The sequence below is a fragment of the Labeo rohita genome, unplaced genomic scaffold (genome assembly GCF_022985175.1).
Source record: "Labeo rohita strain BAU-BD-2019 unplaced genomic scaffold, IGBB_LRoh.1.0 scaffold_321, whole genome shotgun sequence".
Lineage (NCBI taxonomy): Eukaryota > Metazoa > Chordata > Actinopteri > Cypriniformes > Cyprinidae > Labeo > Labeo rohita.
In genome coordinates this window covers 13,190-81,341 of record NW_026129239.1, presented here as the reverse complement: position 1 = coordinate 81,341, position 68,152 = coordinate 13,190, and the positions used below count along the sequence as shown (strand labels likewise).

Below are 68,152 nucleotides of genomic sequence, written 5' to 3'. Positions count from 1 at the left end.
TTGAACTGTATCTATAAAAATATATCTGTATACATACCTTGCAAATGCTAACGTTAACTGATTGTGCTTGGAAAAACAAAGCTAGCTAACTAGTTAGCCGCCAGACTTCATTCAACAATGTTTATTCTTTCTTTAAAGAACATTTACAAACCTAACTGTGTAGTTTATTTGGCTTACTTTCTATATTAAATCTGGGCAGAAAGAACTTACCTTAAAAGAAGACATCCACTCCCTTTGCCATCGTTGTTTATGTTTGAAGCAGTAAACTCCATGTATAGCTCAGCGACGGCAAGTTGACCGCTCAAATGAATAAATAAAAATACTGAGTTTGCTCAACTTTCTTATTTGTGTTCATTGAGAAAAATATAGTAAACATTGAGTTAACTTGTTTTTATGTGTAAACTCAACATTTTGCTTAAAAATGTGTCCACTTGACTTACATTTTTAAACTGAGTGAACAATTTGCAAGTTGGAGTTTTTACAGTGTGTCTTTACTGTCACTTTTGACAGTACTCGCATTTGTGGAAAAAAGGTCAGAATTGCACGTTGAAAAAAGTCAGAATTGTGAGATGCAAACTCACTTTTGTCACAAAGTCAGATTTGCGTGTTTTGATTCTGAGAAAAAAAAAGTCAGAAAGCGAGAAAAAAGTTGTGACTTTCACAATTCTGACTCTCATTCTGATGGGACCCATTCACTGCAGAGTATCCATTGGTGAGCAATGCTATTTCATGTGTCCTTAATAAGAGTATTCATTTCTTAAATAAATTAAAAAAAAAAAATCTGCCCCCAAACTTGTGAATGGTAGTGTATATTGTTGCAAAAGCATCAGTATACATAACATATTACAGTTTTTTTCAACTGCTTACACACATTTTCAAATCTTTGCCCCTCTTTTTTAAAACTGTACACACAAATCCAAGAATTGCACACACAAAATGCAAAATGCCTCACATCTCTTGCAAAATCATGCACTGCATTCAAAATTTCACACACACATCTCAAAAGCAAACACCTTTGCCATAATAATATATTTTTGGATATATCATATACACACAGTTATTCAAAACCTAAAGCTCTTCTGTCATGAGTTCCTATGTACATTTCTGTACAAGACCGAAAGTAATTGGCTGAGAGATGTTAGAATTTTTTTTATGACAGTTGCTGTATTGAAAACTTCTTATGTATGCCATATATTTACAGTTTTTCTGAAATGCTAAAACACATTTTTTGAAACCATCACTCATTTTCTCAAAACCTCAAACACAAATCCAAATATTCAAACTAAATTCACAGAACCCCTGACTCTTTTAGCAAATTCAAACAATTGCTTCAAAACCATTTCACCTTTACTCAAAATCAAACAAAACTTTACTATACACACTACAGATCATTCATTAGACACTACATCAAAAAATGAAGAACACAGTGCTTAGTGCATGTAGTTACAAAAAACAGAATGTTTACTGTATATAGTAATTATTTAGCAATAAAAAAAGATACATAAACATACACACACTCAAAACATACACACTCTCCAAAGAAATCACACCTAAGTGAGTATACCAAAAAAAGTAAAAATACACACAAATATGTGTGTATGTGCGTGTGTACATACATATATATTTAAATTTATATATATATATATATATATATATATATATACATATATAAATTTTCCTTTTTTTGGTATATTTACCAAACTTAGATGTGAATTCTTAGGTGTGATTACTAATATACACTTGAAAACAAAGACCACTAGACAGCCACCATGTGCTCATTCTGATCGCGTCTCTCACTGACGAAGGAGTATAACGTCACTTTAAAGGCATGCGCACTCAACTGTTTGCGAAATGGAGTTTTGTGCTCTTGTATCCTATCTTTCTCATTCGGCACAAATTTAAATATTCCATGATATTTTCGTATTTACAATGTATTCAAATGCTAAACTATTATTTAGTATGTAAAGGCTGATGTTTGATTGACTGTATTTTATTTTGATAAAGTAACGTTACCTACTGCACTGTGAAGTTAGCAATACTAGAAGCCTGGAACTGATGTTTTGTGTTTGTGTGCCGACGCGATTACTTCATCTTTCCTCGTTAACTAAATTAAATACATGTCAAGTATTTATTCCTTGTATGTATATATGTACTGCAGATTTTATAGTCTATATATAACATTAAAATTCGATATATTTAGTATCTTCACATGTAGGTGGAAAAATTGTAATTTGTACTACTGTCTGTTAAAAATGAATAAAAAGAAATATATATATATATATATATATATATATATATATATATATATATATAGTGAATGCTCCTGACACATAGTATATATATATATATATATATATATATTTTTTTTTTTTGGTATATCCAAACTTAGGTATGATTCTTTCTTGTGTGATATATATACATATACATACAGTATATAGGTGTGATTACTATATACTGTATGTATATATATGAATATACATAAATATATACATGTATGTATATATATACTCGTATTCACACTCTTCTGTACCTCTGTCAGATTGACAGATGCACCTGTGCCTTCTGCTTATATTTTGTATATTTAAATATTTCGAAACAAGTGTGAAGAATTCTGAGTTACTGTGTGTTTACGATCACAGCCATGTTGCAGTTGTGCTAAACTTTTGCTTTCTTGTGTTTAGGGTTTTTCATCACAAGTTCATCACAGAGCAAACTGTGTCTGTGTGAGTGAAAAGAGTGCATGAGATCTGCAAACAGTGTCTAAACTGCCTAAAATTGTTTAACGTTTTGCAGAAAGAGTGATTTATTTGACAAATTGGTTTAGGCTATTTAGAGTTTGGTTTAGAGAATAGAGTTTATTGTCTTAGCAACTGTGAAAAACTTTAATTTCAAAAGTACAAATGTACACATTACTGGGATATTGACTGAAAGAGACTCAATAGGATAAGTGTGTGTGTGTATATATATATATAAAGAAATATGAACACAAAAGTAAAAATACAAAATTAGAAAGGCAAACACAGGAAACTCCCCTTTGGCCTAACTTTGCTTTTAGAAAGGAAATTCCATTGTATGAGGAATTTCAGAGAACTAGTTTATCATTGGTTGATCTGCATTATCTTACTGAAAAGCTTCACCTTCACAATTCATTGCATATTTACAAAAAGATTACAGTATTTTTGGATTGCTTAAGCATGATTTTCAAAACAGTGCCCGTGTTTTCAAAACACTACACACAATTAGCACAACCACACACCCAATTAGCAAAACACTACAGATCCTTTGCATAATTAAACACTCTTGTAAAAACTATACACTTATGTTTAAAACCCACATTTTTTTACCATAAGAAACACACGTTTCACATTTATTATACTCTGTTTGCACGAGTTACACTCTGCTGTGATAAACCTAAAACACTTTTAGCACTTCTACTTCCCTATGATTAGAGTAGGCTACCATCAACAAAGTACAAATATAAAGTAAATCCACCAAACACTACACAAGACCAATGTTGCACACTGAAGAAACTCATTTATTTCTCAACATACCCAAAATGTTGACATGGAGATTCATAGTACTGTAACAACATGTCACTTTACGTATTGTACTGTAAGTTTACTGTTACAAAAAAAACAAAACAAAAAAAAAAAACACACTAGACATTGTCTCTTCGCCTAGCTGGATCTGGCCGGAGAATTTCATCAACATCGCAGGCAATGTTGTCATTAGCAAGACACCTTGGAAAGAAACGTCTTGAATGACGAATCCATCCTTGTATTGCTGCTACCTCCATCTGGTCACAGGCCTCCTCCATGGCTTGGATGAGGGGTACCTCAGCCTGGAGACGGAGATCATATACCTTCCACCGCCAAGCCGAGAAAAACTCTTCTATAGGGTTGAGGAATGGAGTGTATGGTGGAAGATATAGGACGGTGAAATGTGGATGTTGATGAAACCAGTTTTGAACTACAGCAGAGCGGTGGAAAGACACATTTTCCCAGACAACAATGTATTGCATATGATCGATTTGATTTGCTGCTGTTATGTTGTGCAGTTGGTCAAAGAATGTAAGTATGAGTGCTGTGTTGTAAGGGCCCATATGGGCATGGCGGTGGAGGACCCCATTCTGTGTAATGGCTGCACAGAGTGTTATATTTCCCCTGTGGCCCTATATTAGCCCTGTGGCCAATGACGTTTCTTCCCCTCCTTCGTGCTGTACTCGCAGTCCAGCCTCCCTCAGCGTCAGGCCGTGGTTGACAACGTGGTCAACCAGTGTTGTGCGGATCTCATTTGTCAGATTCGGTCCTCTTTGAGCACCTTCTTGTCTTCCTCTTCCTCTTCCTCTTCCTCTTCTTCTACCTCCAGCATGGCCTCCATCTCTTCCTCTTCCTCTGTTGATTCCCCTTCCTCCCCTTCCTCCCCTTCCTCCCCTTCCTCCCCTTCCTCCTCCCCTTCCTCCTCCCCTTCCTCCCCTTCCTCCTCCCCTTCCTCCTCCCCTTCCTCCCCTTCCTCCCCTTCCTCCCCTTCCTCCCCTTCCTCCTCCCCTTCCTCCTCCCCTTCCTCCTCCCCTTCCTCCTCGTCCTCCTCCTCGTCCTCCTCCTCCTCGTTGTCCTCCTCGTCGTCTTACTCTTTCTCTGACTCTTTCCATTGTGCTTGAAGACCGATGAACTCACCTGCTGCTTTTTATAGTGCTTAAACACCTGATTGGTGTGTCTACAATTAAGCAAACAAGTGTTTGCACACCTGATGACTGTGTTGAACCAATTGGTTGGACGGTGCGGTAATTTGACAGTCAGTGCTTTGGTATTGCAAGGAAGTGACTTCATGATAGATTTTTGTGTGTAATGTATGTTAAGTGTGTTTAGTGTTTTGCAAATTCAATTCAATTCAATTCAAATTTATTTGTATAGCGCTTTTCACGATACATATCGTTGCAAAGCAGCTTTACACCAAATTGACATTTTTACAATATATGTAGTAGTAGCTTGATGTACATATGGTAGAGATGTGTGGTAAAATCACTGTGTGTAGAGTTTTGCAACAAGTGTGAGGTTGACAATGTGCTTATAGTTGTGCAAATATGGGCTGATGTTTGGCTTCTTGAGTGTAAGGTTTTGCTAATAGTGTACTACTTTTAATTTTAGTGTGTAAGCAATCCAAAAAAACTGTAATAATGAACTTGTTCAAAAGAATGAGAAACTGCTATGATGTGCACAATTGCACAAGTGATGATGTGGAGATTGAACAAGTGCAGTAGTTTTGAGAATTTATTTTCTGATCTGTGAGATGCACCAAAACACTAAGAAAAACTGTATCACTTGACCTTTGGACTACTTATAGGCCTATTCTAAAGCCATGACTGGTTGGTGTTAAGTAAAGCAATGAGTGTTTACACTTGTGAGGAGTTAGTTTGAGGCACTGGTGAATTAGTGTGGCATTTTAAATGGTTGTGTATGAAAAAGGAAATCAAGATACTTCCTTTTAGATTCGTGTGTGTTACATAGAGAATTGTGTGTTGTGTTTTGCAAAAAGTGTTTAATGAAATTGAAAACTGAGTCAGAGGCCGAGAATTAGTGTATGGTTTTGCAGATTTGGTGTGTGGTTCTGGTGTTTGAGTGTGAGGTTTCAGAAACTGTGTGACAAGTAAAGATTTTGTGTAAGCAGTTGAAAAAAAACTGTAATGATTTAATAAATTAAAATAAAGTACCAGTAATGGAAAAGTATTATAAATTACATTTCAATAACTAACTATAACCAACAATTTAGTTTTAATCAACGTCTTCACCAATGTTTTTTGTCATTTTGTGTTTTTCAAGACAATGGAAAAGAACAAAAAACTGAAAAATCTTTTAAAGGCATCATGAAGCTCCATTCCTTAAAAAAAACAGAAATAATATATCTTTTGATGCTGTAATGTTTTATGACCATATAAGAAACACATGCAGGGGCGCTATGGTACAGTTTACTGCACATTTTATGCAACATGAATGAAAAGAGTGAAAATGAAGGATATTTTTATTGTCACATCCACACACAACTTTATCGCCCTCTTCTGGTTGACTAGAATATTACACCACATGTCCAGTATGTCAAGTGCATTTTCTCAACCTGTCAATTATACTAAGAATATTGACCAACATTCCTTTAAAACATTAAATTGTTGCTATACTTCATGTTTGTAATAATTTCTGACAGAACAAAGACATTTTCAGTTCTGCTGACCACATTCACACATCTTAGTGTTAAGAAGGTCTCATGGCAGGTTTGGAAGCAAGTGCATCGAGTTTAATACAGAGCTGAGCATGTCAGTGTTGAAAAGCAAAGCTATGGATAGATGGTTTATGGTCTGCTAGTGTGTGTGACTTGTGTGTTTCTTTGGGGTCATAAACATATGAAGACCTGTTTTAACATTACGGCACAGCACATTATTTCTTTTTTATTGTGAACCGATTATGTCCCTCAGTCTATCTTAAACTGATCAGAGACCAGTTTGGTTTATTTTAATAGATTTTTTTAGTTGTTGGGGCTGGTCCTAGATCAGGGCTTGGTGGTCCATTTTAACCTGAGTGAGTTCAGTATATCTAAACTGATGTTATTTTAGCCATACTTACCCAAAGTACCCTTTATAATAAACTCACTTTACATTCCAAATGGAAATGAGAATGAAATCGCTCTTTTGTTTCTGTTGGATAGTTTAGATTTCTAACACGCAGGCTCCGGGTCTAACACATGCCAAACAGCATATAGACAGCGACGTACACAAAACTCTCAATGCAAAGGGCAATAAAGAGTCCCTGTATGCCTCATGTGATCACACACTATTATATATTTTGCAGGTTTGTCATTATGCAAGTTTGAAAACACTCCATTCTTCCTGTCGTGGATTGATAAACCACACAGATGCTCTGAAGCACATGTTTAGTTTTAAGGTTTTTAGTATAACGGTATTCTGGGAAAAAGAAAAAAACCTTTCTTTAACCACTCTACAGTTTTTTTTAACAGTAGACCTGAACATGGCTCTAGACATTTGTTTGTTTTCTTATTATTTTTTGTATATGTATACACTTTTCAATTTCCGATTCATCTGTTTCGTCTGTTATTCTTTCTGGCTAACTGTACATTATTAAACATGAGATGTTCTGCTGATGAGAGTTATATACTGTCTTTTCCACTTTTTATGCTACTTTAATAGACCTACATGAATATGCACATGCACACATTAGAAAGAGTCTGACACCAGGTAGTCTCAGTGCATTTTAATATTTATTTGCATAGATTGAGCAGTAAATAAAGACAGTTTTACATTCAGTTGCTTGAAATATTAATCAGGAAATGCAAAAATACATTTATTAAGAAAGGACTGTTGTGTAAAGCAATAACAGTATTATTTTGTTCACTTTTTTTTTTTTTTTTGTTCACTATTATTGTACTTTTTTTCAAGCTGCTTTTTCTTCTTCAAGCTGCTTTTGTTTTTTCAAGATGCTCCATCACTTTCTTTATCCAAGGCTCGTCTGGTTTCACACAAAATTCTAAACCTTTCTGTGTCGTAATCCTGAGGGGAAAACGTTTAAATTTCACATTTACATTTTGCTAGTGTAGTGGACAGCACATTCCAGGGCCCAGTTTATGGCAGGAGCCCTCCCTGACCACAATACTGGACATAGGTTTGCTACATTTTGATTGGATCTTGGTGAACTAACATAAACTAACTGTCCAACGGCATCAGATAAAGATGCCAGGACAACAGCCAGACATCTCTTAGAGCGCAAGAAGACCACCTTTGGTACAAAGCCGGGGAAGGACAGAACTTCCTATTGGTCAAAATGCAGTTTGTGCCCTTCACCCACCTTGAGACTGATTCCTAATGGTTTGGCCTGTGACCGACCATAAAAATTCCTTAGGACCTCCAGATGCAGCAGCAGTGGCTGAAACTAAGAGAGATCATGGAGATCCATCCAAATCCATTCATAACTATGTTTTCAAACCTTAAAACTGATACACACTACAACACACATTTTATACTTATTCAGAGAAATAAGTATTCCTTATGACAGCAACGTGTAGTGCAACATCTTACACAAACTTAGCTGTTAATGGACCAATGAATACATGCATGACAGTTCAATCTTTCCCCATCATGTTTGGACTTAATGTGTTCGTGACATTGCCAAATGCATTCTGGTTATGGTTTGGAAAGTGAGAAATGCACCGCTAAAACTTTAGTGACACTTTTCTAGCTTTGTGTTTGGACTGTGCAAATACATTCCACAGGAGGAAGGAAGGGTGGGCAACCACGTGTCCCCCCCACTCTGATGGAACCAGCTAATCACAGCATGGAAATGGAGAAGCGCCAAATTGCAATCCCTTTCCAATGAGGAGGAGATAAAGGTACCCTTCCAAAAGACACTCCTTGTTCTGAGTCTGCTGCCCGTCAGGGTGAGACAATAGTAGAAACACCTCTGTTCTGAGTCTCCGGCACGTCCAGGGGACGTTAACAGAAAAACCTCTGTTCTGAGTCTGAATCCCATAGGGGAAAGACACAACAGAAACACCCCGTTCTGAGTCTCCGGCACATCCAGGGGACGTTAACAGATCAACCTCCGTTGTGAGTCTGCTACCTGTGAAGGAAAAGACACCAACAGAACAAACCTGTGTTCTGAGTCTGAGACCCGCAAAGGAAAGGACTGTAACAGAACAACAACTTCCCCATTCAGAAAGACTGTAACAGATACACAGTTCTGAGTCTCGGTTCTGTAAGGGATGAGACAGAAACAGATCAACCCCCGTTCTGAGTCTCCGGCCTGCAAAGGTGAGACAACAACAGATACCAAGTCCAAGTCTCCAGCTTTTGAGGCAGCAACAGATACGACCACATTCTGAGCCTCTAGCCTGCGAGGAAAGAGATAATCTATGTTCAGAGTCTTTTATCCAGCAAGACAACAATTGATGCAGCATCCTGAGTCTCCATCCTAGAGAGACAAAGTGGATTGACCAAGTTCTGAGTCTCTAGCCCAGAGAGGCAGAAGACACACAGACATTTGCAACAGGTTAAGCCCCGGCGAGCAATCCTTCACTTCAGGTACTTTTGCTTGCGTGTTCCAAGCTAAGGACCTTCAGCACCTACTCCAGGACCACATCTGCGTGTTCCAGATCTTAGGACCCTCGGTGCTCCAGGAGACCAGCATCCCACAGCGCTTCATCTTCAAGGCTGTCGAAACGGATTCCTGCTCCTTTCCCCACTGTACTGCCACCAGTGCAACCAGTGGAAGAAGTCGCCGCCACTGGACTGTTCACTCAACCACAGCGAACGTAAATATCACTTCCAAACCTCTTCCAGAGACCTTGGCATTGTTGTATATTATCAGTATATGATTTTCTAAGTTACATTAGGTATTATATAGCTGATTGCAGTTGATAACAAATTACACATATTTGTTTGATGCATAGTAAGGTTATTCACCTTATTTGTTTCAGAGTAGGAACAGTTTATCTTTCCAGATAATGTAGCTCTGATATAGCAACTCCCAACATAATCACTTGCTTTTTATGCATCTTATGCACTTTATTCCTTCTTCATTCATGGTATTCATTTAGTAGTTGTTGATTACTCTTGTCTATCTTGTTAATAAAAGTTATTTTATTACAACTTGTGTCTTCCTTGGGTTGATAATACAGAAGAGGTTCTACAAGTTAGAGATCCCACCAATCTTTCTTATGTGATGTACTCATAACCACACATCAATTGACACGTGATCCAAGAATCATAATGTCAGCTGTGACATGAGTGCCCATCACTACCGTATTTCACCTCCCTAGGTTGGCGAAAGCGAAATTTATTACACTAGTGTTCACAAAATTGATCTTATCATTTGTTTACAATTTAACAGGAGCATATGGCAATTTTTCTAAATAATATATTTTAGAGTTAAATACTTACACAATGCCTGCTTGAGGGCAATGTGAATCTGTCGTCTCAGCACTCAAAATTTTTTTGGCTGGGATTTCAAAGTCAACATATCTGAAGCAGCACTTCTTAGGAATTACATCAGCAGCAGCTGTTGGTGAAATAAAATGTTTTGTTAAAATTTCTAACTTTCTAATTTTCTAACTGACCGTATCCATCCCTGTATAAAATATGTTAAATATAAATATGTGCAGATATTACTCATTTTTCAAAATAAAGGTCTTTTCTAGGACTTTAGGCTTTGTGAAGGACAATTCTTCTTATCTAACCCTATCTGACTGGTTAATCAGCATATTGGTTTGTTTCTGTCATACTCCTTGGAGTGTTTGTGTTGGTTTTACCCTTTGTCACACCCCCGTTGGACTGTTTTGTTGGTTTCTCCCTCTTGTGTCCATATATGGTTTTTCCTGTTCCGTTCCTTGTTAAGTCATTATTGGTTAATCACCCACACCTGTCTTTGTATGGTTAGCACTCCTTTATAAGTTGGATTCTGTTCATTGTTTAGTTGTCTGCTGTTAAAGTTATGTTGGCTCCTTTCTGTTCTTGTCTGGAGTTACTGTTTGTGGAATTTATTGAAGACTTTTCATTATATTACGTTGTCGTGATTCGTCTCATTCAACACACAGCCGTGACAGTTTCTAGGTTCTTTCAAGATTTTTCAATACGTGTTTGGTTGCTTACTGAGGATTACAAAGTTCACTGAGTAACATGCAAAGCCTCTACTATGGTACCTGGATGTACAATGATTTTGTTTCTAATTTGATCCATTTTAAATCACTTTAAATTTATGTTCAACTTTATATATTATATACATAATAATTTTGTCTTAAAAGAACTTTAAGAGAACTTACGTGAAGCCTCAGAAGTCCAGACCATCAGCAGGACCAGCCCAAACACCAGACACAAAGTAGATGCCCTCATGCTTTCTGATCTGAAGCTGATCTTGAAGCTTTAATAATGAGTTGTTACAGATGTCTGACACAATCTGAGTCTGCACCAATGCTTTCGGACGTGATGTTAGATAGGAACTCAGATCTGTGGTTTTATAAGTGTTCTGCAGTGCCCCTCCTTTTCTCAAAAGCCCACATGGAGAATCACATTTGCTGTGCTGGGTCTGTGCTTTTTGTGCTGTCAGAAAAAGTACAGTTCTGTTGCTGGGATGGTACCCTAAGGTAAAAAGGTGAAAAGGTACAAATATGTACTTTTAAAGTGCATAATATAATTTAATATGTGTCTTTAAGGTACCAATGTGTACCGTTTAGGGGTATATAAAGTACAAAGATGTACCTTTTCCCTTTTGTACCTTAGGGTACTGCCCCAGCAACAGAACTGTACCTATTTTTTCTGAAAGTGTGCAAGCAGAGATCGTGACAAGATAAAATTCAGGTGCAGTTTTTTGTTGATATCCATTTCAAGAAAGAAAGGTGTACGTCTTTAATTCTAATTAATTAACACTTTAACGTGTTAATTAATTAGTTATCAAAAAATAATGCGATTACAATATTTTAACGCACTCCGTACTCCATTACTAATGTGCTTCACTTTAGTTTTGCCATTTTCTTATTAGTAGATTTTTATTTCTCCATTTCTTTTCAAGAATTTAAAATGGAATACATTGTTCGATAAGTGAGATCTCTGAACTCCTTGAAAGTCCTGGAATTTCATTTTTATAGTATCTTTACAAACCCTGTTTATATCACAACGTTCTGAAAAAAAGAAAAGTCAGAATTGCGAGAAATAAACTTTCCTGACAAGATAAAATTCAGGTGTCACCAGTTTACAGCACATCGTAAAACTGTGCAGTTTTTTGTTGATGGCCATTACAAGAAAGTAAGTCATGCATATTTTAATTCTAATTAATTAACACTTCAACATGTTAATTAATTAGTTATGAAAAAATAATGCGATTAAAATATTTTAATGCACTGGCCCCATCCTCAGACCTGTACGTCATCTTGTATTTCATATAGTTGACGGCTGGCAAATGTGATGCAGGGCAACAAATGCAGTAATGCCCTAAATTTCAAGATATTGGTACAATAAAATGCCCTGTATGTGTTTTGTCTCATATTCAAATCACATATCACAAGGGCAGCAAGAGCAATATGACACAAGTAGTGATATATATATGCAAATTTATACATATTCATTCAGATTCATCTCTCACACTCACATAAAACACAGTCATTCACACATTCATTACTTCATTATTATATTAGTTATTTTATACTATTTGTATACATTTTCATTTATTAAATAAATAAATAAATTCAGCCATTAAAATAATGTATTTTGAATGTACAGAATGTCTACTCTAATTTTTATTCTATATTTTATTTTATTTAGATAAATAATTGAAGTCAAGTAAATGAGTTATGATAAATATAAATTAAGAAAATTAATTCTAATTAATGTCTTTAGATTATAAATATATACTTTTACTTATTTAGATGATTACTGTATATATTTATATACAGTCATGTGAAAAAGTTAGGACACCCTATTGAATTTCATAGTTTTCTGTATCAGGACATAATAAAAAATTGTCTGGTCCTTGGCAGGTCTTAAAATTTGGAAAATAAATCCTCAGATAAACGTCATCACATGACATATCACACAGTGTCATTATTTATTTAAGAAAAATAAAGCCAAGATGGAAAGGCCATGTGTGACGAAGTTAGGACACCCTATGAGTCAATTACTTGTAGATCCACTTTTAGCAGCAATAACTTGAAGCATTCATTTTCTGTGTGACTTTATCAGTCTCTCACATCGTTCTGGAGGAGTTTGGATCACTCTTCTTTTCAACGTTGCTCCAGTTTATTGAGGTTTGTGGGCATTTGCTTATGCACAGCTCTCACCACAGCATTTGAGCCAGGATGAGATCTGGACTTGGACTGGGCTATTGCAACACTTTGATTCTTTTCTTTTCAGCCATTCTGTTGCAGATTTGCTGGTGTGCTTGGGATCATTGTCCTGTTGCATAACCCAATTTTGGCCCAACTTCAGATGTCGGACAGATGCCTTCCCATTTGGCTCTATAATACTTTGATATACAGATAAGTTCATGGGCAACTCGATGACTGTGAGGTGCCCAGGTCCTTGGTTTTTTTTAGATAGAAGAGGCTTTCTTCTGCCAAGCCTTCCAAAGATGCCATTTTTGTCCCATATTTTTCTAATTGTATTGTCATGAACTTTATCATTTAACATGTTAACTGAGGCCTGTAGAGTCTGAGGTGTAGTTCTTGGGTTGTCTGCCATTTCTCTGAGCTTTACACGGTCTGATCTTGGGGTGAATTTTCTGGGACGTCCACTCCTGGAAGGAGAGGTGTCTGTTTTGAATGTCTCCCACTTGTGAATAAACCTCAGTTTGTTTGGAAATGGCCATGTTACTCTTCTCAGATTGATGGCAGCAACATTTGGTTCTCTGAGATGATTGCTGATGTCTTACCTCCTTGGCATTGTGTTAACACAGGCCTGAAGGCTCCAGACCAGAAAACTGCCAAAGCTTATGCTTTTATAGAGGCGCTTAGACTTGCTGATGATCAGATAATCAAAGGTATTTGATTAGCAGCGCTCGACTGTTATTTACCCTCTTAATTCCAGTGTTAACAGTAAGGGTGTCCATACTTTGTCACACATGGCTTTTCCATTTTGGCTTTATTTTTGTTCAGTAAATAATGACACGCTGCAATTTCCCATGTGTTTTTGTTCATCTGAGGTTTTATTTTCAAAATTTTAAGACCAGCCAAGGACCAGTTTTTTTAAATGATGTCCTGATACGGAAAACCATGGAATTCAATAGGGTGTCCAAACGTTTTCACATGACTGTACATGTACTGTATACACATTCATTCGTATACATCTCTCATACTCAAATTGCAAAATCATTATTATATTAGTTATTTTATTCTATTTCTATTTTATATTTACATAAATATTCTATTAATACATAAATAAATAATCAAATTCAGGAATTAAAAATAATGTATTTTGAATGTACAGAATGTCTATTTAAATAATTAAATAAATCTAGATAAATACAAATTTAGAGAATAATCATTTAGATAAAATTCAAATGATTTTCTATAGATTTTTACTATATATTTTACTTCTATTTAGATGATTACTGTATTGCCTAAATACAATATATATATATTTTTTTTTTTTAATCTAGTTCCCACACAAGTCTTATGTAATATGTTTTCATGTATAAAAATACCACTATAGTGGTTTAGATAACGCTGGTAAAAAAAAAAAAAAAAAAAAAACTATTCAGAACAAAAACATCCGGTTTTCCCGGGTGGTGCATATTAGCATCTTAGCCTGATAAAAATTAAGATCTCTGCACTGTTGGCCTGTTGTTGTTGTAGTAGTTGTTGTTTATGATATGTACCCTCATTTTCATGTGCAGTAAATGGCATATATGTAAATACTAGGGGTGTGCAAAGCAGCCGGTATTTGTATCTGTATTTGTATTTGTTGAGGAGGGAAAAGTATTTGTATTTGTATTCGAGTAAAATTCAAAATAGGCGTAAAAATCCAGTTTTTTTGCGTTACACTTCTACACACTTTTTTGGCTGGTGGAGGACCAAGAGATGGCTCAGCAGCTAAGGTTAACTGGGGAGTCGCTCTCTAAACGTGGGGTATTAAAATAGCTTTTGAATGCGCGCGCGCGTTTTACTTTCGGTTTCGTTTTAACGATGGCGCTAAACTCTCTGCGGTGCTGAGCGTCTATACAAGACATTAATTTAACAAAGCAATTTAAAAGTGGTGGGACACAAACGCAGTGGCGGTTCTAGACAAATTTTACTAGGGGGGGCCAAGAAGGGGCCAGTGTTTAACCAGAGGGGCACATTAAAAAATGACAACAAATGATATTTAAAGATTATAAACTTTATTTTACTTTAAAATCATACAAACATTTATTATGTACACGAGTGAGTGCAGGTGCAAAAGAGGTAGGGCCATAAAAAAAAATGATAAATACAGTACAGTACACATTAGTTCATGCACTGTGAACTAACATGAACAGCTGTATATTTTTATTAACTAACGTTAACAAAGATTAACAAATACAGTAACAAATGTAAAAGTGTTACCAAGCTTTTAAACATCTCGAAACCAGCCATTTACAAACTTGATTTCATTATCAGTGTGAAAAACAAAAGTAACACGGTTATGTGCAAGAACAACAAGTCACTCACGAGATGAAATTGTTTCGCTTACCTTCGACTCTTGCAACAGGAGAAATGAATCGTAGCTCCTCTATCAAGAGTAGTTAGTTGTTGCTGCGCTCTCATTCACCGAGCAGCGCCACAGTGTTTCGGTGCGCCGCTCTTACCCGTGTAGAACGATGCGTCGCATTAGTTCCGCTTTTGGCGCTCGTGTGTAAAATCTTAATAAATTCATAATTGTTTTATTTGGTCAGCACGGGGGGGCCACAGGGGTGGCCAGGGACATGTCTACAGAGGCACGGGCCTCCCTAGGCCTCCGTGTAGAACCGCCACTGCACAAACGGGATCTTTAAAAAATGTGTCCCCGGTGGAAATTACGCCCTGCGTGAGTGGAGTTATCATTTGATGTGAATGTATGCCGCGTTGTACAGTATATTGAGACGGAGGCGCCAGAATTGCGTCTGACAGAATGTGCGCTGCAGCACAAAATATAGTATATTTTTTCAAAAGCAGATTGTGGAGACATTTTAATTGTCCACAATCAAAAATCGTCATATCACACACCCCTAACTGCAATGTAGTTTGTGCAAATCTGGATCAGAGGTTGGTTAAGAGAGAAAAAAACGGCCGGTTCCGAGTTTGAGCGGAGCGCAGTGTCAGTGACAGGGAGTGATTGACGGCTAATATCTAAAATCTGCATTAAAGTTAAGAATGTACAGATCAAGTTTAATTAGTTATGTAATGTTGGAGAGTACGGCGAAACTTTCACTGTATCAGCTCACAGCAGTCTGGGCAGTAGTTTGGCTAGCGAAAGTTTTGTAAAGAAATAAAAACAAGTCGCACCAAGTCAAGTCAAGTCAAGTCAAGTCACCTTTATTTATATACCGCCTTTAACAATACAGAATTGTGACAAGGCGGCTGTACAGTATTAAATAGGAAACAGTACATCAAGGCAAACCAAAGGCAACATTAAACACTCACATTATAGGTAAAGGTAGTTAATCAAAAACAATAAAATAAAATGCAATATTGTGTTAAGAGAAAGTGTCCCCAACTAAGCAAGCCAGAGGCGACAGCGGCAAGGAACCAAAACTCCATCGGTGACAAATGGAGAAAAAAACCTTGGGAGAAACCAGGCTCAGTCGGGGGGCCAGTTCTCCTCTGGCCAAAGTTCCCGTGGTCTTGTGCCGACAGCCGTCTAGGTGATGTGGTCTTTAATGTGGATCCGTCTCTGGGGCTCATCTAGTTGATGTGGACTCCGCTGACATTCAGGGCTGTAGAGGTCGTCTCTAGGTGCTGATCCACCGTCTGGGCTGGGTTCGGACTGGATCCGGGGGACTGCAGTGACCATCTGATCTGGATACGGACTGGATCTGGTGGTTAATGTGACCTCGGAATAAGAGAGAAACAGACTAATATTAGCGTAGATGCCATTCTTCTGACGATGCACCGAGTACATCGGGTGTTATGGGAAGTGTTCCCGGTTCCGGTTGACCTAATTAGTGCAGCCTAACAATCCTTTAACGGATTTGAATTATAAGAATGTGGATTTGTTATGTGTAAGCAAGGTTAAAGAGATGGGTCTTTAATCTAGATTTAAACTGACAGAGTGTGTCTGCGTCCCGAACATTGTAGGGTAGATTGTTCCAGAGTTTGGGTGCTAAATAAGAAAAAGATCTGCCGCCCGCGGTTGATTTTGATATTCTCGGTATTATCAAATTGCCAGAGTTTTGAGAACGCAGCGGACGTGAGGGACTATAATGCGATAAGAGCTCACTCAGGTACTGGGGAGCTAAACCATTCAGGGCTTTATAAGTAATTAGCAAGATTTTAAAATCTATACGATGTTTAATAGGGAGCCAGTGCAGTGTAGACAGAACCGGGCTAATATGATCATACTTTTTGGTTCTAGTAAGAACTCTAGCTGCTGCATTTTGGACCAGCTGGATTCTGTTTATTAAGCGAGCAGAACAACCACCCAATAAAGCATTACAATAATCTAACCGTGAGGTCATAAACGCATGAATTAATGTTTCAGCATTTGACATTGATAGCATAGGTCGTAGTTTAGATATATTTTTTCCACAACGATTTCTCGCACTCGCACAAATGCTTCCAAATATATTTTGAGGTCGCGCAGATTAAATTTTGGGAGCATATGCGACCAAAACGGTCGCAATTTCGAGCCCTGCCCCCAACCCCTCCGACTCCTGAATGTCACTCACTCACTCAATCATGCGGGCATGCACTGCGGTCTCATGAGGAAACGCAGCTTTTTGATATAAAGTTTTTCTTGTTCCCGAATACAAATATTTTTTTAAGTATTTGTTCGAAATAAGTATTTGTAAAAAATACGCTATTTGTGCCTTTCCGAATACCGTATTCGGGTTCGGCTCCACCCCTAGTAAATACTCTACTAAAATGTGTATGAATATGTCTGTATATCTGTATCAGCTCACAACTAATGCAGACCTGCTAAAATATTATGACTAATCCAAATTAAAGTGAATGAACCATAAACCGACCTGATTCAGCAGAACATCAAAACCCCTGAGGAACCACCAGCAGTGTGTTATTTTTTATTTCTTTAGTAAGTGACATGAGAAACATTAACTTGCTTTGTAAGTGTAAAGTGTGACTCAATTAGGTACGAGATATGCTTAGTATTATGTATGCAGTGATTAAACCCTTATGATTCATTTCAAGCAATTTGCTAGCAAAAAATAGTTCAAATTAAAAGAGTCATGCATTTTTGACTTTCAACATCATAACGATTTTAAAAAGCACATAATGATGTGATGAAAATAGGTGAAATGGAGCATTTTGAAACTCTGAATCAGTTAAACCATTGGGTCACAAAATTATTCATTATTTCGAAGCGCTCCAATGAAATTATAAATTTGTTTCAGATCAGGATTTCTGAGAACTTTCATGAATCCTTTGTTGCTGATTTTTTTTCTTAAACAGTAGATAACATCAAAATATTAATTTATGTTTATGTACATCAAATATGTAGTACAGCTATAAAAAGAAAAAAAGAAAGTATACACAAATACAAATCCCTTCGAGAAAATTAACAGTGGTTTTACTATAGTATACTTTGTAATATTTCAGTAGTAATACTTCACTCCTCACTCCATTACTAACGTGCTTCACTTTGTTTTTGCCGTTTTCTTATTAGTAGATTTTTTTTTATCCATTTCTTTTCAAGAATTTGAAACGGAATACATATAAGTGAGTATACGTTCAATAAGTGAGATCTCTGAACTCCTTGAAAGTCCTGGAATTTCATTTTGTAGTATCTGTACCACACAGTTCTGAAAAAAAAATCAAAATTGTGAGAAATAAACTTGCATTTGTGATAGAAAAAATGTTAGAATTGTTTATATTTTATAATTTTGATTTGTTTCCTTAGAATAAACTCGCAGTTCTGACTCTCATTCCAACAACACCCCTTCACTGCACAGAATTAGAATTATGAGGAAAAAAGTTAGTTTATATCTCAATTCTGAGAAAAAAAAAAAAAAAAAAAAAGAAAATAACCATTAGGGAATGTTTTCAGCAAGTTATTTCTAGGCTATTTAACAACAACCACCTTGCAACATTCTGGGAATATTATTTTATGGTTACAAAAAAATATAACCTAAAAAGAACATTCTAAGAACAGTAATATAATAGGGAATGGAACGTTCTAATAACGTTTTAAATTACGTTCTTAGAACATTAATATAACGAGAGACTGAAACATTCAAAAAAACACTTTTAATAACGTTCTTAGAACCAAACAAGAATGTTAATACAACATCTACATCTTAATACAACATTCTGAGAACTTCCAAAAATAATAATTTATAATTTTATATATGAATTTTATCTTGACACCTGAATTTTATCTTGTCACGATCTCTGCTTGCACACTCTCAGAAAAATATATATATATTGTGTCATATTGCTGTTGCTGTCGTTGTGATATGTGTTTTTAAATATGAGACAAAACACATATGGGCCATTTTATTTTTACATTTAGGGCATTACTGCATTTCTTGCCCTGCATCACATTTGCCAGCAAGAGCAGCTGGCCCTGGCCAATTTGCTGCCCTAGGCAAGATTTTACCTGGTGCCCCTTGCTTCACAGCCCATTCCACAAATAATACATTTTCTTATTAAAAAATAAATAATAATTAAATAGCTGATGATAGTGAAACATGACACTTAAAATAAGGTATCATTTATTAACATTAGTGAATGTATTAACTAACTTGAACTAACAATAAACACTACATTTGTAACATTATTTATTATTTTTGTTAATGTTATTTATTGAAAATTAACCTTATTTTAAATGGTTTCCAGTGAAACTATAAAATATAGGTGCTGCCTAAGTCACATTATTAATTTCTGATCATAAAACTTTGTATATATGTAATAGAGTATGGAGTGTGTTAAAATATTTTAATTATTATTAACCCTAATATTTTAACATTATTTTTTGATAACTAATTAATTAACATGTTAAAGTGTTAATTAATTAGAATTAAAGACGTACAACTTTCTTTCTTGCAATGGCCATCAACAAAAAACTGCACAGTTTAAAGATGTGCTGTAGACTTGTGACACCTGAATTTTATCTTGTCACGATCTCTGCTTGCACAGAAAAAAAGGTACAGTTCTGTTTCTGGGGCAGTACCCTAAGGTACATCTTTGTACTTTATTTACCCCTAAACGGTACACATTGGTACCTTAAAGACACATATTAAATTATATTATGCACTTTAAAAGTACATATTTGTACCTTTTCACTTTTTTACCTTAGGGTACCATCCCAGCAACAGAACTGTACTTTTTCTGACAGGGCAAAAAGCACAGACCCAGCACAGCAAATGTAATTCTCCATGTGGGCTTTGGAGAAAAGGAGGGGCACTGCAGAACACTTCCTTATCAAACCACAGATCTGAGTTCCTATCTAGCATCACGTCCGAAAGCATTGGTGCAGACTCAGATTGTCTCGGACACCTGTCACAACTCATTATTAAAGCTTCAAGATCAGCTTCAGATCAGAAAACATGAGGGCATCTACTTTGTGTCTGGTGTTTGGGAAATATATTATTTAGAAAAACTGCCATATGCTCCTGTTAAATTGTAAACAAATGATAAAATCATTTTTATGAATGCTAGCAAAATGTGAATGTGAAAATCTGAACTTTCTCCCCTCAGGGTTACAATACAAAAAGGTTTAGAATTTTGTGTGAAACCAGACGAGCCTTGGATAAAGAAATTGATGGAAGCAGCTTGAAAAAGAAAAAGAATTTAAAAAAGCAGGCCAAACAAAGTACAAACTAATACTGTTACTGTTTTATACAACTGTCCTTTTTTAATAAATGTATTTTTGCATCTCCTGATTATTATTTCAAGCAACTGAATGTTAAACTGTCTTTATTTAGCACTCAATCTATGCAAATAAATATTAAAATGCACTGAGACTACCTGGTGTCAGACTCTTTCTAATGTGTGCATGTGCATATTCATGTAGGTCTATTAAAGTAGCATAAATAGTGGAGAAGACGGTATATAACTCTCATCAGCAGAACATCTCATGTTTAGTAATGTAGAGTTTGGCAGAACAAACAACAGACAAAGATAACATAAAAATCTGAATCTGAAATTAACATATAAATATGCAAATAAAGAAACAGAATATATAAGATATAGTTGATTACATATAGGTACTGTTAGTTGCCCTTTCAATAAAATAGGATTTAATACACACACACACACATAAACACAAAAAAAAAAAAAAATCATTACAAGGATGCCATTCTAGTTTTAAGACGATACAGAATACATATGTATGTATGCGTATATGTATATGCATATGTATATATCAGCTCATTGGAAAAAAGATCAATGAACTGAACTAAGTGTCAGATTTAGAAACATACAAAATTTGCAAAAAAAAAAAAAATGTGGGCCCCGAGAACTGGAGTTGAGAACGACTGTATAAGTACATGTACACTACCAGTTAAAAGTTGATTTTTAAAGATTTTTAAAGTTTTAAAGAAATGTCTCTTCTGCTCAACAAGCCTGCATTTAATTGTTCCAAGATACAGCAAAAACAGTAAAACTTTTGATATATTTTTCTGATTTAAAATAACTGTTTCTATTTGAATATATTTTAAAATGCTATTTATTCCTGTGATTTCAATGCTGAATTTTTAGCATCATTACATCATAGTGTCACATGATCTTTCTAATGTTCTGATTTGCTGCTCATTTATTGTTATTATTATTATTATTATGTTGAAAACAGCTGATTAGAATTTTTTTAGGTTTCAGGAATAGAAAGTTCAGATGAACAGCATTTGTCTGAAATAGAAATCTTTTTTAACATTATAAATGTTTTTATCCTCACTTTTGATCAATTTAAAGCATCCTTGCTAAATAAAATTATTAATTTCTATAATTCCCCCTATTTTTTAAAAAACAAAAAAATTTAAATGTTACAAAAGCAAAAAATGCTGCTATTTGGATCTTTTATTTATCCTGAAAAAAGTACTCCTAAATATTGATGATGATAATAATAATAATAATAAATGTTTCTTGAACAGCAAATCAGCATATTAAAACAATTTTTGAAGGATAATGTGACGCTGAAGCCTGGAGTAATGATGCTAAAAAATGTAGCTTTGATCCCAGGAATGAATTACATTTTAAAATATATTCAAATATACAAATATTTGAAATAGTAAAAACATTTCAAAATGTTGCTGTTTTTGCTGTGCTTTGATCAAATAAATGCAGCCTTGGTGAGAAAGGGCTTCTTTAAAAAAGATTACAAATCTTAGTATATGTAGTGTATGTGTTTGTGTATGTATCACTATAACAGCTTAGATATAAAATCTTTGTAATGGCTTTTTGTATTAAAATATTAAAACAACATACTACATTAAACAATCTGTGTGTGGTTGTGAGTCCAGGAAACGTCTAGGTTACGTACGTAACCTAGACATTCCCCTTCAGTCGTTTCACTACGACGTTACATATGGGAACTCGTTTGAGTGACCAATCACCTCTGAGCTTTACAAAAAAGGCCAATGTAATTGGCGAGTGGAGCTTGCGCGCAACGCCACTCCCCCGTACATACGGGTATATAAGATGGCGGCACGCATCCACTTATCAGGTTTTTGCTGAGGAGCCGAGCCGCAGCCCGGCGTCAGCGCGACCTAGGGTTGTGGCAGGGGATGTAACGTCTCCGTTCCCTCCTTCAGGGAACGAGGGTTACGTACGTAACCTAGACGTTCCCCTTCAGTCGTTTCACTACAACGTTACATATGGGAACAGACCCATGGAAAAGGCCACAACCCTAAGGCCGCGTTACGCAAGACACCAAGTGCTGACAGGCGGACGTGTCAGAAAGTGGAGTCAATACGTAACCTTCCCAACACCCTAGGGACCAGTAGAGGGGCCCCATAGGGGTGCCAGATGTACTGAAGCATGGGTTGGGGGGGGAAGCACATGTGGTTTAGGCATGTGGAATAAAGAAATTGAATATATCTATTCTGGTTATAGATATATGAGGGAAAACACAGCCTTCTGGCTGACTGTGGAAAAATACTGAGACATTTGCCACAACCTTCTGGGCGAAGGAGACCCAGTCGGAGCACAGTCACGGACTACTCCGCATCTAGTCCAGACTGCGGGGCATGGAAGACCCAGGGTTCGCCGGAGGGAACATTCTGGGAAATAGCGCACGGATCCCGTGGGAATGGCGCAGCAAGCCGACACCTGCCGGCCTCCCGTAAAATTACCTGATGTTACCTTAACACACGGGAGGACACGGGCTCTACGCGGAGATTATAGAATCTATCGCCCAGCCCGCAGCTCTGCAGATGTCTGCTAGCGAGGCGCCGTGTGCCAGCGCATAGGAGGAGGCAACACTCCTAGTGGAGTGGGCTCGAACTCCTAGGGGGCACGGCTCCCCCTGGCTTTTGTAGGCCAGGGAGATGGCATCTACCACCCAATGGGCCAGCCTCTGCTTGGAGACAGCATTTCCCTTCTGCTGTCCTCCGAAGCAAACAAAGAGCTGCTCGGAGCGTCTGAAGCTCCGGGTGCGGTCCACATAAACCCGTAAGGCACGAACGGGACACAGCAACGCTAAGGCCGGGTCTGCCTCCTCCGGGGGCAGAGCTTGCAGGTTCACCACCTGATCCCGAAAGGGTGTGGTGGGAACCTTGGGCACATAGCCGGGCCGGGGTCTCAGGATAACGTGAGAATCAACCGGCCCGAATTCCAGGCACGCTTCGTTGACAGAGAAGGCTTGTAGGTCCCCTATCCTCTTGATGGAGGCGAGCGCGGTCAGGAGCGCTGTCTTAAGTGACAGGAACTTAAGCTTGACTGAAACCAGCGGCTCGAAGGGAGGTCCCCGCAGGCCCTGAAGGGCGACGGAGAGATCTCAAGAGGGTATGAGGTGCGGTCTAGGAGGGTTAATCCTTCTCGCACCTCTGAGGAACCTCACGACCAGTTGATGCTTCCCGATGGATGCTCCATCGACTGCATCGTGATATGCCGCGATAGCATAAATACTGATAATAAAAGACAGTATCATCAACATAACATCTCATGTTTAATATTGTACTAAGCGTATACAGTTAGAAAGGACAGTTATATAAAGCAGTAGCAGTCTTATTTTGTGCAGATATATTGCATTTTTATTTCTGAAGGTTCTCTATCACAGTCTTTCCAAGCCTCATCTGGTTTCACACAAAATTCAGTTTTACATGTCGTTACCCTGAGGAAGGACAGTTCAAATTTTTACTTTCACATTTTGCTATACACAAAAATGGTTTCCAGCTATTTTTCCAAGCAGTGTCTGGTTTCACACAAGATTGGCCTACAGATGTTGAAACCCTAAGGGAAAAGTTCACATTTGACATGTTTGTTTGCTGTTACAATGTCTATGAACTGAAACACGACCTGTCAGAGATTGGAGATGCTTGAGCTGTTGGTGAGATAAAATATTCACAAATATGTACGTTTTTTTTTTGTTTTGTTTTGTTTTTTTGCTTCATTTTAACAACTTCTTAAATGAATAGACTTTAAGAGAACCTACTTTAAGTCTCAGAAGTCCAGGCCATCAGCAGAACCAGTTAAAACACCCCAAAAAATGTTCTAATGGTTTCTGATCTGAAGTTGATCTGCAGGCTTGATGAAGAGTATGAATTAGAACTTGCTTCACACTTTAAATATTTTCCATGCAGTAAAGACTATCCAGGGAAAACCACTTGGGCGTGGGAAGATCCATCACTCTTCACCCTACATCACCCTGCAAATTGGAGATTTGTGTTTCACACAGAGGAGATTTGGTTTCTGGTACTGGAGGATTCCACTGTGAGCATAATCCTGGGACGCCCGTGGCTTCATCAACATCTTCCAGAACTCCGCTGGGACCCCTGTGACGTCATTCGCTGGAGTGAACAATGTTATGATCAGTGTCCTTCCAACTTCTCTCGACCACATCCCGTTCCAGTTCATCTGGCCTCAACCCAAGTTGAAAGCCCAGAACCAGAAATCCCTCCGGAAATCCCAGCGGGGTATGTGGCATTCCAGGATGTGTTCAGTAAGCAAGCAGCCACCCATCTTCCACCTCATTGGCCATGGGACTGTGCCATCGAGCTGCTGCCTGGGGCCCAACTACCCAAGGGACGAATTTATCCTCTGTCCATCCCGGAGCGGCAGGCTTTGGAGGAGTACATAGCAGAAGCTCTTAAGGTTTACTGTTAAGGTCGACACTTCCACCATCTGAGTTGGAGCGGTGCTCTGTCAAGCGGTCTGCGAGTCTTCTCTCCTCCATCCCTGTGCCGCCTTCTCCCGTAAGCTGTCTCTGATGGAGCAAAATTACGACGTGGGTAATCGGGAACTGCTGGCCATCATGTTGGCCCTGGAGGAGTGGCGTCATTGGCTGGTAGGGGCAACTCATCCATTCACCATCACTGATCACAAAAACCTTTAATATCTACATGAAGCCAAACGTTTAAAACCCATACAGGCCCACTGGGCACTCTTTTTGACAAGGTCCAATTACAAGATCACTTACTGTCCTGGATCCAAGAATGTTACAGCTGACGCCCTCTCACGCCAGTTCTCTATAGATTCACCCTCCAAACCAGAACCCATCATACCATCGGACGTTATTGTCAGCTCCATCATTTGGGACATGGACCAGGAGATCCAGCAAGCCACCCTCCAGGAGCCAGCTCTGCCAGAGTGCCCAAAAGGGAAGATCTACGTGCCTCGCTCCCAACGTCACCCCTTCTGGGCGCAGCTCACCAATCTCTGGGCTCTGGAAACCCAGGCAGCAGACGGACCCTCTTGCTGCTTCAAACTCGTTACTGGTGGCCCAGTATGCACCGTGATACCATCAGGTATGTCCAAAGCTGCTCAATCTGTGTCATGTCTAACTCTCATTGTCAATTAACTACAGGAAAACTGGTACCACTACCCATCCCGCAGAGGCCCTGGTCCCACCTCGGAGTGGACTTTGTTACAGACCTCCCAAATTCTGAAGGTAACATGTGTTCTGGTCATAGTCGACAGATTTCCAAATCCTGCAAGTTTATTCCTTTCAAAGTATTACCAACTGCTCTGGAGACTGCTGAACACCTTTTCCAACAAGTATTCCATCATCCCGGTCTCCCGGAGGAGATCGTGTTGGACCGGGGTCCTCAATTCATCTCTCATGTCTGGAAAGCTTTCTTCAAGCTACTTGGTATCTCTGTTAACCTCTCTTCCGGTTACCATCCACAGACTAATGGCCAGACTGAGAGAAAGATCCAAGAGCTCTGGTCATACTGTCACGAAGACCAACACAGCTGGAGCAGGTTCCTCCCGTGGGCAGAGTACGCACAGAGCTCCCTCCACCAAGATACCACCGGCTTAACACCCTTCCAGTGCGTACTCGGTTATTAGCCTCTGCTGTTTCCCTGGACGGAGAAACCCTGTAATGTTCCAGCTGGTTTTGAGAGAGCGAGAGAGTGTGGGACTCCGCACACCATCATCTACAGCAGGCAGTTTGCAGACACAAGAGTTTCGCCGATGCTAGAAGGAGGGCAGCACCCATGTACTAACCAGGGGATCAAGTCTGGCTCTCCACCCACGACCTGAGTCCCTCAGGAGTCCCTGCTACATTGGTCCATTCTGAATCCTGAGGCAGATCAATGATGTGACATTCCAGCTTCAGCTCCCACCCAGGTACCGCATTCACCCCACCTTCCCATCTCCCTTCTAAAACCGTTTTCTCCCTCTGCCACAGATCCAACTGGAGCTGAAGCAGAACCCCCTCCTCCTGAAGACCTGGACCAAGCTTCCATCTACACAGTTCACAAGATCCTGGACTCACAGCATTGAGGGGGCTGCCTGGAAAGATCCTATAAACTTTATAATTTAGCCATACATTTTTGTTGGCAAAATAGCCACAGAAGCCGGCATTGCATTAAATACAAACAAACAAACAAACATTTTGATAAATTCTCTAACAAATATTCAAGATATTCTGCATTGTGCGGTTTGTCTTTTCTAAAATTAATTTCTGTGATTATTTTTCATTTTATATGTTAAATATGGACTACCATTCAAAAGTTTGTGGACTGTAAATTGTTTCTTGTCAGGATTTTTGATGGAAAGTTCAAAAGTATAGAAATTATTTAAAAATATATATTTTTGTAACATTACAAATGTCTTTACTGTCACTTTCTTGCATTTGTTAAAAAAAAGGTCAGAATTGCGAGGTGACATCGCGATTCTGAGAAAAAAAGTCATAATTGTCAGGAAAAAAAGTCATAATTGCAAGTTGTTTTTAAACTCACAATTCTGACTCTTATTCTGACGGCACTCATTCACTGCAAAGGATCCATTGGTGAGCAAGTATTAATGATGTAAATAAATTAAAATAAAGTAGGCCTACCAGTAATGGAAAAGTATTATAAATTATATATTTTAATAACTATAACCAATAATTTAGTTATAATCAATGTCTTCACCAATGTTTTTGTCTTTTTGTTTTTTTCAAGACAATGGAAAATAACAAAAAAAGGAAAAAATCTTTTAATCAATTCCTTAAAAAAAACTTACAAAAAAAACTCCTTGAGAGTAAGAGAAATTTGTTGCATCGCTTTTGATGCTTTAATGTTTTATGACCCCATAAGAAACACATGCAGGAGTGCTATGGTACAGTTTACTGCACATTTCATGCAACATGAATGAAATATCGCCCTCTTCTGGTTGACTCCTATATTACACCACATGTCCAGTATGTCAAGTGCATGTTCTCAATCTGTCAGTTATGAGAATATTGACCAACATTCCTTTGAAACGTTTAACTGTTATTATACTTGATGTTTGTAATAATTTGTGACAGAACAGAGGAATTTTCAGCTCTGCTGACCACATTCACACATCTTAGTGTTAAAGGGGTCATCGGATGCCCATTTTCTACAAGTTGATATGATTCTTTAGGGTCTTAATGAAAAGTCTCTAATATACTCTGATTAAAAAATTTACAATGGTTTTGTAAAACAACACCCTTTTTACTTTGTCAAAATGAGCTCTGCAAAAATCATCTCATTCTAAGGGGTTGTTCCTTTAAATGCAAATCAGCTCTGCTCACCCCGCCCCTCTCTTCTGTCTGTGGAATGACGATCTTGTTTACGTTACCCACACTTAGCCGGGTTTAGCCACTAAACTTCCTAACTACCACGTTATAAGGAAAGGCGAGCGCAAAGATTCATAAAAAAAGCTTATACACACTTCTGTTGTAAGTGAAGCTGGATCATGAATGATTCACACGAACATAGACGGATATATGTAGATCGGGAGGTGCATTCCCTTCACAAACAAACGTAATCCACTGCATCTTCAGCGGCTCAGATGTCAGGAGTAAATGATGACCACTATGTTCATTATTACATCCAGCAACACAACACCTCAGTCGCTCAATCAGAGATATTCTTGTCTAACTTACATCCCTGCTTTGGCATCAAACCAAGGAAAGTTACTAGACTGTGACAGCTGTTCTTAGGTAAGAGCTCATGTCAATCAACTATCGTGGGAGCGGCCTCTGTTGGTGTGACAGCACACAGGCATCTGAGAATGGCTCGATTTGAAAAAGGGGATATTATTTTTACAGATTAATAAAAAAAAACTGCATGGATTTTTATCATTATAGGGTAGATTTGTACATACACTGCCAACACACATTAATGTTCAAACAACATGAAAAAGTGAACTTGATGACCCCTTTAAGAAGGTCTCGTGGCAGGTTTGGAAGCAAGTGTGGACGGAGTGTAAGTATGCATTGATTTTTACGTCGATGACATTTACAGTATAATTTTATTCTGGAGTGAGGAGGCAACCCTTACGACAATTAAACATGGTTTTACAACAAATAAAACCAAAAAAACCATGGTAACCACAAATTAACCGTGGTCTTGCTACACTAACCATAGTTTAACCATGGTATTTCAAATAAATGTAAATGTCATCGACGTAAAAATCAGTTTTTCAGTGGCTCTGGTGTTAACAGAAACGCTACATTTTACGATTTACGCCACATTAAGTGTGCCAAAACGGCATTTATTGTTTGAATTTAGTATTAAAACTTACAACATTTGAAAGCTGAAACTTCACAAGCAGGGTTGCCAATTTGGCGTGAGATTTACATAGGCAGAGTGAGAGTGTGAGACAGAGCCTTTGAAAGCGTGTCTCATGTCAAATGCGTGAGAGTTGGCAACCCTGGTATTTGTAGTAAAACTATGGTTATACAAATGGTAATCAATGCTCCAAAAAACATGGTTACTACACTTTCACTATAATAAAACCATGGTTAATTTTCGTAAGCGTTAATATGGTTTTCTTGTATTTAACCCTCAGGTATTGCATACTTATAATGTGGCCATACAGCTTAACTATTTTTCAGTTAAATAAATTATATTTTAGTTCAATGATATTTATTTAATATTTTAAGGAGATTATTTAGTACTAAATACTATTTGTCCAGTAATTATGGTCCATTCATGTCTTAAAATATTCATATTTTTAAATATTTCTATCACTTGTAGTATTTAAGGTTAAATAGAGAAAAAAAAATCCAATGCAAAGAGTGTCACGGTCGTAGTCGTCGTGTGCAAGGGATGAAGCAGGAGAAGAGCGGAGATCCAAATAAGTGCAGTTTATTGAATAATCCAAAGTGTACATGAAACAACGCAGGGAAAACAGCAGGGAACAGCAACCACAAAAACATAAACGGAACAACAATGTAATCAACGACAAGACACCAAGGGGACAACGAAACTTAAATACACAGAACAAACCAATCAGAACACCACAGGTGCAAATGATAGACAATGACACAATTAACAAGAACAGGAACAGGAAGACCAAATATGGGCACACACCGGGAAAACAAACACAAACAGTCCAAATGGCACACACAGGTCTGACAAAGAGGCAAATTAGAGTCATTCTGTGGTCAGAAAAAAGAAAAAGAAAAAATCATTTGTAATGCCATGGTTTACCTATTAGGTACCTGTATGACTCTTTACTAAATATACATGTATCTAGAATATTGCAGGTTATACCTGTTTACTCATTTTTAAGTTTTTCATTTGAATAAATATTTAGAAATTATTAAACACTATATTTTTAAATGTGAAATTTAAAAAGTTAATACCTTACATCCTTTTTTAAATGATACTTGTGTAAGTACACACAATGAATGGAAGCAAATACTGAATTTAAACCAAGTTTAAAATGGTGCTAAAAAAGGCATTCAGCTGCATTTTTATCCCCTTATATGTACAGTATATACATATAAATAGATATGGAATCAAGATCGTCACCCCTTTTTTTAACAGTAGACCTGAACATGGCTCTAGACATTTGTTTGTTTTCTTATTATTTTTTGTATATTATACAGCTAATACATTATAATATTAGCTGTGGTTATCCTACTAATATTTTTTGTATAAAAACATTTTAGTGGAAAAATTTTCAGTGATCCAAATTAGAGAACAGTAACCACTGTGGCATGAAAGAAGATTGCAACAAAAATTTGGGAGGTGGTTAGCGCAGATAGCCTTGTGCAGGGTAGCGTGCTGGCATGTAGTGCTACTGGTGTCCTGAGTTTGAGTCTGATGGACCTTTTCTGATCCCACCCCCCCTTTCTCTCTCTCCCACTTTGTTTCCTGCCACTGCTATACTGTCCTATCAAAAATAATTGCCAAAGATAAATCTTTAAAAAAAAAATACTGTTACAGGACTTACAAATACATATGAATCTGGTTGAATGTAATTTGTTTTCTAATACAAAAATCAGTACAAACATGTCTCTACATTTATTCCTAAACTGATCTGAGAGCAGTTTGCTTCCTTTTTAATGAATAGGACTATTAGGACATTTGAAGGATAAGTCCACTTGCAAAATGAACATTCACATATAATGTACTCACCCCCTTGTCATCCAAGATATTCATATGGTGCCCCAATTTTGAATTTCCAAAAGGCAGTTAAATGCGGCTTCAAACAATCCCAAATGTGGTTGTAAACAATCCCAGCCCAGGAAGAAGGGTCTTATGTAGCTTAACGATCGGTTATTTTCATAAAAATAATACAATTTATATACTTTTTAATGCCAAATGCTCGTCTTGTCTTACTCTGCCTGTTTTTTCCGGTTTATGACAGTTAGGGTATGTTGAAAAACTCCCATCTCATGTTCTCTCTCAACTTCAAAATCATCCTATATTATTGTTTTACCTTTTTTGTTAAGGGTGATTGACTGGATCAGTACTTCTGCAGTGATGTAGGATGATTTTGAAATTATTTTTGAAGTTGAGGAAAAATTAAAATATTATTTGAGTTTTTCAACATACCCTAACTGTCTTGAGCCAGAATACACAGAGTTCAGGGAGAGTAAAACAAGATGAGCGTTTGAGATTAAAAAGTATTTCAATTGTTTTTTTTTTTAATGAAAATAACTGATCGTTTCGCTAGATAAGACTTCTTCTTCCTCGGTTGGGATTGTTTACAACCGCAATTGGGATCGTTCGAAGCCACATTTAAACTGCATTTTGGAAGTTCAAAATCAGGGCACAATATCAGTCCATTATATAGAGAAAAATGCAGAAATGTTTTCTTCAAAAGACATAATTTCTTTACGACTAAAAAAAAAGAAAGACATGAACAACTTGGATGACAAGGGGGTGAGTACATTATATGTGAGTCTTTGTTTTGGAAGTGGACTTCTTCTTTAACTGTTAGGCCTGCTCTTAAATCAGGGCTTTGGTTAGATTCAACCTATAAGAAATTAGTACATTATATCTAAAAATATAGCATGCAAAAAACAATAAACAGTATGTAACCCCGTTACGAAGTAGAAGAATTTAATTTAAATTAAAGCTGCAAGCAGCGATGAATGGGCCCTCGCACCCGGGCTCACCGCCGATCGGTGGCGAATGGTGGGCACTATGCTTTTCACATAGTAAATTTAGGAGGAATATGTCAAAGTCATTTATATGTGCCAAACTTCCTGCTGCCAGTTGGTGGCGCTATGTCTATAACTGAATATTGGCATGTAGATGTGTTCAGGCCAGCACTTTTGTCAAATATATGAAGTTTGGTGCAGATTGAACACAGTATGCTTGAGTTAGTGTAAGACAAGTCATTTCCTGTTGCCAGCTGGTGGCGCTATAATTGTAATGGAATATTGGCCTTTAGATGTGTTCAGGCCAGGACTCTTATCGAACATATGAAGTTTGGGGCAGATCGGACATTGTATAGCTGAGTTACAACAACTTCCTGTTTCATGGCATTAATAGCATGTATTAGCACTTAGAAAGTGTTTCTAGCATGTTTAGCACAATATGGCATATTTTGCTGTGCTTTTAATAGACCATCACAGTGTTAAACATGTCACTTCCGGTTGCCAGCAGGTGGCGCTATGACTTTAACTGAATATGAGCATGTAGATATCTTCAGGCCAGGACTCTTATCAAACGTGAAGTTTGGGGCAGATTGAACATTGTTTGCAGGAATTGCAACAACTTCCTGTTTCGTGGCTTTAACAATATGCTTTAGCAATTGGTAAGTGTTGCTAGCATGTTTGAGTATGTTTTTAGCAAGTTTAGCACTCAGTGGCTTATTTTAGTGTGTTGCTAATAGTGTATCACAGTGTTAAACGTCACTTCCTGTAGACAGTAGGTGGCGCTATGACTATAACTGAATATTGTTACGTAAATGTGTTCAGACCAGGACTCTTATCAAACCTGTTAAGTTTGGGGCAGATTGGACATTGCATGCCTGAGTTACAGTAGCTTCCTGTTTCATTGCATTAATAACATGCTTTAGCACTTAGCTAAGTGTTGCTAACATGTTTTAGCATGTTTCTAGCATGTTGCTACCTTATTTACCACTCGTTGATACTTTTTAAAATGTTGCTATGCATCCATAACAGTATTAAGCATGTGACTTCCTGTTGCCAGCAGGTGGCGCTATGACTATAACTGAATATGGGCATGGGCATGTGTTCAGGCCAGGACTCTTATCAAACATGTTAAGTTTGGGGCAGATTGGATATTGTATGCCTGAGTTACAGTAACTTCCTATTTCATTGTATTATTAACATGCTTTAGCATATTAGCTAAGCGTTGCTAGCATGCTTTACTATGTTTGTAGCATGTTCAATATTAAGCTTGTGGCAGATTGGACATTGTATGCATGAGTTACAGCAATTTTTCTTTGTATAAATATCATGCTTTAGCTCTTAGCTAAGTGTCGCTAGCATGTTTTAACATGATTGTAACATGATGCTAGCCTATTTAAAACTTGCTAACGCTTTTTAATATGTTGCTAGGAGTCAGTAACACCGTTAAACATGTGACTTCCTGTTGCCAGCAGGTGGCGCTATGACTATAACTGAATATGGGCATGTATATGTGTTCAGGCCAGGACTCTCATCAAACATGTGAAGTTTGGGGCAGATTGGACATTGTTTACATGAATTACAACAACTTCCTGTTTTATGTCTTTAACACCATGCTTTAGCACTATGTAAGTGTTGCTAGCATGTTTGAATGTGTTTTTAACTAGTTTAGCACTCAGTGGCTTTTTAGTGTGTTGATAATAGTGTATCACAGTGTTAAACATGTCACTTCCTGTTAACAGTAGGTGGCGCTATGACTATAACTGAATATTGGCACGTAAAAGTGTTCAGGCCAGGACTCTTATCAAACATGTTAAGTTTGGGTCAGATTGCACATTGTATGCCTGAGTTACAGTAACTTCCTGTTTCATTGCATTAATAACATGCTTTAGCACTTAGCTAAGTGTCGCTAACATGTTATAGCATGTTTGTAGCATGTTGCTACCCTATTTAACACTTGTTGATATTTTTAAAATGTTGCTAGGCATCCACAACAGTATTAAACATGTGACTTCCTGTTGCCAGCAGGTGGCGCTATGACTATAACTGAATATGGGCATGGACATGTGTTCAGATCAGGGCTCTTATCAAACATGTTCAGTTTGGGGTAGATTGGACATTGTATGCCTGAGTTAGAGTAACTTCCTGTTTCATTGTATTATTAGCATGTTAGCATATTAGCTAAGTGTTGCTAGCATGCTTTACTATGTTCGTAGCATGTTGAATATTAAATTTGGGTCAGATTGGACATTGTGTGCATGAGTTACAGCAATTTTCTTTTTCTTTGTATTAATAGCATGCATTAGCTCTTAGCTAAGTGTTGCTAGCATGTTGTAGCATGATTGTAGCATGTTGCTAGCCTATTTAAAACTTGCTAATGCTTTTTAATATGTTGCTAGGAGTCCGTAACAGTGTTAAACATGTCACTTCCTGTTGTCAGCTGGTGGCGCTATGACTATAACTGAATATGGGCACTGACATGTGTTCAGGATCGGACTCTTATCACACCTGTGAAGTTTGAGGCAGATCGGACATTGTTTGCCTGAGTTACAGCCACTTCCTTTTTCATGGCGACACGTCGAACTTTGTCAGGCCGCCACGGACACGCCCCTCGACGAAAACTCAAAAGCTTTGCAATTTAACATCGCAAGGGCCTTATGATAACACTCAGCAAATTTGAAGATGATCGGATAAAAACTGTAGGAGGAGTTCGTTAAAGTACGAGGCCTGAAAATGGCAAAAACTGCACAAAAATCGTACAGGAAATTCAATATAACGGACTTCCTGTTGGGTTTAGGATGTTGTACCAGGAGACTTTTTTGTAGGTACTGGTGTGCTACACCTGTGTACCGAGTTTCGTACATGTACGTGAAACGCAGCTCGAGGCGCACTCCGTTGAAATTTTATAGGTGGCGCTATCGAGCCATTTTGCCACACCCACTTCTGAAAACCATATCAGATGTAAATTTTCGCCAGGACTGATGCGTGTGCAAAGTTTCATGAGTTTTCGAGCATGTTTAGGCCCTCAAAAGACTTTTTACTTTGGAGAAGAAGAAGAAGAAGAAGAAGAAGAAATAAACAGAGCAATTCCAATAGGGTCCTCGCAGAGTGCTCGGGCCCTAATAAACAGAGCAATTCCAATAGGGTCCTCGCAAGTGCTCGGGCCCTAAATAGGGTCCTCGCACTGCAGTGCTCGGGCCCTATATTAAGTGATTAGCCTAATTGGCTAAACAACATGCCCTGTAACTGCATAACATGCTGTCAGTAATTAAGATCAAGTTACAATATTGGCTAATTTCGGTTACAATATTGGCTAATTTCGGTGAAATGTTTGTCTTTTATGTTTTCATTTTCTATATGAAGTTTTGTGTTGTTTATTAATTGTTATGTTAGGATATAAAAGTTGTTTTTGTGAGCTATATGAGCCGTTCACCCTAAATGGGGAAGTAAGATCTATTTTCGTTAGAAATAATACATATTGATGTATTAATTTCTCTTGTACTGTGGAACTTACATTATAATCTTTACAATTGAGAGAATGTTTACTGGTTATTTTATCAGATGAAGAAATTCAAATGCATTAGTTTTATTGATTTTTCTCAAATGCAGTATTCATATTTGTAAAATATGGAACTTATTTTCATGGAAACTGTGATCTTTAGGCCTAATTGATGATGTGAATGTTTAAACAAGTGTTTTACAGTTACCTGTTTTGTAAATGCAGGTCGGGTCTTTCCACAACGAGGGTTTTCCGTTGTTGCTATTGTGAAAGTGTTGAACATTTGATGGCGAGCCACCCATTGGATTTCCTGGATTCCCTGTCTGATTGAGAATTTGAACTTGGACGTTCTGAGAACCATCATGCGGTAGGACTGTTACCAACAAAGGAATTAACAGACACTGGAGAACATTTTGTTTCTTTACCACTTTTGAAAGACTACATGGATTGCCGAACTGGTTGCATCTAATACACATACACTGATAAATGCACACACCAACGTTTGATTGAAAAAAGGGGGTTTTATTTCATTTTGTTTGTGCCGGCTGTATTCTATTGTTATTCTGTACAATACTTTCTACTAAAGTTACATTGAAACTTGTCAAAAGAATTTGTCTATTCGTTGTGTTGCAAGATCTTACTTGAATTTCTTACGAACCTAGTACTAGTGTATTTCCCTGTAGAAGGGTTACACATAAAATCTTGGCGAGCCAGCCAGGAGATTCTGTTGTAAGACAAATAATCACAACTGAATGTTACGAAAAGAGTATTTTTAAAATACCTTTCAGAATATAAATAATATAATATTAAAGTCCCAAATTCTGTTATTGTCAGTGGGTTAGGTGGCACTAAAGTAGATGAAGAGGTCTTTGATTATCTCAAACAGTTTGGTTCAATTTCAAGATTAATTGAGATTGCCTCTTCCGATTCAGAACATGGCAAACAGGCCATTGTAGAGTATACACATGGTGATGCAGTGGAGGCCCTTCAGGATAGCTTACCTTTAGATAGACCAAGTATCGCTAATCCTAATATAATTCACCACGTTGCAAGCCTATCCAGTGTCTATAGTAATGCGAAAGGTTCAGCAGCCACAAGTACCTTTCTGTCTGAGTTGAAAAACTTAGCTAAATTGAGTGGTAAACCCTTCGAGGATGTTCTCAAAGAGGAGCTTGGCAGAATCACTGTGCTGAGTCTGTTGGAGAGTGTGAGCATATTACAGGGTCAAAAATATCTCAGGAACCCAGTCCAGTCTCACCACTCAAAGAGACAGTTGAAATGCCTTCATCAGCTCACGAATCTTTGTACTGTGCACATACTGTGCAAGAACCTGACTTTTGTTCTGAACCAAGCACTTCCCCTCATGGACCACCACACATAGAGCCCAAAGTTTTACCTTCATCTGCAGAAAAGACTTTTCAGCTATCCCCTGATCAATTGAGTACACCAGAAGTGCAGCGTGTAGTTGTAGAACATATAGTGAAGAACACTGAAATGGCTACTCATTTCCAGTCTACTGTCCGGCTAAAGCCTTTTTCAGGTAGAGTTCCTTGTCCTAACTACGAAGTTGATTATGATACGTGGCGCAGCAGTCTGGAGTTTTACATGACTGATTCTTCTCTATCAGATGTGATGATGGTGAGGAGAATTGTGGACAGTCTGCTACCTCCCGCAGCTGATGTGGTCAAACCATTAGGTCCTAGAGCTACTTCAAAGGCCTATCTGGATTTGCTTGACTCAGCTTATGCAACTGTTGAGGACGGAGACGAGCTCTTCGTAAAATTCCTTAACACTAATCAAAACCACGGTGAGAAGCCATCTAGCTATCTGCAGCGTCAAATAGCTTTAAACATTATCCTGAAAAAGAAAGCTATTTCAGACAGTGATGCAAACAAACAGCTCCTCAAGCAATTTTGTAGAGGGTGCTGGAACAATAACATAATTAGCACACTGCAGCTTGAGCAGAAGAAACATCATCCCCCTACCTTTACTGAATTTTTGTTGCTACTTAGGACGGAAGAAGATAGGATAGCAGCTAAAGACAGCAGGATGAAGCAGCATTTAGGGCTTGCAAAAGCAAAAGCACTGTCCAACACCCAAGTCACGTTTCCTTTGGAATCCGATGGCTTTGCTGCGAGTAAGCTAGTTGATAGTTCCTCTTCAGCTGTGAAGCAGATTCAGAAACAAATAGCTGACCTTCAAGCACAACTGGCAGCTCTTACCACTTCCAAAAGAGAGGTCTCAGGAAAGGTTAAAGCGACAAAGGAAAAAAAATCCAAATTAAGTGAGAACCACACACCCAAGAAACAAGAAGCGACCAACACTTCTAGGGTAAGCAAAAGACCAAAGCCTTGGTATTGTTTCCAGTGTGGTGAGGATGGTCACATCACCAACAGCTGCAATAATCCCCCTAACCCAGCACTTGTTTCGGCAAAAAGAAAAGAGCTGCAGAGGAAACAAGAGGCCTGGGAGAAGGAAGAAGATGTGTGGCCAAACAAAAAGCCTCCCCTCCTTTAAACTAATAAGAGTTCCTGTCGAGGAGCTGACAGGAACTGAACCACAGACAGGCTCCCAAAACAGGCCTAGATTCAAAGTAGCACTTAATGAGCATCAAGCTCATCACATTGTACTTCCAAAGGGATTGATTGGAAGTAAAGTTACAGCTAATGTGAAACTGGAAGGAGTTGATTGCAACTGTTTGTTGTACTCTGTGAACCGGTATCAATTAATCTCTCAAACATTCTATAATCAACACCTCTCTGAGCATCCCATTAGATCTGTGAGTGAAGTCCTAGAAGTTGAAGGAGCCAACGGCCAAAAGGTTCCATATACTGGTTATGTGCAAGTCAGTGTTCAGTTCCCTAAAGGGTTCATCAACTCAGAACCTCAAATGCATACCTTGGCTCTGATAGTACCAGACACTCGGTCTAATAGCAGCATACCAGTCATAATAGGAACAAACACTCTTGATTCCTTATATGAGCAACACTGTGATATGAACTCTTCTGGAAGCACTCCATTCTATGGTTACGCTCAAATTCTCAAAACCCTACAGTTGAGGCATCAACAGAGTTCGAGTGGTAAATTTGGAATAGCCAGGCTAAAAAACCATGAGCCAAAAGTTGTTCCTGCTGGCCAGAAAGTAATCCTATAGGGCTGTGTGAACACAAAGCCTGCCAGTTATGAACAGTTTGCATTACTTGAGCACCTGTCAATTTCATCCTTACCTGGTGGAATTTTCATTGACAGCTGTTTAATTTCCTTACCAGAAACAATCCCTTTTAAAACTCCTGTGCAAGTGAGAAATGAAACAGATCATGATATAACAATTCCCATTAACTGTGTAATTGCTGAGTTGTCTGTACCACATGACATAATCTGGAATATTCACCCTGATCAAGCGGAACCAGCTGCTTACTGCTCTAGCCAGCAGAATGTCGACACTCGTCCAAACTTAAAGTTTGACTTTGGAAACTCCCCTCTTTCAGAGGAGTGGAAGAAACATATAACTGCCAAACTGAACAGTTATTCTGATGTTTTTGCACAACATGATCTGGATTATGGTCATGCGACAAAAGTCAAACATAGGATTAAATTATCAGATGAAACTCCTTTCAAGCAGCGTTCTCTTCCCATACACCCACAAGATTATGAGGCTGTCAAAAAACACTTACAATCCCTCCTAGATGCAGGCATCATCCGGGAATCTGAGTCTCCATTTTCATCCCCTATTGTGGTTGTATGCAAAAGAAATGGTGATGTGAGGCTGTGCGTTGGTTATCGGAGGCTTAATTTACGAACCATTAAGGATGCATATGCATTGCCTAACCTGGAGGTATCCTTCTGTGCGCTCAGTGGATCTCGGTGGTTCTCAGTCATGGACCTCAAGTCAGGGTTCTACCAAATAGAAATGGAGGAAAGTGACAAACAAAAAACAGCTTTTGTATGTCCTTTGGGATTTTTGGAATCGAATCGTATGCCACAAGGGATCACAAATGCTCCAAGCACTTTCCAGCGGTTGATGGAGAAGTGCATGGGAGACATCAATTTGCGAGAAGTGCTAGTTTTCTTCAATGATTTAATTGTCTTTTCCAAGACATTGGAAGAGCATGAGGTACGGCTGACACATGTTTTTGATCGTTTGAGGGAATGCGGCCTTAAGCTATCATCTGATAAGTGTCATTTTTTTCAAACTTCATTACGTTACTTAGGCCATATTGTGTCAGATAAAGGTGTGGAGACAGATCCAGAGAAAGTAAGAGCACTTAAGACCTGGCCAAGACCCCAAACCTTAAAGGAGTTGACGTCTTTCCTCTGATTTTCAGGCTATTATCGCAGGTTTGTCCAGGATTATTCAAAGATAGTAAAGCCTTTAACCAACCTTACATCTGGTTATCCACCTGTCCGAAAAGGGTGTGTGATGGCTAAAGCAGGTAGCAAATATCTCAATCCCAAAGATCCATTTGCTGAAAGATGGACACCTGCGTGCCAAGAGGCTTTTGAAACAATCATTCATAAGTTAACATCATCCCCAATTTTAGGATTTGCTGACCTGCAGTTACCTTATACATTACACACTGATGCCAGTACAACTGGTTTGGGGGCAGTGTTATATCAGAAGCAGAACAGACAGGACCGTGTAATTGCCTATGCCAGTAGAGGATTGTCACAGAGTGAATCCCGTTATCCAGCACATAAACTGGAATTTTTGGCCCTGAAATGGGCAGTTACTGAAAAATTCCATGATTACTTATATGGCAATGTGTTTACTGTCCTGACTGACAACAATCCATTGAGATATGTTTTAACAACAGCAAAGTTAGATGCGGCAAGCTATCGATGGTTAGCTGCGCTTTCTACGTTTACGTTTAATATCACATATAGAGCAGGTAGGCAAAACCATGATGCGGATGGCCTTTCCCGCAGGCCCCATGGTGAGTGCGAGAATAACAAACCTTCTGAAGAAAAGAGTTCCAGGATACTTCAGTTTATTTCCAGTCATTTCACCTCTGACCTGTACCCTGTTGAAGCAGTTAAGGCGACCTGTCAGAAACACATCATGGCCAATGAAGAGGGAGATGTACCACCCTGTCTAATAGAATCCCTTGCTATACATTCTAATGCCATTCCTGAAGCATTCAATGAAGGCGAGTTGTCTTACGGTCTTACCACTGTTCCCAAGTATAGCAATGCTGAGTTAGCTGATCTGCAAAGAAAGGATCCAATAATTAGTAGAATTCTTAATATGATACAGTTGGGAGAGCCTGCACCACCCAATCTCAAAGCAGAACCCGCTGAATTTTGCTTGTTACTCAGAGAGATGAACCGCCTTGAAATGGTAGATGGTCTGTTGTACAGGCGACGACAATGTGACCATAGATCAGTTTACCAGTTTGTCTTACCTTCTGTGTTGAGGTCGTCAGATCTTGATAGTCTTCACAATGAAATGGGTCACTTCGGTTTTGAACCGACACTCGAGCCGGTTAGGGCAAGGTTCTATTGGCCAAAGATGTCATCGGACGTTGAGACTAAAATCAGAACCTGCGGAAGATGTGTGAGGAGGAAAGTCAGCCAGAGAAAGCAGCACCCCTGGTAAACATACAGACCAGTAGACCTATGGAACTGGTCTGTATGGACTTTTTGTCCCTGGAACCAGACAGTTATAATACAAAAGACATTCTGGTAGTTACTGAAGATCAAAAGGCCAGTACCGTTGCTAGATGCCTCTGGGAACATTTTCTTGTCCATTATGGGTTCCCAGAGCGCCTCCATAGCGATCAGGGACGGGATTTTGAATCTAAAACCATCAGCGATCTGTGCTCTTTAGCCGGTATCCGTAAGGTCAGGACAAGTCTCCATCATCCCAGGGGAAATCCCGTGGAACGTTATAACCGCACTCTTCTGAGTATGTTGGGAATGCTGCAGGATAAGCAGAAGACAAAGTGGCGCGAACATGTGAAACCTCTCACTCATGCATATAATTGCACAAGAAATGACGTTACTGGGTTCTCACCTTATGAACTCACCTTATGTTCAGTCGTCAACCCAGGTTGCCTATTGACATCGCATTTGGATTGCCAGTTAGAGGGACCACATCCATATCCCATTCTCAGTATGTGAAATCCCTCAAATCCCACCTGGAGGAAAGTTATCAATTGGCCATAAAAAATGCACAGAAAGTGGTTAGGAAAAACAAAGAAAGATTTGATATCAGAGTAAGAGAATCCACACTTGATGTTGGAGACAGAGTTTTGGTCCGTAATCTTAAGTTACGCGGCAAGCACAAACTCTGTGATCGTTGGGAGTCTGCAATCTGTATTGTGCAAAAGAAGGTGGAGAACGTACCAGTCTGTACTGTGTGCCCCGAGGGTAAAGCTGGACCCCTACGTACCTTACACAGAGATATGTTATTACCTTGTGGATTCCTCTCTGATGTTAAAGATGATGATGTGAGATCAGACACTGTCCAAAAGAAACCCATAACAAGGAGTAGTCCTGTCCAGCCGGATGAGGAGATGCCTTACATTGAAGTAGAAGATGATTTTGTCAATCCTGTGGACATTCCTGTTCTGGAAAAAAGGTTTATTAAAGTCTATGAAATTCCAAAGGGACAGGCCGCAGATGGAATTGTAAAGTCAAGTAATGAAAGGGAACAACCAACATCAGAGACCCCACCAGCCATATCTGACTCCCACTCGGACAGAATTGCAGAAAACCAAAGGCAAATGGGACAGTCTTTAGACTCGCCTTTGTTGGAGATGTCGGAGCCCCTATATGAAGTTCCTCTGGAAGACGATGATGATGTTCCTTTGTTAGACTTGTCAGAATCAAACACAGATCAAAATCAGGAAGAAAGCAATCAACAAACAGATGCCAATGATGTTGTACCTATAGAATTGACAACTGCAGATTGTGATGTCCAAGACACTGGGGAAAATCTTCGAAGATTTGAGCGAACTAGAAGAGCACCTGGGAAGCTTACATACCCAATCCTGGGTAATCCCCTTATTTCTTTTGCTCAGACAATATTGAAGAGTTTCAACAAAGTGTTAATTGATGTAGGGAGCATCAATATTTCTGAGGATAACATGAAGGGACTCATGCTAGTTTAGAAGGGGTGGATGTAACCCCGTTACGAAGTAGAAGAATTTAATTTAAAATAGTAACAATCAATACCTAAGTTACTCTTTCTTAAAGCCAATCAAAATACTGTATTGCATGTTGTCCCGCCTATCGCCTTCGCTCATAGGTTGAATCTATTCAAGCAAGTTAGGTTTTCATACTACGTAGATCGCACCACACAAATAGAGCATGTCTTTTTGCTGATTGAAGAAAGAGTTGCATATATATGTATATATTGTCAGGAGATCGCTGTGGAACTGTCACAGAAGCAGACGGACAACCAGGTAAGTAAACGTTAACACAGTTTATTGAATTTGACAGATGAAATATGAAGACGGTGGAGACTTGACAGGTGAGTGATCTGATGATGATTTGATCTGAATGGTTTGGATACAGCGTTGATGATGAAAGATCTTTTCCTTTTGCAGATGATCCAGGTTGGAGCGGGCAGCTGAGCACACACACACACCGCTGACTGGAACGGGAGACAAGGACGACAGGACTAAAACACAAGAGGTACAGGTAAGTAACAGCAGGTAAGTATTTGGTAGTGAACTCAGAGAGAGAAGCACTATGTGTCCGCATCGTAAGGACGAGCCCGGACAATGACTGTGGTGTGGTGTGTGCATATAAAGGGTGCCGGTAATGAGGTGCAGGTGAGACATGATTAGTATTTTGGTGATTGTGATCGCTGGGTGTGACTGAGGTTAGAGCCTGGCCAATCCGTGACATTACCCCTCCCCCCCGCCCCACGGCCCACTCCTGAGGGCCGAGACCTCCGGCGCCGAGGTGGTCTACCTCTCCCACGAGGTGCCGGATATTCAGGATGAGCTGCATGAAATTCCAAGATGAGAGTAGGATCTAGGATGTCATCACGTGGAACCCATGACCTTTCCTCTGGTCCATAACCCTCCCAGTCGGCCAAGTACTCGAGACGACCACCACGACGCCGGGATTGCAGAATCTCTTTGACGGAGTATATGGACCCTTCCTCTAGCACCAACGGAGGGGGGATTTCCTCTTCCTGGCCAGGCTCTGTGGAGGGAAGCAGAGGTTCGTGACAGGATTTAAGCAGAGAAACGTGGAAAGTGGGATGGATCCTATATTGAGGTGGAAGTTGAAGTTTGTAGGTGATGGGATTGACCTGTTCCAGGATGGTAAAGGGACTAATGAATCTGGGACTTAGCTTCTTAGAGGGCAGGCATAGACGGATGTCTCAAGTAGAGAGCCAAACCTTCTGACCAGGAGTGAAGGTGGGACCTGGGATCCTTCTGCGATCCGTGACAGCTTTGGATCTGTTCACTGCCCTCTGCAGATGATGGTGAGTGGCGTCCCAGACTCTCTCGCTCTCCCGGAACCAGTGATCCACTGCGGGGACATCCGATGGTTCACCGTTCCATGGGAAGAGAGGTGGCTGGAAACCTAAAACACATTGGAATGGTGTGAGTCCCGTGAAAGGTTGCCGCAGTGAATTTTGGGCATATTCCGCCCAACCCAAGAACTGGTTCCAGGAGTTCTGGTGACCATGACAGAATGTCCGAAGGAACCGTCCCAACTCTTGAATCTTCCTCTTGGTCTGTCCGTTGGTCTGAGGATGGTATCCAGACAAGAGGCTAACGGTCACACCTAGGAGTTTAAAAAACGACTTCCAAATTCGGGATATGAATTGAGGCCCTCTATCTGATACGATGTCTTTAGGGATTCCGTAATAACGGAAGACATGGTTGAAGAGGTGCTCAGCTGTCTCCGGGGCTGTAGGTAATTTCTTAAGTGGTATCAGACAACAGAACTTAGAGAAACAATCGACTATGACCAGTATGCAGGTATTCTCATTAGACACAGGGAGATCCATCATAAAGTCTACTCCTAGGTGTTGTCTATTCGTTGTGTTGCAAGATCTTACTTGAATCTCTCTTACGAACCTAGTACTTGTGTATTTGCCTGTAGAAGGGTTACAAGTACCTATGGTCACAAATTATATATTTTTCAGGTTTGCTATTATGTAAAATATGTTTGTTTTGTCTTATTATTATTTTTTGTTTAAATTCAAAATGGTGTTATTTGCTGACGGGGGGAGAGTGCTGGTGGGGTGGGTTGCCAGTATAGGTTTTGGACCCTAAATGACTAGATGAGAGAAGGGTTGTCAGTCCTGTCACATTATGTCTGTCAAAAATGCATTTCGTTAGAAAGGAGATGTGAAACTAAAACACCACCTTTCAGAGACTGGAGATGCTTGTTTTTTACTACATTTTGACAACATCTTAAATATACAGACTTTAAGAGAATTTGCTTTGAATCTCAGAGGTCCAGGCCTTCAGCAGAACCAGTCCAAATACAAAATGTTCTCATGGTTTCTGAAGTTGATCTACAGGCTTGATGATATGTTTTCAGAGATGTCTGAGTGAATTATAATTTGCTTTACACTTCAAATATTTTCCAAGCATGAAGACCTAGAAACTTTGATGAGGTTTGATAAGCAAGCACCCACCTCTACTGAGTTTCCTGGACCTACAACCACACACAAATCTTCTGGTTTAATGTAGTATGTTGTTTTAATATTTTCATACAAAAATCATTACAAACATGCCATTTTATATCTAAGCTGATATAGTGATACATATACATACATATACACTACCAGTCAAAAGTTTTTGAACAGTAAGTTTATGTTTTTTTTTTAAAGAAGTCTCTTCTGCTCACCAAGCCTGCATTTATTTATACAGCAAAAAAGTAGAATTTTGAAATATTTTTAATATTTAAAATAACTGCTTTCTATTTGAATATATTTTAAAATGTAATTTATTCCTGGGATCAAAACTAAATTTTCAGCATCATTACTCCAGTCTTCAGTGTCACATGATCCTTCAGAAATCATTCTAATATGCTGATTTGCTGTTCAAGAAACATTTTTAATTATTATTATTATTATTATTATTATTATTATCATTATCATCATCATCATTATCAATATTTAAAACAGTTGAGTACTTTTTTTGTAAATTATAGGGGGGAATTATATAAATGAAAACTTTTATTTAGCAAGGATGCTTTAAATTGATCAAAAGTGATGATAAAGACATTTATAATGTTACAAAAGATTTCTGTTTCAGATAAATGCTGTTCATCTGAACTTTCTATTACTTAAAGAAACCTGAAAAATTCTAATCAGCTGTTTTCAACATAATAATAATAATAATAATAATAATAATAATAACAATAAATGAGCAGCAAATCAGAACATTAGAAAGATCATGTGACACTGAAGACTGGTGTAATGATGCTAAAAATTCAGCTTTGAAATCACAGGAATAAATAACATTTTAAAATATATTCAAATAGAAAACAGTTATTTTAAATCGTAAAAATATATCAAAATTTGTACTGTTTTTGCTGTATCTTGGATCAAATAAATGCAGGCTTGGTGAGCAGAAGAGACATTTTTTTAAAAACCATCAAAAATCTTACTGTTTAAAAACTTTTGACTGGTAGTGTACATATACTTATACAGTGGCTCTCAACTCCACTGCTCTGCACATTTTGTATGTTTCTAAATCTGACACACTCAGTTCAGTTCATTGATCTTTTTCCTAATGAGCTGATATATACATATACATATACATATACATATACATACATATATACATATACGCATACATACATATGTATTCTGTATCTTAAAATTAGAATGGCATCCTTGTAATGATTTTTATTTTTTATTATTATTATTATTTTTTTTTTTTTATGTATTTGTGTGTGTGTGTGTGTGTGTGTGTGTGTGTGTGTGAAATCCTATTTTATTGAAAGGGCAAATAAAAGTACCTATATGTCTTATGTAATCAACTATATCTTATATATTCTGTTTCTTTATTTGAATATTTATATGTTAATTTCAGATTCAGATTTTTATGTTATCTTTGTCTGTTGTTTGTTCTGCCAAACTCTACATTATTAAACATGAGATGTTCTGCTGATGAGAGTTATATACCGTCTTTTCCACTATTTATGCTACTTTAATAGGCCTACATGAATATGCACATGCACACATTAGAAAGAGTCTGACACCAGGTCTCAGTGCATTTTAATATTTATTTGCATAGATTGAGTGCTAAATAAAGACAGTTTAACATTCAGTTGCTTGAAATAATAATCAGGAGATACAAAAATACATTTATTAAAAAAGGACAGTTGTATAAAGCAGTAACAGTATTAGTTTTTACTTTGTTTAGCCTGCTTTTTTTTTTTCAAGCTGCTCCATCACTTTCTTTATCCAAGGCTCGTCTGGTTTCACACAAAATTCTAAACCTTTTTGTGTTGTAACCCTGAGGGGAGAAAGTTCAGATTTTCACATTCACATTTTGCTAGCATTCACAAAATTGATTTTATCATTTGTTTACAATTTAACAGGAGCATATGGCAGTTTTTCTAAATAATATATTTTTGAGTTTAAAAAAACTTACACAATGGCTGCTTGAGGGCAGTCTGAACCTGTCTTCTCAGCACTCACAATTTTATTGCCTGGAATCTTAAAACCAATAAAATTGAAGCAGCACCTCTCAGGAACTGCAGGGGCATGAGCTGTTGGTGAGATAAAATGTATTGTTATGTTTTCTAAAATATAGTTTCATAAAACAAATCATATCCAACCCTGTTTAAAATTTGTTAAATATAAATATGTGTTGATATCATTCATCCTCAAAATAAAGGTCCTTTCTAGAACAGAGCTCCGTGAAGGACCAGTCTTCTTATCCAGCCATATTTGGCTGGTTAATCAGCATATCGGTTTGTTTCTTTGTTTCTCTCTCTCTCTCTCTCTCTCTATATATATATATGTATATGTTTTGTTGATTACATGCAAAGGTTCCACTATGGTACCTGGATGTAAAATTATTTTGTTTCTAATTTGATACTTTAATCGCTTTAAATTTATGTTCAACCTTATACCTTTATAGACAATAATTTAGTCAGAAAAGAATTTCAAGAGAACTTACGTGCAGCCTCAGAAGTCCAGGTCATCAGCAGGACCAGCCCGAACACCAGACACAAAGTAGATGCCCTCATGTTTTCTGATCTGAAGTTGATCTTGAAGCTTTGATAATGAGTTGTTACAGATGTCTGAGACTATTCACATCTGCACCACATTTTAAATGCTTTTGGACATGATGCTAGATAGGAACTCAGATCTGTGGTTTGATAAGGAAGTGTACTGCAGTCCCCCTCCCCTTGTTCAAAGCCCACACTGAGAATAGCATTTGCTATACTGGGTGTCTGTGCTTTTTGCAAGCAGAGATCGTGACAAGATAAAACACAGTTGTCACCAGTTTACAGCACAAGTGCAGTATTTTGCAAGTCATACGTTCATAAATTCACTTTCCACAGTCAGCATTTAGGACACAGGAAAAAAGTACATGTCCACTGACATGTTTTTTCAATATGGAAATATTAAACTAGAATAGAAAGGTGTTGTATAGGTCAACATAATGGAAATACTTTGTAATAACTTAATGCATAATTCATTACCAGAAAGAATGCAACAGATCAATAGTTCAGCAAAATATGAATATACATCATATTTCATAATGCCATAAAATCTTGATGCATATGTGATTATTTAATATGTAAATATTGTATTATTTAATCAAATGTATTTATTTGCCATGCTACTAATAATGAATAATTTAAAAAAAAAAAACAAATGGTACAACAAATTATATATTTTTAAATATAAACAATACATATTTAACATAAACTTATTATTATTATTATATGCTATATATATAATTGAATCATGTTCAAGATCAGATAAATACAAATTCAGAAGATAATTATTTAGATAAAAATTCTAATTATTTTTTATAGATTAGTAATATATAATATATATTATATATATGCTATATATGATGCCATCAGAATGACCTCCAGCACTACCACACTGAGCACAGGTGCCCCACAAGGCTTGTGTGCTCAGCCCGCTGCTCTTCACGCTGCTCTTCACGCTGTTCTTCACGCTGTTCTTCACGCTGTTCTTCACACTGCTGTCTCCCTCCACCCATCCTCACCACATTCTACAGCAGAACAATTGAGAGTGTGCTGACCAGCTGCATCACTGTCTGGTACTGTGAAATGCAGTGCCGCCGACCACAAGAACCTCCAGCGGACAGTGAACACAGCTGCAAAGATCATCGGTGCCCCTCTCCCCTCCATTCTGGACATTTTCCTTGCACGATGCTCCAGTAAAGCTAGCAGTGTTGTGAAAGACTCCACCCATCCCTTCCACAGTCTCTTCCAGCTCTTGCCATCAGGAAGACTTTATTTTCTGAATGAATCCGCATTTTGAACGAATCGTGTGCACCAATGATTCAAAAGCTTGTTCATAGAGAGAGCCATTTACTTAATTCCTAAATGAATCAGCTGTTTAAACGAATCGAATGAATAAATGAATGACTCATAAAGACATTTACCACCACCTGCTGGCAGATTTAGTTTCTTATTAAAATAATAATTTCATTAAAAATATATATAATAATAATAAAAATGTAAAAAAAAAAAAATAATAATAATAATTAATTCGGACATAATTTACTCACCCTCATGTTGTTTTAAACCTTTCTTTTGTGGAACATAAAAGAAAGGTTTTTTTGTAACAAAGGTGTTTTGGTTACCAATGACTTTCGCAGGGTCTACAAATTACCCCCGCAGCGATAACTCCTGAGCCTAGCATGCCGCCTCCAACTCCCGCTACTCCAGCCGTCGCAAGCCCTCCAGCGCCCACCAGTCCTCGTCTCGCCTTCCCAGAAAAGTTTGATGGCGATCCAACCAAATGTAAGGGCTTTTTACTACAATGTACATTGTTTGTAAATCAACAACCCGCTCTATATCCCACAGACTCGAGCCGTATAGCTTTCGTTTGTGCTCTGCTAACCGGAAGAGCTTTGGATTGGGCGACGGCGGTATGGAGGACCGACACTCCTGTTCATACCACCTTCGGCGACTTCTTAGCACATTTTCGCGAGGTTTTTGAACATCCTGCCGGAGGAAGAAGCGCGGGTGAGGAGTTGTTAAACTTGTCGCAGGGAAGGAGAACGGCAGCGGATTACGCTCTATCTTTTCGCACTCTGGCCGCCCAAACAACGTGGGTAGAGGACACTTTAAAGCTGCTTTTTCGTCGCGGACTCAACCAAGAGCTCCAGTCGGAATTGGCATGCCGCGACGAGGGTCGTTCACTCAGCAGCTTCATTGAGCTCACCATTCAAGTGGATAATCTCATTCGTACTCGACGCTCCCCATGAAACGTGACTCAGTCATTTACCGAAACCCACAATTCTTCGGAACCCATGCAGATCGGCAACACTCACCTTACTCCGGAGGAAAGAGAGAGGCGTATGCAGGATCATCTCTGCCTCTACTGCGGTCAGGCGGGTCACACCAAGTCCACCTGTCCCATCCGTCCCAATCGTGCGGTGAGTGTAAATACTTCTTCAACCATCCAGCTACCTGTAGTCTTGCATGTCGCTAATCAGGTTATATCAACCACTGCTTTAATCGATTCTGGCACTGCAGGAAATTTCATTTCCACCAAGTTCGCTCGGAAACATAATATTGCTCTCACTCCGTTTTCCTCTTTCCTGGCAGTGGAGGCCGACCCCTTGAAGAGGGGAGGGTGCAGAGCGTCACTGAAACCATCCTCATGCACATCGGGGCCCTTCACAAGGAATCTATCCAATTCTACGCCATTCAATCTGCTCACCACAAGCTAATCCTAGGACTCCCCTGGCTGCGTAAACATGACCCATATATCAAATGGAGAGAGGGGAGATTACTTCAATGGGGTGACTTCTGTCAGAAGAACTGTGTCTCCACCATCCAGCCCATTGTCCGCCGCTCACCACCGCCTCCAGAGGCCAACCTCGAAACGGCCAAACTGCCTGCTATGTATCACGATCTGAGACTGGCCTTCAGCAAGGTTAAGGCAACACAACTACCACCACATCGCTCGGTCGACTGTGCCATTGAGTTACTGCCAGGGCAGTCGCCTCCTAAGGGTCGTATTTTCCCTCTCTCCCAGCCTGAATCGATAGCCATGAGTGAATACATCAGGGAGGAACTAACCAAGGGATTCATTCGTCCATCCACGTCACCGGCTTCTGCAGGATTTTTCTTCGTAAAGAAAAAAGACGGAGGCCTACGACCCTGCATTGACTACCGCGGCCTTAATGAGGTAACAATCAAATTCCGATACCCACTACCACTAGTCCCCTCAGCTCTAGAACAACTTCGTCAAGCTAAATACTATACTAAACTGGACTTACGTAATGCCTACAACTTAATCCGCATCAGAGAAGGGGACGAGTGGAAAACGGCCTTTTCAACCACTAGTGGGCACTATGAATACCGGGTGATGCCCTTCGGGTTGTCCAACAGTCCGTCAGTCTTTCAGGCCTTCATGAATGACGTCTTCCGGGACATGCTGGACAAATGGGTCATCGTGTACATTGACGACATCTTGATTTTTTCCAACTCCATGCCAGAACACATCCAGCACGTCAGGTCTGTACTCAAACTTCTCATCCAGTACCAGCTCTATGCCAAACTAGAAAAATGCGAGTTTCACTAAACATCCACCACCTTCCTCGGATACATCATTAGCCAGGAGGGAGTCGCTATGGACGACGGAAAGGTGTAGGCGGTTGAGAATTTGAGAATGCTAATCAGCAATTATCCGCCCCACCAGAATGTCCAGCCGGAAAGCTGTTTGTCCCGGAGGCCCTCAGAGAACGAGTACTCACTCAGGTTCACAATGTTCCTAGCTCTGGCCACCCGGGCATCGATGCCACGATCCATCTCCTAAGAAATCGTTTCTGGTGGCCAACCCTTGCTACAGAAACCATACAATTCGTTAACCGATGCTCTGTCTGCCAGACCTCCAAGCCCTCCAAGCACCTGCCAGCTGGATTTTTACAACCATTGCCTCTGCCACAACGACCATGGTCCCACATAGCCATAGATTTCATCACTGATCTACCGAGCTCGCAGGGTAACACCGTAATCTTCACCATCGTCAACAGATTCTCCAAGGCTTGCCGCCTCATTCCTATCCCGAAGCTCCCGTCCGCTTTGGAGGCCGCCGAACTTCTTTGTAACCAAGTCTTCCGGTTCTACGGTCTCCCCGAAGACATTGTGTCAGACCGCGGACCCCAATTCACCTCCAGACTCTGGTCAGCCTTCTTCAAACTATTCAGCGTCAATGTCAGCTTGACCTCAGGCTACCATCCACAATCGAACGGTCAGACAGAACGCCTAAATCAAGAAATAATAAGATTCCTTAGAAGTTATTGTTATAGTAACCAATCCGACTGGAGCCGTTACCTCATGTGGGCAGAATATGCGCAGAACTCCCTGACTAAACCCTCCACGAGCATGACCCCCTTTCAATGTATCCTCGGTTTCCAACCACCCATGTTCCCCTGGACAGGTGAACCAGCCGATCTCCCTTCTGTCAATGACTGGTTACAGCGTAGTGAGGACACATGGAACCAGACTCACGTACACCTCTCGCACGCTGTCAGAAGACAGACCCAGATGGCCAACTTGCATCGCCGCCCAGGCCCTCGCTATACCCCTGGTCAATGGGTATGGCTGTCCACCCGTGACCTACGCCTCAAACTCCCATGCAGAAAACTCAGTCCCAGGTATGTTGGTCCATTCCAAATCATTAGACAAATCACTCCAGTATCCTTCCGTCTCGATTTACCTGCTAACTATCGCATTTCTCCCACTTTTCACATGTCGTTGCTGAAACCCGCTGGGGGTCCGGAGGAGGCGTTAGAGGAAGAAGCCGGTCCACAGACCGCCCCCATCTTGATCGACGGCGAGGAGGCCTATCAGGTGCACGAACTTCTGGATTCGAGGCGCCGGGGAGGCAGACTGCAATACCTGGTCGATTGGGAGGGGTTCGGTCCGGAGGAACGCTCCTGGGTCAACTCGGATGATATCCTCGACCCCTCTCTCACTGATGAATTTCATCGGAGGTTCCCGGAGAAACCGGCCCCTCGACCCCGAGGTAGACCCCGGCGCCATGCACCTCCTCGCGTCAGGAGCCGCTCGCAGGGGAGGGGCTCTGTTACAGAGGAGGCTTCCGTACCGCCTCCTCCGCACCACCAGAGGGAACCCTCGCCAGAATATTGATTCGGTCTCATTCGGACTCCAACTCCCATAACCCCTCATACCTGGGACTGACACGTCACTCACACACCTGCACCTCATTACACACACACAGTATAAAACACACACGCACACATCTCCTCTCCACGAAGTCTTGATTTGCCCCGGCTGTCATTTCTGAGCGTTTTGGATATTACTGGACTGTTTTATCGTTGCATACCTGGACTGTTACCCGTTTGTGATTCTTCTCTGTGTTCCTCGACCCTTGGATTGTTTACTGGTTTTGTTTCTCTGCCGCCTGCCCCGAATCCTTGCCTGGCTTACGTTTCTGAGTCTGTCTATTCCCCGTGGACCCTGTTTGCTGTTGATTTGACCCTGTCTGTACCCTACTTCGATAATAAAGCTGCAAATGGATCCAAACGCTTCTGCTGATCTGTCACATTTACTCTCCACATTCTATGTTGAATCAAATAAAATATTTATTTCTAAAGCTACAATTTGTAATGTCTAATGGACAGTACCGTTTCTAGGCACAGGTGAGCTAGGCGGTCGCATAGGGCGCCACCAGCAGGCGGGGGTGCCAGTAAGCGCACGTACTGCATTTAGAGTGTTTTTATTTACTTAAATAGATTAAAATATAGAATAGAAATTAGAATAGACATTCTGTACATTCAAAATACATTATTTTAATGGCTGGATTTATTTATGTAATAGATGAAAATATAGAATAGAAATAGATAAGGGGAATACCCCATATATTTCAATTACTTTTACCTAAACCCTTGTCATGTTTTACTTAGCCTACAAGTTTATTTCACAAAGCTAAAAGAAGAAAGGTGGTTTGTCCAGGCCGGCGCAATTCTTCGCCGGGAGGTTTCTCATTTCTAACATAAAACGTTAAATTATTTTGATAAAAACTGTTGCGAATTTATCAATAATGCTGGCGAGAGTTCTTTTCAGTATATATATATTAGTTATAGTTATTAGGTGTATTAGGTATAGTTATTAGGTATAGTTATTCCACCGCACTGGTGGAAACAACACGAGACTTTCGCTTTCACTTTCACTTTCGAGACCGGATCGGAAAGCGTTTAGTGTCTCCGCCAGCAGCAGCAGCAGCAAATCAGCGCAGCTGGAAGACATCCGCATTCAAGCGCAGGCAATAGGCTGAAACTTGCCACAAAGCACCGGCAAAATTAATTACAATGTCTTGGTAAATAGTAAGAAGATATTTCAATTATATATTAATAAACCAGTGTTTTCTAAATCAGTGTCCCAAGGATGAAGTTGCCATCCTGACTCACCATCTCCTCTTTGGACGCGCCTTTAGAGAAATGCCTCCTTACAGATTACATATTAAAAACGTTTTTGTTTTTGTGAAAGAGTATTTGTTTTATTTCGTTACGTAATAATTTCAAGCTTTCTATAGATATATGGATCATGTCTGTGAGGTATGTATTCGCTGAGTTTCGGTTCATTTGTGTGAAGCGCTCCTGTTGAGGCAACAGAAAGCGCATCATGTTTGTTTTCTTTATTTAATAAAAGCACCGTTTTGTTGATATTGTGAGCGCACACAAATAAAAGTAGACTCTTAACAGTTCCGAATGATGTATTACTTTTACCTTTATGAGCAAAAATGACGGAATATTTCAAATTGTTTCCACTAAAAAAATAATGCAAGTTACCGCTCTGGCGCCTGCATGTCCTGCAAAGGGGCTTTAGCTTCCACTCTCCGCACAAATGATTGGATATCCGCCTAATAGCACACATCTAAGTTTAACGTTGAAACTAACATTTTATACTTGAACTCTTTTAGGCCTTCATCTATAGATTTTATTTTAGACAAGTCGTGATGATTTGAGAAGGCAAAATTTATCAAACAGACTGTGTGGCCGATAATTCTGATAAGCTGTCGGACAAGGGCCGGGCTAGGGCATATATATGAGGCCCGTGCAGGGCTTTAATAAGCATTTATCCCAATACTTTAGTTAGTATGTTTGCAACACATAAATGTAGCCTATACCTTGTATTCTGCTCGTGAAGCTTGCTCAAACATAAAGCTTATCTTACATGACCTGGGGTGCGTTTCCCGTACAACGACGTAACTCGCTGATTAACCTCCTTAGTACGACGCATTGTTGTGGAAACGAACTAGCTAGTCACGACTGTTTCCCGAACACGGTCGCATCTCCGTCGTTTGAACCACATTAGTTCAACAATGTAGGGCCGTTGTTAATGACGTCACCGAGTAATAATTTATGCGCATTTATGCGCATGCGCACTATTCAAAAACGTCGCTTGCAGAGGAAGCTTAAAAATACATAGATTAAAATGCATTTATATTTAGATCGAGTGAAAGATATAGATTGTACTGCATGCTAGCTTGCTTATTGTGCCCAAGAGCCTAATTTATTGAGCCCATATGTCTTACTAACAATGAACTATGCTTCTAACCACAGGAGAGCTGTAGTTCAAACCACCTAAGTTTGTGACGCTGTTTGCGAATGTTCGTTTGGGTTCCGCTATCAACAGCACTATTCGATCAATGGGCTCTGTCAGTTTTTTATTTTTTATTTTTATTTATTTTTTTTTTTTTTTTTTTTGGCCATGCAATAAACCTATATTTAAAGGTCAAATTAAAATTTTGGTACAGTAAAACACGTGCACAAAATGAGTATTTTGTTTAGGCAGTATTTGTGGCAGTCGAGAAATCATGTTGCAAGATTGGTCCAAAAGGTGTTGGTTTTTACCCAAAAAAGGATCAGTTTGTTATAGTAAAAAACATTAATATTTAAATTAACAACTTAAAAATATTCGTATAGTAAAATTTGCTAATTCACGAGATACATTCTTTATTAAACCGCTTTGTCGAATTTAACACATACTTACGGAAGTGTCGAAATGCTAAATCAATTCATTCACTTCTAACAGCGCTTAAAGGGGCAGTGTCATACTGTACACTTAGAGGGCAGAGCGTTGTCTTATTTAAAGGGGAAGTTCACACATCAGTGAGTAACAAAGGAATAAGTAGCTGCATTCTGATAACAGAAAAAAGATAAAGACAAAAAGTAGCCACTGATAATATCTAAACGTAATAAAAGTAATTTATGTGTGATGACAATTTCTTAGCTGATTGTTACATAGGGCTATACAGGCATCTAGTGGCTACACAATGGTATTACAGATAGTAAATTGTGCAACATTTTTATCTTAACAGTCAATTTACAAATAATGCGTTCAATTTTGTGGAACTCACAATGTGCTGAATCTCCACAAATTAGTGATGTTAGTATGACAGCTAATGTAAATCTGATAAGAAACTGGTGTCTGAAAAGAATGGGGGCGCCAGTAGGGATTTCGCCTGGGGCCTCAAAATGGCTAGAAACGGCCCTGCAAAGTACACTTTCACTGTAGTAAACCACTGTTAATTTTATTGGGATTTTTGAGGGATTTGTATTTGTGTATGGATAGGTGGTTTATGGTCTGCTAGTGTGTGTGACTTGTGTGTTTCTTTGGGGCCATAAACGTATGAAGACCTGTTTTAACATTATTGCACAGATAAATTATGACAATAACAGTTTTCCATGTTTTTAAACCCATTTGCTGGCTGTGTACGCAGATAATTGTGCCCCTACCATAGATGGTGTTATACAAAATGGCATGATTGTCAACATTAATAACGATAGTCATTTTTTGATATGGATTGATATAAAAGAATTACAATAATATTATAGGATGATGCTCGAACATTCTGCCTTAAAATTGTTTCGGCATTTGTCTGCTTATGTTTTATTTTTTATTTTTTTATTGTGAACCGATTATGTCCCTCAGTCTATCTAAACTGATCTGTTTTAGTTATTGGGGCTGGTCCTAGATCAGGGCTGGGTGGTCCATTTTAACCTGAGTGAGTTCAGTATATCTAAACTGATGTTATTTTAGCCATACTTACCCAAAGTACCCTTTATAATAAACTCACTTTACATTCCAAATGGAAATGAGAATAAAATTGCTCTCTTTTTTCTGTTGGATAGTTTAGATTTCTAACACGCAGGCTCCGGGTCTAACACATGCCAAAAAGCATATAGACAGTGATGTGCACAAAACTCTGTAAGAGGTGAAATTATTTCCTCATGAATTTAAAGTCCAGGAACTCTTACAAAAACAGATGCCATGCAACAAAACAATAAATCTAATCTGGAGAAGAGATCTTCAAAGAGGGCAATCAACACACCCCCCTTGCTCACTTACAACCCCCTTCTCTCCTCTGCCTTCTCCACCTCTCTCACACTTTTCCCCCAAAAGATTCCACTGAAAGTCACTAAGAATGTCCGTATACTACGTGTGTTACATATTGTGAATATGTTAATTTAATTTTTCCCCTTCATGTTTGGTATCATTACAAAGGTCTCTGTGTGATTGGTAAAATAGTCTTAATTTCACAGCAGTCACTTATATTATGAGGAAGGTTTGTTCGTTTTGGTCTGGGGATATAAGCGAAGTGACAAAACACTACTTTGGGATTCTGTATTCAGAAGAACACCCACACTGCGAGCTTTGCCTCCAAATCTCTCACATGCTGCTGTGTATCTCTCTGCGGTCAGGTATGCATCTCCCACCCTTAGATTTATCTTTGAGTAACTGATGTTATGTATTTATTTGAATTGGAACTGAATTTAATTCTGACATGGATTCTCATTGCTTAATTATGTAATTGGTATGATAAATTTTACCTGACAAATAAAACATTATATTCGATTTATTCTGATCTCTTCTGAAATCATTATTAATTGTGAGGAGGCTTTTGTTACCGTAAATTACGGCCAGGATAGAGCAAACTGCAGGCTCATGACTGAATGGAGCAGTTGGCACTTCACCTGAGACCTCCTGATTTCTGTCTATCACTGATGATGTTAGCAAGTTGTACGGGAGAAGACTAAAGCAAACTACACTTTTTGTGAAGGCAAGCAGTTGGCGGCTGTCAAAAAGGTATTAGTCACCTACAGACCTCTGACTAATATCAGACTGGAGTTTTTGTGATGGTGAGATCGGCGCATTGGCCACGCCAGACTCCAATGAGGCATTAGGTCCCCAATGAACGAATAATTGAAAGTATGGGATTTCCAGAATAATCAAATATCTAAATTACATAATCGATTAGAGAAACCGCCTAAATTTAACGACCACATGGAATTGGAGTCAGATTAAACATGGAGCTAGATTAAAATTGAAACTAAATCCTGATAAATTAAGTGAACTTTGCAGAAGCGCTGTGAAAAGACCAAACATGTATTAAACCTTCAACCAGGCCACTGGACTCCGCGTTTGGGCCGGTGGATGGATCTTTGCACTCTCAATGCAAAGGGCAATAAAGAGTCCCTGTATGCTTCATGTGATCACACACTATTATATATTTTGCAGGTTTGTCATTATGCAAGTTTGAAAACACCCCGTTCTTCCTGTCGTGGATCGCTAAACCACACAGATGCTCCGAAGTACATGTTTAGTTTTAAGGTTTTTAGTATAACAGTATTCTGGGAAAAAGAAAAAACCTTTCTTTAACCATTCTACAGTTTCTTTTTTAACAGTAGACCTGAACATTTTATTATTTTTTGTATATGTATACGGTTTTCAATTTCCAATCTTCTGTTTCATCTGTTATTCTTTCTGCCTAACTGTACAATATTAAATATGAGATGTTATGCTGATAATGGTCATGTTGTCTTTTCTTTTCTTATCAATCATGAAACCATGTCGAGGCACAAGGTAATCTCTTTGCATTTTAATATTTTTTGGAGCACTGATTTAGTTCAATTTCTGCTAAATGAGAACAGTTTTAATATTTAGTTTTTATTGGCCTAATATCTTTCTGTTTTGAAGAGGAGATCAAACATAAGCCTCATCTGGTATGTATTAAAAAAGTTTTCTTCAGTATTATAACTCTGAGGGGAATTTTATAGCTAAGAAGGAGAAGAATAACAATGTGCTGTAAATAGTTAAACTGTTTACACTGCAAGCCAGTGTGTTTGTATTTAGGATAATACATTAAAATAATACGGCAAGACACATCAATTTGCAGTATCAAGCAGCAAAACAAGCTATTTTGTACAGCTAAAATAGCTGAACGCAATGAGACTGGAATCCAGACCCATACAATTTACTAATAGCTGCACCCACTAAAAATAAAGTGGATAGCAGTGTTGCTAAGCGGTTTCCCGCGGAATTGGGCTACTTTAACACTGTTGCCGCGGGTTGCTTTTAATGTCCGCGGTTTGAATCAATAACGTTATATTTAGTCCCTGGAATCAGGGAAACCCCACCCAAAAAAGTGTATTGTAACACCAGGAACGCCACTGTGCTAGTTTTGAGTAATAATTCGGCAGGTTTTGTTGCGAAAACCTGTCAACCCTGCGGACTATTTTTCTGTCCTGTTTTGAACGGCGTTTTAAAATGAAAATGATCCTCGTCTACACTGGCGTTTTCACTGCATTTCAGAAACGATATCTCTCTACACTATACAAACGAAAACGCATGCAACATGTTTTCAAGGGTCTAAAACGCAGGAGTATTGTTAACGACAGGCGTAACAGCTGAGATGGGAAGTAACTAAGTACAAATACTTTGTTACTGTACTTAAGTAGATTTTTCTGGTATCAGTAGATTACTTCACTATTTATTTTTCTGACTGCTTTTTACTCTTTACATTTTCTACTTCTTACATTTTCAAACCAGGCTCCTTACTTTAGCTTCAATCTGCATTTTGTGGATCACATTTTGTGCATTTTGTGATCAAATCTCTTAATCATGAATCGGTTGGTCTGTACTGGCAACACGATTCGGTTCGCCCATGCTCCGCATCTCCGCCAAACGGTTTGTATCAGAGTAATCAATGCCGAGTGACTCGAGAATGGAGTGAATCAGAGAGGCAAAACTACTGACCTGTTCAGGACTTCAAGTGCAGGTTAGTTTCATCTGTAAGTTGGGTACTTTAGTTTCGTCTTTGCTTGCTAAGTGCTAGCAACTCTTAGCAGTAGCCAGAGGAATAGCTACTGTAAACTAAACTAAATTAATTACTATCATCACTCAAAACACTGTATGCTAAAGGACATAATATCTAATGTGAAGTTACAGTAGTAATTTAGCAAACAAATGTTATAAGACATTGTTTTATAATACGTTTAGCGGGAGCTAGGGCAGATAACAACACAACCTTTACGACAATTAAAACCAAAAACCATGGTTACTGTAGTTAAACCTTGGTAACCACAAATTAACCATGGTTTTGCTACACTAACCATAGATGAACCATGAAATTTGTAGTGAAATTATGGTTGTAAATTAATCCACTAAAAAACATGGTTAATTTTAGCATTTTAACTTATGATAATGCATAGAATTTTTTCTGTAAATATATTGTCATTATGTAATTATTATTACATTTAAGCAATTTAGAAAATACACTTTTATTAAATCTATAGTATTTAAGTTATTTTTAGATAAAACAACAATTTTGTCCCAGTCCTGCCCTGTTCTACATAGTGGTTGTTCAGCCTTGACATTCATTAGCTAACTAAATTTTTTGTATTAATGTGTCAATATGACGTGAGGTCCAGTTACCAGCTTGACACTAAAACAGGCAGTAGTAATGGGTACTTTTTACTTAAGTACATGTCAGAGCTCATACTTTTTACTTTAACTTGAGTAAAAAAGTGTAGTCTACACTTCTACTTTTACCAGAGTATTTTTAAACATGAGTATCTGTACTTCTACTTAAGGTGAAGGATGTGTGTACTTTTGTCATCTCTGCATAACAGTTGCAAAGATTAAAACAAAAATGCATAAATGTAGTCCTTAAGTCTCAGTGCCAGTGTCCTCGTGGTTAGCATGCCAACATATAGCACCGTTGTGCTGCGGGCGTCCCAAGTTTGAATCCTGGTTCGTGTACCTTTCCCAATCCCACCCCCTTCTCTCTCTCCCACTTCGCTTCCTGTCTTACCTACACTGTCCTATCTAAATAAAAGGCATAAAAATGCCAAAAATGAATCTTAAAAAAAAAAAAAAAAAACAAACAAAAAAAACGTTCTTTTCAAAACTTATTTTTATAGCACAATGACCTCTTGAAAATGAGCATGATTATTCTTTTAAAATATTTTAAAGAAATAAAAGGCAATTAAAATGAAACACAATCTGGTCCAATACTGTTGTTGAGGTGTTTAAATGTGTATTTTATTGCATCTTACTACATTAGCAAAACATTAGCATTAAACCAAAAATACTCAACAAATGAACAACAAAAACAACAACTCTGTTCATTCAGAAAACAGCAGAACAGTATTTGAAAGCTCTTAAATGGTTCTTTGTAGCACTTAACATTTCTAATTTAGAACCATATTTTGGAGAACAGAACTTACAAAAATGTGAAAGGATTCACATTCACTTCACTTCTGCTGTGTTGGGGGTCAGTTCCTTTTTCTTTGGCAGGGTTGTTGGTGGTGTTCATTTGCTGACAGGGGCATTGGCAGAGGGCTGGGAGGTTGGGTTGCTCACTAGACACTAGGTGATGGAACGGTTACCAGTCCTGTCACATGGTCTCTGTCAATGAGGAGAAAGAACAAATATGTGTTCAGAAATGAAACGGTTCTGAACAACAAACAGTATTGTTTATGTTTTCAGTGATAAAGCTCACGTTTCTCTATTTCTCCAAGCCTCGTCTACTTTCACGCAAAATTTGCCTGATGTTGAAATGCTGAAGAAAAAATTCACATTTAATATGTTTGTTTGAATTTCTGTGACAAAATATGTTAAATAATAATGTGTGGGATTTGAAAATTAAGAAATTGTAACAAAACCTTTCAGAGATTTGGAAAAGCTTGAGCTGTTGGTAAGATAAAACAACAGCATTGTTCTTAAGAAAACAACTGAATTTACACTAAATATGAGTGATTTCTCTACACAACAACTGTATCCTTGTTTTAAATTGTGTACACCTTTATAAATATGTAAATAACTAATTTAAACTACAAGAAAACCTACTTTGGGTCTCAGAAGTCCAAGCCATCAGCAGGACCAGTTCAAACACAAGATGTTCTCATGGTTTCTGATCTGAAGTTGATCTGCAGGCTTGATGATGAGTTTTCAGAGATGTCTGAGTGAATTATAATTTGCTTCACACTTTAAATATTTTCCTAACATGAAGACCTAGAAACTTAGATCTGAGGTTTGATAAGCAATCACCCACCTCTACTGAGTTTCCTGAACCTATAAACAAATCTTCTGGTTTAATGTAGTATGTTGTTTTAATATTTTCAAACAAAAATCATTACAAAGATGCCATTTTATATCTAAGCTGATATTGTGATACATATACATACATATACACTACCAGTCAAAAGTTTTTGAACAGTAAGATTTTTTTTTTTAAGTCTCTTCTGCTCACCAAGCCTGCATTTATTTGATCAAATTATTAAAATATTAAAATATTTTTAACTGTTTTCTATTTGCATATATATTCAAATGTTATTTATTCCTGGCATCAAAGCTAAATTTTCAGCATCATTATTCCAGTTTTCAGTGTAACATGGTTCTTCAGAAATCATTCTAATAATGATTTGCTGTTCAAGAAACATTTTATTATTATTATTATTATTATTATTATTATTATCATTATCATCAATATTTAACACAGTTGAGTACTTTTTCCAGGATTGTTTAAAAAGATCCAAAGGTCAGCATTTATCTGAAATAAAAAGCTTAACACTTTACTTCTTTGAAAGTTCTTCTGAACTTTTTACTCATCAAAGAAACCTGAAAAAATTCTACTCGACTCTTTTCAACATAGTAATAATAATAAATGTTTTTGAACACCAAATCAGAATATTAGAATGATTTCTGAAGGATCATGTCAGTAATGATGACTGGAGTAATGATGCTAAAAATTCAACTTTGAAATCACAGGAATAAATTACATTTTTTAAATAAATTCAAATAGAAAACAGTTATTTTAAATAGTAAAAATTTTCAAAATTTTACTGGTTCTGCTGTATTTTGGATCAAATAAATGCAGGCTTGGTGAGCAAAAGAGACTTCTTTAAAAAATGAAAATCTTACCTATATGCCTTATGTAATCAGAAACTATATATTTTATATTCTGTTTCTTTATTTGCATATTTATATGTTAATTTCGGATTCACATTCATTTCAGATTCAGATTTTTATGTTATCTTCGTCTGTTGTTTGTTCTGCCAAACTCTACATTATTAAACATGAGATGTTCTGCTGATGAGAGTTATATACCGTCTTTTACACTATTTATGCTACTTTAATAGGCCTACATGAATATGCACATGAACACAGTCTAAGTGCATTTTAATATTTATTTGCATAGATTGAGTGCTAAATGAAGACAGTTTAACATTCAGTTGCTTGCAATATTAATCAGGAGATGCAAAAATACATTTATTAAGAAAGGACAGTTGTGTAAAGAGTGACAGTATTATTTTGTGCAGATGTACTCCAGTTCTTTCTTTATCCAAGACTCGTCTGGTTTCACACAAAATTTTAAATCTTTTTGTGTTGTAACCCTGAGGGGAGAAAGTTCACATTTTTACATTCACATCTTACATTTATCGGTTTTATGATATGTCTACAATTTAAAAGGAGCATATTGCAGTTTTTCTAAATAATATATTTTAGAGTAAAATACTTGCACAATGCCTGCAAATTTTTTGCGGCTGGAATTTTAAAGTCGATAAAATTGAAGCAGCACATCTCAACAACTGCAACAGCATAGCTCTTTGAGAAAATGTATTATTAAATGTCTATATGGTTTTAGAAAATTGACCATATCCAACCCTGTATAATATGTTAAATATAAATATGTCAATATTAATTATTATTCAAAATAAAGGTCTTTTCTAGGACTTAAAGTTCTGTGGTGGACCATTCTTCTATTCATCTTATCTAACCATATCTGGCTGGTTAATCAGCATATTAGTTTGTTTCTTTGTTCTTTTAAGATCTTTATATATAGGCTATGTTTTGTTGCTTACTGAGGATTATAAAGTTCATGGAGGAACATGCAGGATTCCACTATATGGTACAGGGCTGTAAAATTCTTTTGTTTCTAATTTGATCCATTTTAATCACTTTATGTTTATGTGCAGCTTTGAGATTACAAATTTCATTGAGGAACTTGCAAATGTTCCACTATGGTACCTGTTTCTAATTTGATCAACTGTCTACCTGCAGCATTCTCTAAAAAAATGTTAAATCTAGAAACATATCACAAAACAGAACTTACATCCTTGAAGATTCAAGATTAAGTGGGGCTTTGGGAGGTGGGTTTTCTTGGGCCAGGTGATGGGTTTCCTTGGGCTGGGTGGTGGATGTCCGTGGGCCGGGTGGTGGGTTTCCTTGGGCCGCAAGGTGGGTGTCCTCGGCTTGGGAGTTGGGTGTCCTTTGGCCTGGAGTTGGGTGTCCTTGGGCCATGAGGTAGGTGTCCTTGGGTCGGGAGGTGGGTTTCCTTGGGCTGAGAGGTAGGTTTCCTTGGGTCGAGAGGTGGGTGTCGTTGGGCCGAGTGGTAGGTTTCCTTGGGTCGGGAGGTGGGTTTCCTTGGGCCTGGTGGTGGGTTTTCTTGGGCCGTGTGGTGGGTTTACTTGGGCCCGGAGGTGGGTGTTCTTGGGCCTGGCTATTGCTGTACTTTGTAGAAGAGACTTTTTTTAAAAAACTTTGAACATCTTACTGTTCAAAAACATTTGACTAGTAGTGTGCATATACATATACATAAAATAGAATGGCATCCTTGTAATGATTTGTGTGTGTGTGTGTGTGTGTGTGTGTGTGTTTATGCGTGTGTGTATTAAATCCTATTTTATAGAAAGGGCAACAAAGAGTACCATAAGGCATATTACCTATATGCCTTATGTCAGGGGTTTGAGACAATATGCGCCTTTAATGTGGCATTATAAAACTTTGTCTGTTTTTTTTACTTTCGCTTTCTGTATAGTGAACTTACGTTCACCGGCATAACTAATGGGCAAACCTTTTTTTATCCATTGATTCGCCTTCGCGGTTTAAAACAGAAATAGTTCCAATATTGCAACGTTATCGCAAACCCCCATGCGTATATATCTTAAATGCGGGGAGACATGAAAGAGGAATCAACTCGGTATGCCGCGCCCTCTGAAACACGTCTCTATGCTTGTGCATGCTTTGGGTGTGTGCAATAAATTAGCAAATTAATCTGCAAATCACATGCCGAACTTTATGGTTTGGACCTGGGGTGTGTTTCCCAAAAGCATCGTCAGTCAACTATGGTCGCAAGTTCCGTCGTTACCAACATAGTTCAACGATTCAGTAGGCGCGTTTGAGATGCGCCTTGCCTCGCCTGAAAGGTAGGCGAGAGTAGACGGCTGCAGTGAGGGGAGGAGTGAAATAAGTGGAGTCAAGACGGACAGTTCTGACCTCTCGAAGTAGAACAGATCAAGAACGAGATCAAAGGCGGATATTGCCCCTTACCAAAAAGAAGTATACTTCAAGTTTATTTTATTAAGTATACTTAAGTAAAGTTCAAGTATATTTGTTAAGTATACTTTATGCAGTAAGTATACAAATATCAGCATACTAGTAGTATACTTTTCAGTGTACTACTTTAATACTCCTTGGGACTAAATTGGCCCACTTTCTAGTATATAAAAGTATACTTTTAAGTATACTTTAAGTGTAACAGTAGTAAACTTTGAGTACACAATTAGTTTGCATCTATATTTTGTTTGTACTGCAAGTATACTAAAGGTGAACTAATAGGTATACTGATAGTTCACTAATTAAATACTTTGTACACTTTAAAGTATAGTCTCACTAAACTACAAGATCAGTAGTTTTAAGAAGTATACTAATAGCACACTTGAATAAACTTCTTTTTCGTAAGGGGCGTTATCACACTCAGGCGCTGTGTAGCTGATAAACATGATATAATTTCAGCTTTGTTGTTTTTATATGAAAATAAATATGATGAACAAGACACCCAAAGTGCTTGCTATTTAATTCCATCAGAAGGCGTATTTATCATCCATTTTTACTTTAATACAAACGTGTATTTTAGAATTTTATAGAAATATGACAACAATCACATATCTCACGCAGAGATCACACTGGCATAGTGTTTGGGAATATTCATGCATAATTTAAACACATAACCACATGATATTAGATTAAAAAATAAAACATTTTAGAAAAGAACGGCAACATCACGGTTGTCTGAACCAATGAGCTTTAAGCTGTGTCGTCATCCAGGCATTTCCCATCGTGCTTTTGGTCAGCGCAGTCGGTGGAGAGCTACTGCACCCGACTGCTCAATCCGACACAGCCGCCTCGCCATCGCGAGAGTTTTTTGGCACACGTCAGTGTGACATCAGAGCAAGGCGGACGTAATTCGGACAGATTTCTAACCAGCATGCATCTTGCGGTGATCACCGGTGATCAATTCTGCGCAGAATTTGCTCATCTCAAACAAGCCTACTGACACATTTCTACCCAGCATGCATCTCACGGTGATCATTGGTGTTCTGCGCAGATTTTGCTCATCTCAAACAAGCCTAATGGCAAGATGGCGGATCAGGTGCACTGCACGTTGTGAGCTCTGAAGGACTGTCCCAGATTTTCACGTTACGCTATCCAATCGCTATAATATGTTCCTTTTTGAACTAGCATATATCAAGAAACTAAAAACTAAATGAAAGAAGGTGCACCATGACTACGAAAAAGAATCTTGCTTTATCCCGCAGTAATGAGCCAGTTGACGGCCATGAGTATGCTACAAGGATGGAAGTTTCCACCAAGAATATAAAAAGAAAAGATCCTTTCTCGCCGGCAAAGAATGCACCAACAGTTAAAAGGAAGGACACTGGGTCAGAAGGTAAAGAAGGAATGAATGCAGTCTTAGAAGCAATAAAACAACTAACGGATAAGGTGGATACACTAGGTACTCAGCTACAACAAAATTCCATCATGTTAACCAGCATAGCCAAGGCAGTCGAGTTTAACGCAGCTGAAATCAAAGACTGCAAACCTCAGTTACAGTCTACGGTCCAAGAAGTAGCAGCTTTAAAGAAAGATAACGCAGAATTGATGGAGCGTGTATTGGAGATAGAGCGATACAAACGCCGGTGGAATCTGAGGATTCGTGGTCTAAAGGAAAAGGAAGGTGAAGACGTACGTGAGGCAGTTGCTCAGTTGCTTGTGAAAATCTCCCCATCATGGTCCTCGAACATTAACCACATTGTGGACTCGGTTCATCGAATTGGTAGACGTGAAGAAAACAAAACAAGGCATGTCATCATTCAATTTACTCAGAGAATACACCGAGATGCGCTGTGGAGAATGACCAAGGATCACGCGATCTGCAAAGAGCTCCGAATCAGCTTCATCGAAGACCCCTGCAAAGCCGACAGGTAGACCCGAGCTGTACTGTGGCCTAAGATAAAAGAAGCTAGGGATGCGGGAAGCGTGCATTCTTCAGAGGAGGTGCCGGATTTATAAACGGACAAAGAATCACTTAGGAGCACACAAGGTATATGAACAAAGGCAGTATTTAAAGATTGAAAATGCCTTTTGACTTGTAGGTTTTGTTTGGATGGTTTTGTTTGCATTGAATGCAGTTGGAAGGGACAGTGCCTGTTTGGGCGTTTTTTTGTTTTTTTTTTTTCCAATTTTTTCAAAAGTATAACTTGTTGGACATACTAATTTTTTTGGCTGTTGCCAATTTTGTTTATGAATAATTTTGTTTTTTCTTGTATTTCACTTAATGCTAGGGGCTTAAGAGAGAACACTAAGAGAAAGTCATTATTTCTGTTTTGCAAGGGCGAAAAAGCACACTTTATTTTGTTGCAGGAAACTCACTCCAAACCAGAGGATGAAAAATTTTGGGTTAATCAGTGGGGAGACAGAATTCTTTTCGATCATGGGTCCACTAGATCAGCAGGTGTAGCTGTTTTGTTTTGTAATTCACCTGGTAAGTTAGTGTCATCTAGATTCAGTAGTAATGGTCACTGGTTAATCTGTCTTGCATATGGATGACCATTATTTTATCATGGTCAATGTTTATGGTTTTAATAATGTAATTCAAAATAGACAGTTGATTTCAGATGTTTCCAATGTCATTGTAAACCTTAAACTTATTTATCCAACTGCTAGTATAATTATGGGTGGTGATTTTAACATGGTTAGTGATGAGTGCCTTGATAGATATCCCTCCAGATGTAGTCAAAATTCTTCTTACAACCCTGTTTTAACAGATTTTTGTCGTACTCACAATCTATTGGATCCTTGGCGATTTAAATATCCTAACACAGAACAGTATTTCTGGTTTAAACCAAATAGTGTAATAAAGTCAAGAATAGATTTTTGGTTAATTTCAGTTTCTATTATGAATCTTGTTAGTGACTGTTGTATGTCAGCAGCCCCTCTCACTGACCATTCTGTTATTAAATTGATTTTTAAACCTCCTGGTGTTAGCCAACAAAATAAAGGGTATTGGAAATTCAATTAATGTTTATTAAAATGCCAGTCATTTAATGAGGGTATTAGGGCCATAGTCTCTGATGTGATGTCTGATAATTCAATAGTATCATACATCTCCAAATGGGAATTTCTTAAATTTAAAATTAGGGAATATTCAATTTGTTTTGGAAAAACACTGAATAAAAGTAATAGATTATCTGAAATTAATATTATTAAAGAAATAAATGTCTATTATAACAAAAAATCAC

At 38.5% G+C, this 68,152-nt stretch overlaps 1 protein-coding gene across 2 annotated transcripts; it reads right to left on the bottom strand.

Moving 5' to 3' along the window:
- Positions 1-7,433: 7,433 nt before the first annotated feature.
- LOC127160301 (C-C motif chemokine 4 homolog) lies at positions 7,434-47,382 on the bottom strand. 2 transcript variants are annotated; one of them, XM_051102964.1, is made up of 4 exons: positions 47,219-47,382; positions 46,688-46,805; positions 46,483-46,549; positions 7,434-7,451 (listed from the first exon to the last, which is right to left on the bottom strand). In XM_051102964.1, exons 1-4 carry the CDS (start codon positions 47,286-47,288, stop codon positions 7,440-7,442), a joined length of 267 nt encoding a protein of 88 aa, XP_050958921.1. In that variant the 5' UTR covers positions 47,289-47,382; the 3' UTR covers positions 7,434-7,439. The 2 variants fall into 2 exon arrangements, with proteins under 2 accessions (XP_050958921.1, XP_050958920.1); XM_051102963.1 differs by lacking the exon at positions 7,434-7,451 and having other exon boundaries at positions 46,297-46,549.
- Between the last annotated feature and the right edge of the window lie 20,770 nt (positions 47,383-68,152).

Bases quoted from the DNA above. Each gene is read 5' to 3' on its own strand.
- LOC127160301 (XM_051102963.1), bottom strand. From the start codon at position 47,288: ATGAGGGCATCTACTTTGTGTCTGGTGTTCGGGCTGGTCCTGCTGATG. The intron at 46,806-47,218 runs GTAAGTTCTCTT...TCTCACCAACAG, and splicing joins CTGGACTTCTGAGGCTGCAC to CTCATGCCCCTGCAGTTCCT. The intron at 46,550-46,687 runs GTAAGTTTTTTT...TTCTCCCCTCAG, and splicing joins TGCCCTCAAGCAGCCATTGT to GGTTACAACACAAAAAGGTT.